Raw genomic sequence first — 72,089 nt, 5'->3', positions numbered from 1 at the left:
CCCAGATACACAGGGCCTGGTTGAACAGGCTCAAGCAGTGCAGAACTAACTAGCTGACATCAAAACCATTACATATTTAGAAGTGGATGAAGTCGACATGAACTACCTGAGCAACATGACCATTTTCTGGGAGGTAAGCAGAGCATGACCAAGGTTGAATTGTTCTTTATGCCAAACCTGACCTACATCCTAGAAGAAATTGTTAATATACCTTCAGTTTTTAGCAGCTGCAAGGTAGTCTATGCTTTCTTGTAACATTTCAAAACTAATAAAGAAATTCCCCAAGCACTAGAAAGTTTGGAGTATTGTTTGTTTTTCTTTCTCTTTTTCATTTTCTGTTGTTGTTGTTGTTTTGTTTTGCTTTGTTTTGGGTTTGTTTGTTTTTTTTTTCCAATGAATAAAAAAATTAGGATTAACACTTTAAAGAAAGTGATAGTATAAAAACAGATGAGAAAGAAAAGTGTCTGGTGGTTTTATTCCAGTGTTGTTACTAGCAGGAGGATGCAGACAACAGCCTTCACCATGACAAAGCCCAGTTTATTCCCAGAGAAGGTTCAAATTCGATGGTACGTGGGTGTATCTACGTTATCAACTTGTACAGTGCAAGAAGGGAAGGATTAGGCATTGATTTGACATAAACTCTTACACCTCTAGGATTACATGTCTATATCACATATTTACCAGCAACAAAGACCATATCTGTCAGTTCTAGGCAAGAACTGTATGTCTGTATCTAACAAATGATGCAGGACAGATTACTGGGCAGAGGACGCTGCTGTTCGAACAGCTGTACTCAAACACTGGATGTTGAGAACGAACTGCGGGAGACTTTGCATCCACACTTACAGTCTGGGTGCAAGGTTTTCTCCCTTAGATGATGCCCTTGAATATGATGTCAACCTTGTTTGCACCACTCTGGACACCTGTGGTGTGTTTGAATGCGTACAGAATAACTGCTAGTAGAGAGACAAGAAAAATTTGCACCTACATAAAACTATTCCAGTACACTAGATTGCTCACACAGTAAGTCACTGGTTATGTGACACTGTCATTGCAGGCTGAAAATTCTTACCCTCTCTGTATCTCCGTTTATCATATGAAATGGGAATAATACTGACTGCTACCAGACCTGCATGCTGATGGCAATTTCTTTTGTAGTGATGGTCTCATCCAAGACCTGGCTTTGCAGAGTGGGCAGTAGGTGGCACATGGAACCAGATATTAAACAGTTAGGGTAAAACAACCTGTTCTGCAGCTGCTGCTAAGGTAAACACTGTTGTGCCAAGCAAACCAATTTCCACTGGAAAAGATAGTATGCGATAGTATAAGTTAAGGCACTAGAATTAGATTTCCACAAGCATGCATTTCTGACATTTTCTTTGAAACTCTTGTGCCATTAACAGCCATTAAACCTGTACCTATTCCTTTCCAAAAATTGTCTTCAACTTCTATTTAGTGTACAAAGCTTATATTGGTATAAAATTCTTATGAGCTATAAAATGTATAGATAGAATTATTTGATTCTGGGTTGCTTTTGATCAATATTAAATGGTGGTTCAAGAACTCTTTGGTTTTGATATGGTATAGATGACTGAGGAAACATGTTCTTACACAAAATGCATTTAACTTCAGAACATTTTTTTGCTTGGATTTCTGTCTGTTATAGCAAATTTAAGGGGTTTGTGTAGAAAAATAAAATATTTCATAAGAAATAGCCACGAGGGGGAGCCCATGTCACGACGTTTTTTGTTTTTAAGATACTCAGCAGGTGGTCCTGTTGAGAGTTAATCATGAACATTTTTCTGTACTGGCTAAAGGTGTTCAGACTTCTGCTCAACAGAAGTGAAAAGTTATCTGATGCAGTATACTTCTGAATGTTACCTTGATACTGGGGGAGGATTAAACAGGTAAAATTCTTATTTTGAATAAAACCAGAATGTACTGAAAACTCTTTTGATGCTGTTGGGCTCTACTGAATTCAGAATTTTTCCTATCAACTTTGTTGAGAATCAGCATTTCATCCTTAGCCTCTTAAGGATAACTCACACAAATACACACATTCCTTAGTTTCTGTTGATTTTTAATTTATTTTCCCTAGAATTTCTAGGATTAACATAAATTAAAATGGTGGTCATAGCTACTACCACTATAAAAATTCATTTAACCCCATTTTACAGTGATTGAATTGACACAGTGCTCAGAAAAATACAGAAAAGAAGTCTATTGCCAAGGCTTCATAGTCGCAAGAAAATAAATTTCAGTGGCTGCTTTATTGAAATATGTTAATTAAACTTGAGCGTAATGTGAAACTGGTGGGCTCAGATCTGTAATGGTTTCCCAGATAACTGTCTCAAAACTAAATGATGACATAGGGAATTTGATGTTTTTAAACGTGTGTTCTCACATGTTCAGCTGTTTCATGCAATTTGAATGTATTTATTAACAAGATAGTAATGCATTTCAGAGGACATATAGCTAGACTTTTATCAATAGTTACAAGAAGTCATTCTACATAAGGAGTAATATGAGAAAGATTAAGGAAAAATGATGTTATATTGGGTGGACCAAGAAAGTGGTTGACAGACAATGAGGGAGAAATATTTACATCACTTTTTGTACTCTACGAGCCCCCAAGTAGTGCTTATGTTTGAAAGGAGTTAAAAGAAGGAAGCCAGGAATGTTAGTGTGCCAAGAATAACTTCCATTGCTGGAGAAATTTCAGATAAATATTCAAATATCACTATTACTGGTGAAGAAAAAAAAAAAAAAAAAAAAGGTAATAGCTACTCTTTCCTAATCTACCTAGCCCCTTTCTGCACTGTGCTCAAGTCTTAGAGATAGTAACAGTAGATACTAAATAAGATTTTGGCACTCTTCTCTGATTGTTCTTTACAAGCAATGAAGAGAAAAATATTAGTTGTAAATATCTGCAAATGAATGAAAAAAATGTTTGGAATCTGTTTAAAGATTAGATGGAAATTATTTGTTTCAGTATAGAGAAAATGTTTTGAGTTCTATACAGTCTTTGTTCTTGGTCCTCTGCTGTTGAGAGCTTTCAGTGATGATCCTTATGATACTGTAGGCAGTTTGCTCCTTACATCTGAGTTGACAGTAAACTGAGGAGCTGTGCCAGGGCTTTGCTACTCTGGATTAGATAACAAATCTGAGTATGTATTAGCAATGTCACACTGCTGCACAAAAGGCAAAGAGCAAAGAAAATAGATAGCTTCTGACATCTTGACTGTTGAAATCTCAGAGCTGCTACTGCTTATACTTGTGGTGGAAAATGTATTAAAAATAAATGGAGGAAAAATAGTGCTATATAGACTGGTATTTTCTATACAAAGTATAGACAAATGATTTGACATGCTTCATATATGTATTACATCCAAAATGGGTAGTCTGTCAAGTAAAGTGAACAAATCCTTTAGCAGCAAACCCAAAGTGTCCAGTAAAAGCAAGTATCTTGAAAATAGATTGTCAGTTATATAAATTAACTAATTTTCTTCAGAACAGTAACTGTGCCTGACTATTCCCTAATGAGACCTGTAGGTTGAATAGTAAAATTAGTTTTAGACATAGAGGATTACTAGGAATAATTCACTTCATTTCCGCAGCAGCTCACCTTTTGTGCAATAATCATTTCATTATATGCCCTTTTTTCTGCAAGTTTCAGATCAGTGAATTGAAAAAAATCTATTCTGCTAAAGCAGTTATGGGATATATTTACTAGTATTTAGTAGGCTTTTATTTAAAAGCAATATTAATTCTTAACTCTGGTGCTGGAAAATTGATGTTTTATGACATTTGGACTACATACTCTTCCACAATTTCCCTCTCATCACCCACTTACTAAAACTACATTTCAGATTGAACACAGTTTCCATTAGTGACAATAGAAAGGATCCTAGTGGCTTCTGTGGGAGACAGGTTCCTTCTTTCCTCTTCATTCATAGACTTCAAGGTGCATCTTAAGTTTAGACAAGTGTTAGTGTTAGTGTTGTCCCCAGTGTTTCACAGCAAACCTGAAAAAATCTGACTGGCTCGTCTGTGTAGTGACTTGCTCCTTCATGTGCAGCATGAACAGATTTGGCTGTAAAGCCCTTTGTGAACTCCAGGCCTGGACTATTTGGTTCTCCTTCTTTCAATATTGTATATCCAATGGCTCCTCATTTTCCTAGAGGTCAGTAAAAGAAGGGAGAGCAAGAGTATTTATGTAAGAATAAAGAAGGTATTGACCAGCAGCTCTCAGTCCATTGTGCATGTCTTCAGTCTAATTTCAGTGGCAAAAGCTACAAGTGGAGAAGAGGACCTACAGCTAAAACTAACTAGGAGATGACAGGAAATTATGTAAGGCAGGAATTTTCAGTCAAGGTAACAATATTGTGATATAGGCACTATTGAGTCTGCACAGATTCCCTGTACTATCTTCATGAAACTTGTCAAGAAGTGAAGACTCAAGAATTCCCATATTCATCCCTTTGTTTCAGATTTTATTTATCAACTGATGATGGGGCGAATAATGACACTTTTGCTCTCAGAGGCCACTGGGAAGATGTCCCATACCTGTCAATTGTTCTAATAATACAGTCATGTAAAATACAAAATTATCTTGTTAGATGGGAAGAATGTTAGTTAAAAATTATATCTAATTTTAGATCTTGTTAATATACCTATTATGTGAAATGTGAAAGCAAGAGAAAGGAGAATGCCTAAAATATTTAACTGGAGCCCAATGAGCCAATTCAATAGAAACATTTCAATTGCAGCACCTAGTGATTTGAAGATTTCATGGGTGAACTGTTAACAGATAATTGATTTTAAAATTATACAAAATGCAGTAAAAATCTGTTTCAGCACTTTCTTTCATAGAAAAATGCCAATAAATCTTTTACTAATTAGCACAATAGGAATTTCCTGCCAACATGAAAGTTTTCTTCTCTTTGGAAATTCACATTTTTATTCTGTCTTACAGAGAAATGATTTGTGGCACCATGGTAAAGTTCTTGGCATTTACAATTGCTTTCAGGCTATGGGAGTGAGTAAGCTTCACAGCAGAGGTAAAGATAAATCAGTTGCCAAGGGGACAGAACATTCAGTAGAGAAAATACAGAGGAGTTGTCTGAGTGGGGCAGCCCATAATATCTGGCAACAGTTCTCAGGCACTGGTGTTCAGTGGACTTTACAAAAGCCTTCAGACTACTTTGTGAAGAGAGATTAGGAGCAGCCTCGTAATATGATTATCAGCTGCAAACCTGGCTTCTGTTTCAGAGTGGAGCTCAGGTCCCAGAGGCTTCACTGCACCAAAGGCAGTTGCAATGGGGATGTAACAGCTTGAAGAGGAGGCAAAGGAGACACAAACCCAGGTGCTGGCTATCTTCAAACACAGGCTATCTTCAAACACACTGTAAATACACACTGGTTGTCCAGAAGAGTGAGTTTGGTGAGGGCTGTCACAGTGAGAACTAGCTAAAGATAAAGTGCCAGTGCACTGGGAGGGTAATTGCTCACTGTTGTTTTCCCACTGCTCATGCCTGATAACTCCTGACTATCATGATAGCAGTGTGGTAGCTGCACAGTTCAATTTATAATCTGTAAACTGTAGCTACAGCAATACCTGTCCTTCACACCTGAGAACAGGAGTTTTGCAGGTTTAGGAGACAAACAAAAGGAATATAGAATTAATTACAATTAATTTATTTTAAGTTGAATTAAAACTGCTTTAAACTTTGGATTTTTGAACTCTTAAAAATGACAGTAGACCAAAGAAACAAATCTGATTTTTTGCTATCTATTATTTTCTTATCATTGACAATGACTTCAGTTGATGAACAGTTATTCTGTCCTTGAATGTCATAAGCAAGGGCACTGCTATAATATTACAGTGAGGTATAGCAACTTCAACTCATACTGAACTGAAACTCAGCTGCAGTGCAGTTAACCACACTAATAAACAGCTAAACTTTTGTTAAGGTGCATGCTATTCAAATGACAGAAATATTAATTTATTTTTGCACCATATAAAAACATGTAGCTAAACACATGTAAGGTTGTGCAAACACATTTTTTTCATATCTAAGTGTATACTTCATATGTGGAAAATGTATAGTACACAAAGTATGTAGGCTTGTATGTATATACCTATATATTTTGTAAATATGCTGCTAGAATCCCATTTAAAAGAACAACATACAGTGTCATAACATTGTTTTTTAATTGTGTGGTTATAAAAATAAGGATTAAGAGTTGTACTTAAAGAACAGCTGCAGGATAAAAATTGCAATTTGAGAATTCTTCCAAGTCCATGTTTAGTGAAGTAAACTTTGCCAAGACCTTTCTCTAGGATCATTCAGCGCTGTTCAGCAGCAAAACTGCTTGTTCTTTTCATCTCTAGATATTTCATGTAACAAGCTCTAATGTTCCTGTGCTGAGAGGGTGAACAATCCTGCTGCATGCAAGTATCTTTTGTAAACAGCTTACTTCTGTGTTTAAATAGCTGTGCAGAATCTACTGATTCAGGAATTGTTTCTTTAGCAAAAGCTTCTTTCAGGCCAAGTGTTTTAGGAAAAAGTGTAAATTAGGTCATATCATCATGCTCTATTAAGTCCATGTGTACATCTTTTTTTACCTTCCAAGACTGGAGAAATAGCACTTACTTTTAGCATTTTGTTTTCAGGGTGTTTCTGCTAGCAGATGTCAATGATGATTTAAATATCCTAGCTGAAAAACATGGTAAAAATCAAATACCATTCAAACATTCTTGTGCAGTGATACTATCAATTTATTGAGACAAAGAAGTTCCTTCAGCTTAATGGCAGCTAAATTTTATCATCTGTGTTCAGTTATGTCATTAAATGTGTATATGACTGTGTTTACACTGGAAGGTGGGTATTAATATAACTTCCAAGGAAAAGTTTCCATAACTGTTTCTGAAACTGGAATAGAGCTGCTGCAACTGTGCTTGTTTAGTAGAATGATAAAGCAGTATCCTACGCTGAATAGCACCTGGTGATAATCTAGTGCTTTTGATAGCCAGATTGTGTCATCTGGGAGCATTAATGAGTGCAGCTGGTTAGAGGTGTGTTTTTCACACTCCAGACACATGGCTATTCCAGAACTTTAAAGTGTAGATTGAGCCTTGAGATTACATGTAAATGACTTTGCCTAGTACTTAAGATAAATCAAGTGATAAAACAGATCCATAGTGATTTCCCTATTCCCTGGTGTCTCTAGTAGCCTATTTACCCCCCTTGTCCTGTCCTTACAACCACTTGTGAGAGACCAGGTTTTGCTCCAGTGGTGTTTATGAGTCATACATTCAAACTACACATAGTCATATGTTCTGTTTGAGTATGTCACCATCAAGCTGTTCCGATTAAAGACTGCACGCACTTTTCTGTAAGAGGATTTTGTGCTGTAACAGAGCCAATAAAAACTGGAAGAATAGGACTAAATGTATGATCAGCTTATTCCTTGGCTTTATACTATTTCAGTTTGATATGCTGTGTAACAACCTCAGTAGCAACCTAATCGAATTTTGTATTGGGGGTATATAGGCAGCATTATATTTGAGTGATTAGTCAGGAAAAACTCAAACCACATGCAACATAAAGTTTGTAACCGTAAGAACTATGTTAACCTGTTTGAGTAAAGCAACAAGATGTATGAGAATGGGAGAAGATGAGTTAATTTCTGCAATAATATACTGCTTATACATTTCTTTACAAAATACACAAATCTAGGAAGTGGATGAAGTATATTGTGAATCTGTCTGTTACATATATATTGGTAAGTAAAAAACAAAATTTTTTTTACATAATGTATTTTGGTAGTGAGGTACAAGAATATGTGTGTCACCCTGTGATAAAATGAATTCTTATCTGTGTCATAGCTAAACAATAAACAGAAAAATCAAGGGCACAAATTGTAACAAAGGAATACTCTGATATAGTTTTGTTGGCTTGTCATTGAACTTCCTTCTAATAAATGGAATCAGAAAACATGCAAATATGTTGTGTTTTTTTGTGTGTGTATCAGACATCCCGTTTATTATTGCTAACAAGTATGCTGCAGAGGATCAGATAAATGAATAAACATTAAAACACCTTCATTACCTTAAGTGCAAAAGGTAGCATATAATAAAATTATTTTAAAATAATGCCAGTAAGTCGTGCATTTTACTCACTCAGATATGTTAATTAATAGGGTGAAACTTTCAGTTACTTGTATTGAATTGAGAAATACTAGATATGTGTGCATAGATACTTCAGAGTGGTCGGCTCATGGGTAGTAAATGCAAAAAGTTTTGGACATACTGGGTTAACCATACTGACACAAGTATGAAATGGGGAAAGAGGCCAGTGCATGCAAGATGTGCTGGCCCACTGTGTGTGTAATCTCTATTTATGCAGAAGACTGAAGTGTCCAGATGCCTGTTAGCCATACAGAAGAGTAATTTGCATCTTGCTGCCAGGAATGTGGCAGTCCTGTACAAACTGCCAAACTCCTTTTCAGTTTGTGCAAGATTTCTGAGAAAAAAAGCTCTGTTGGGAGATGACAGCACATGTGTATTACATGCAGTAGTGCCCTACTATGCAGTGCATCATGTCCTTCTTCATTTTAACACCTGATCCTTTCAAACACACAGTTTGGTGATGTCTTAGATATCTTATAAATTTGAAAAGCAGTTATCTGTGCAAAAAAATGGAAAATATATGGTCTTTCCAAGGGAAAATTCATAGTTCCTGAAGGTTGCCTTTTGCAAAAATTTATGGGAATTTGCATAATAATGTCAATTGTCTTTAATAAACAAATTGCCAGAAGTTGAGTGCTACAAATCAGTTTTCATCTGTTTGAAGAATATTGTTAATTGTCAATACTTGAAAATTCAGATTTTGCATAACTAATTGGTAAGGAAGGTGTACTTCAGATGTTGTAGTAACATCATTCAATGGAAACTATTACCACTTGTGCTGCTTTTTCCAGAGAAGACTGTCATTTCCTTTTTTTTTTTTTCATAATTCAAGATTTTTGTTATATGGTGCATGTGTTCAAATAAATAACATTGTCAAGAAGAAAGGAAAATAACAGTAGTCAGCTGCACTGTCATCAAAACTGTTTAACATTCTGTGCAAAGATTGCATCTTATGAATTAGCATGATGAAAACAAAACCTTTCCTACCTATCTGATTTTCTTCAGTAAATAAACCAGGTACATTTCAAAGCACAGAGAATGCTTAAATATTTTTTTTTTAGTTTAGCATTTGTCTGAATTTTTTATTTAGAATGACATAAAAATGTCTTTATATGATGAACTGCTGACCCTTCATTTGTCCTTCCTATTTTGTACTATGCAGTAACATGTGCTAACATAAATTAATGTGTATCAAAATATAGGGCAGGACTCTGTTCCTCAGAGTGAATTGGAATGATGAACTAAACTTCTGTTAGTGTAAAGGGATTAGGATATTAACCAATGTTACACGCACGTCTATCTCTCAGCACATCTGTGCCTCTCAGAAATCAATCTGATTTGTCTGTGTGCATGGTTTTACATTTTTCCATGGCAGATGAGGATGAAAAATGTTCTTATTTGTTATAAAAGTCAGAGAGAAATGAAAGTGAACTCTTCAGTACAGCTGCAAAAGTAGGAAATACAGTTACTGGTGAAATAATACTGTCTTGATAGTAAGACCTTTCTAACTCACACGATAGCAACGGTATTTTCTGTAGTAATTTTGGCACAATTTTCAGTCTGTTTCCTCTTTCAAGGTTAGACATCAAACCTAGTTATTTACAGAGCCACTTTAAGATTGGCCTGATTTTCACAGCACAATCTGTGTAGCCACCATACATTCCACAGGCAAACTGGATTTCACAGTTTAAAGAAAAGTATGAACTGCTTTGGGAGATGTTGGTAGGTGCTTGTGGAAGTCCTAGATTGAATTGTGAGAGCAGAGATGCACAGGCAGTGCTGCAGAACACTGCCTTGTCCACCCTGGAGCAGTTTTGGCCTTTTCTGGTCTGGATAACTCAGTCACAGTTACCCCAGGAACCTCTTCATCATGATTGGTAGCATACCCAAAGTGGCTTTAAACTAGCTTGGCTGAGCATTGGGATCACCACAGAGAGAAATGAAGTGCAGAGCAATTGCACAAATATGTATTTAGCTGCTTTGGATGTTTATAGTGGCTACAGTATAACTCCATGGTGCTGCAGCAGTGCAGCTAAGAGTTGTTCAGTGCTAGTTGAGGCATGGCACACAAACTTTGATCACAGCAGAGGCGGCAGTTATATGCAGAGTACTTGACTATTGAATTCTTTTTCCATTTCCTAGATGTCTACATATAGCTGCATGACAGAGTAAGAGCAAGTGGTTGCCAAGTGCAAAAAAACATGTAGTTATAAATAAACTATCCAGGATCTATATCCTGTAATTGAAGTTTCACTGCTGTTCCTGACAGTTCTTCTCTGACTTCTCTTTCACCACTTTCAAAAGAACAGCTGTTCCTTTGCTTACATGTAGGTCTTGTACTAAATACTAATATGTTCATATATTTGTCTCCCATATTTCGTTAGATAGGAGAGACCATAATGATCTACAAATTTGAAAAGAGATGGACCATGTTATCCAGTACATGGAGAGGGGAATTCCTCTAATTTTTAGAAATAGTAGAAATTGCATCAAAGGCAGAGAATACAAAATAACTGATTTTGTCTCTTTTCTTCCTAACATGGAATGAAAAGATTTGGAAGAGGGAAAAAAGAATGATCATGATTATATGGGACAAATAAGTTTCTAAAAATAGATTTTAAAGTATCAGAGAGAAGGAAAGATGTCAGAGGAAAATGTTAATATGAACAAACAAACTTTAAAATACTATATAGTGAGGATAAAGCTCTGCTCAGGAGGAATGTTCTCTTTCATATCTTTCTGGGTTCAGGAAATGAGCACATCATAAAGTTTCCAGCACACTGCATATTCAAAATTCCGATGAAAAATCTGAACAGGAGCTTTCTTATCTGGGTGTATATTTGCCATGTGAAAGTGACTATAAAACCTACCAGCTGTCAGGATGAAAATATTAGAAAAATAGATATCCTGAATTATTTTCCATCACTCTGATACCCAGAGAAGGAGATTCAGATACAGTGACTAAGATTTGACTACCTGCTTCTTCTCTGGGTTTGTTTTAGAAGTTTCTGGTTTGTGTGTTTCTTCCTCATTACATTCAAACTGGATGACAGGAAGTCATCATTTCTACTCTGTTAGTGTTTGCAACCTTTTTGGTGCGTCATGTCCAGTCTATTTATGAAAAAGAAAACTGAAAAAATTTAAAACAAGTTTTGGATTTTTTTTTTGCTTTTTGCATTATCTTGGACTTGATGTTTCTGCAATTTTATGGTTTTCTCACCAGACTTAGAAAACTAAGTGTTTGACTGTCATTCTGTAACTGTCAAACGTGTAACGTCCTTGGCTAGTGGTTCTCTGGATCTGCCAACAGTGCACAGTGGCAGAGTGCTGAGCATTACCCATGTATGTTCATCACATATTCTGAAACATTTGAGAAAACAATTTACATTCAGTTTAATTTTGGCTCAATGTGGTGAGGAAGTTCTGATTTCTTGCTCTTGCCTCAGTTTTAAAACAACTAAGTGCAGTCTGAATTATATCTACCTTATTTGCATTATATGCACATGTTGGTATTTGTAGTGTTATGTATCAATATTTGCTATGCAGTTGAAGCATTTTGTGTAACCCATAGGAATCCACAGTAGTGTCTGCTCTTCTTGTTTTTCTGTAGGTCTGTAGGCATGGAATTACAGAAATGGTGTAATATAAGGCATGTGAATGTCTCATATATTTTATAACAGAGAGAACCCTGTCTGTCATTCATGTGCTAAAAACTACACTTTATTTTAGTGTTATCTATAGTCTGAATTTAGTATATAGAAAAGACAGTAAGCTACCAGATCTCATTGTGTATCAGTGGAAGTCATTACACAGAACTTTAAAAAAACCACAGTTGGTGTAGAAACTGGAAATGTATCCTCAGTGAGAGAATGTGAATGCTTCCTGTGATAATGAACAAAACACAGACGCTAATAAAATAAATTGTAATTGTAATTTTGCTATTAATAAAATAATTTGTTGCTATGAGGGTTCTTGTTGAAAATAACTATTGGTTTCTATATTTATTTTAGTAGCTTAAAACAACGTGTAGTTATGCAGTTTATCTAACTGGTGTGGAAATAGTGATGACTCATGATTCAGCAACAGAGAATGTATTGTTAGAGGTCTTTGGTCAATAAGGTTGTTGTGATTTGGGAAGATCTGCCCTCTGAGTCAGGACAGTGACTATCCTACAGGAGAAAAAGACCATGATGTGAGGATCTGGCCATGTTATGTATATGTGCTAATGGAATCCATATGTGTTATAAATTTCAATCTTAATTGCTACTACAATGTATTTCACTTTGTTATCACAATATCTGCATCTTGAACAAAATTTTACAAGGAGCAAGGAACAGGTTACCCTAAAGGGCTGCAACGCCACACACATTTTGATGATAGTCAGGTATCATGACAACTATATAATGTTTACACACAAGTTGTATAAGCGTGAATGACCATTAGATTTTATTATTTTCAGCTGCCATTCAGTGTTCTGAATTTTAGGTTGGCATGTGCAGACACATATCTAAAGAATATGTGCCTATTTTGTTTCACCTCTATGTACTGTATTTTAGGTGAAAGATACAGTTTTCCATTTTATTGTGACTTAATGTCCTAAACTGGAGTTTTTAGTCTTCAGTTCCTTTTCACAAGTGACAGATAAAGACCTAGGGTTCTTCAGCACCTATTTATGAATGCCGATGTACACACTTGAAAGCTGAAAGGAAAATGTTTGCCCATATCTGATTCCTGTAAATTTGAGTACTTCAGCCATTTGAAAAATCATGTGGGTGCTGCTGATGTGCCAAAAGCAGACTGTGGTTTCTTTACCAGAGATGTCACTGTGGTGGCATGCAAGTCCTGAATCAACAGTTCCTGGTTCTAGTGAACGAAAGCATGTACCTTTTGAATGACATCCTATTTGGCAGAAGCCAGCTGCCTCTGCATGAATGTTCAATTTTTTCAGCAATTTTGATTTAGAGAAAGATGGAGACATCAATTTTCCTTCACCGTGTTTATAAGAAAGCTGAAATACTGGTCCTCTGTAGAAATACTTATCTTGATATGAACAATCAAAACATTACTTTATTATTCTGTAAAGATATTTCCTTGGTGAAGTCATGATATTTTATGCAAGACTGCAAAATTTTAATTGCTAAATTTCTGGAGAAGTAATTATTTTATATATAAACACTGTCAAGCAGTTACTATTTATCACAGAATCTAGTTTTTTTCTCACCTCTTCAATGCATGTAAATGAAAAAAAACAGTTGCAATATTCATTAAAGGAGTGAGATACTGTAACAGCATCTGCTTCAGTTAAGCTTCCCTTTTCCACTACGAAATTCTGAGTTCAGTGAAGCTGTAACTTTACATAATTCCTTTTATCTTTCTGCACGGTTCTATGTAATTGGAACCACAGAAAATGATGAGGTAGCAGAGACTGCTTCTGTCCATCTGTCTTGGGTATTTTGATGGTGCCTCATGATAATAATCAAAGTGCTCTTTCTTCATGCTCATTAACCACACTGCTGGATGTTTTAGCTGAGCATGCTAGTTTCTCATGAGAATTAGTATCAAAGAGAAAATACAGCATTACTTTCCTAACAGCCCTCTAGCATGCTCACATTCATGAAATTCTTAGGCAAACAGATGCTGCTCAGGTGTACAGCCTCCAAATGGGAACATGGTAATAGACTATCAGGAAGAAAATGTTCTTGCAGTCCCTTTAGAATAACAGGATTTCATGGTGTTATTTGGTATGTTGATCTAGCATAAATTTTATTCTAGCATATGATATATGTATTCTGATGCAAGACATGCCTTAGTAACTACTTTGCAATTTTAGCTCTTCATTGGTAAATTACAGCTTTAAAATCCTATACTCTTGTGACATAGTTGTAAGCTTCCCAAGTTTATTATCCATCTTTAGTGAGGTAATTCACAAATGAACACTCACCACTGGGTTTTTGTCTTATGATTTGAGATAGACATTCATGAGCTGCTTAGGCACAAGAATTGCAAGCAAAGCTAGTGGATCTCACATTTAGAATTCAAATGAAGCAACTTGTTTATAGAACATTAACTGTAACTCTTGGTTGCATACAATTAATTTATATTTTGGGAGCATTGCATTTTCCTTGCCAAAAACGAGCAAAAATAAGAGCCTGAGGACAAGATGGAGGGAGTGTCATAATGTAATAAGATTTCTTTTCTACAGAAACTGTCTTATTGTCCAAGTGAAAATCCTTCTCACTAACAGGTTTTGTACAAAGTTCTTTTAAACTGAAGCCATAATAAAAGCAGAAGTGAGAAGTAACACATATCAATGTAGAGTGTATCCATTTTAATCAACTTGATAACCCTGTCATGGTCTAACTAGTATGTTTATTCAAGTCACACAGTAAATCATTACAGATCACCCTGAAAAAATGCATGTTTCTTTATTTCATGATGTTGTGCTCATAGCAAATATACTTTGAAAGTAATAAGTTGTTTTGATATCTACGGGTGAGCGTGCAGCAAGCTCACTGCCCTGGACTTCAAGAAAGCAGACTATGGGCTCTTCAGGAACCTGCTTAGTAAGGTTCCATAGGATATAGCCCTAGAGGGCAGGGGGTCCAAGACTGTTGGTTAGTATTCTTGGATCACCTGCTACAAGCTCAGGAGTGTTGCATTCTGACTAGAAGGAAGTGCAGCAGGAGGGCCAGGAGACCTCCTTGGATGGAGAAGGAGCTGCTGAGGAAAATTCAAAGGAAAACAGAGGATTATAAAAGGTGAAAGCAAGGACAGGTGGCCTGAGATGAATACAGGGATGTTGTCTGGGAAGGTAGGGATGAGGTCAGGAAAGCTAAGGCGCAGTCAGAATCAAATTTGGCAAGGGATGTGAAGGATAACAGGAAAGGATTCTATAGGTAGGTAGTGAATAAAAGACAGACTAGGGACAATGCAGACCCATTCCAGAAGCTATCAGGAGAACTGGCTACCCTGGATTTGCAGAAGGCTGAGGTTCTGTATGACTTGTGTGCCTCAGTCTTCACTGGCAAAGGCTCTGACCACACCACCCATGTCTTGGAAGGCAGACGCAGGGACTGTGAGAATGAAGACCTGAGCCCACTGTAAGACAGAATCTGGTTCAAATCCATCTTAAGAACCTGAATGTGCACAAGTGCGTGAAACCTGATGAAATCCATCTGCGGGTCCTGAAAGAGCTGGTAAATGAAGTTCCTAAGCCACTGTCCATCATATTTGAAAAATCATGACAGTCAGGTGAAGTTCCCAACAACTGGAAAAAGGGAAATATAACCCCCATTTTCAAGAAGGGGAAAATGGAAGACCCAGGGAATTACAGACCAGTCAGTCTCACCTCTGTGCCTGGCAAAATCTTGGAGCTGATTTTCCTGGAAGGCATGCTAAGGCACATGAAAATCAACCAGGTGCTTGGTGACAGCCAGCATGGCTTCACTAAGGGGAAATCCTGCCTGACCAATTTGGTGGCCTTCTATGATGGGGCTACAGAACTGATGGACAGGGATAGAGCAGCTGACGTCATCTACCTGGACTTGTGCAAAGCGTTCGAAACTGTCCTGCATGACATCCTTGTCTCAAAATTGGAGAGACATCAATTTGATAGGTGGACCACTTGGTGTATAAAGAACTGGCTGCATGGCTGCACGCAACGAGTTGTGGTCAACATTTCAATGTCCGGCTGGAGACCAGTAACGAGTGGTGTCCCACAGGGATCGATGCTGGGACTGATCTTGTTCAACATCTTTGTTGGTGACATGGACAGTGGGATTGAGTGCACCTTTAGCAAGTTTACCAATGGCACCAAGCTGTGTGGTTCGGTTAATATGCTGGAGGGAAGGAATGCCATCCAGAGGGACCTTGACATGCTTGTGAGGTTGGCCTGTGTAAACCTCATGAAGTTCAATAAAACCAAATGCAAGGTCCCACACCTGTGTTGGAGCAATCCCAGGCACAGCTGCAGGTTGGGCAGAGGAGTTATTCAGAGCAGCCCAGCAGAGAAGGAACTGTGGGTGTTGGTCAATGAGAAGCTTAACATGAGCCTGCTTCAGTTTGTACTTGCAGCCCAGAAAGCCAACTGTATCCTGGGCTGCATCAAAAAGAGTGTGACCAGCAGGTCAAAGGACGTGATCCTGCCCCTCTACTCTGCTCTTGTGAGACCTCACTTGGAGTATTATGTGCAGTTCTGATGTCCTCAACATAAAAAGGACATGGAAGTGTTGGAACAAGTCCAGAGGAGGCCCACAAGGATGGTCAGGGGTTTGGAGCACATCCCGTATAAAGGCAGGCTGAGAAAGTTGGGGCTGTTCATTGTGGAGAAGAGAAGGCTGCGTGGAGACCTCATAGCAGCCTTCCAGTATCTGAATGGGGCCTAAGGGGGTGCTGGAGAGGGACTCTTCGTTAGGGACTGTAGTGACAGGACAAGGGGTAATGGGTTAAAATTTAAGCGGGGGAAGTTTTGATTTGATATAAGGAAGAAGTTATTTACTGTGAGGGTGGTGAGGCACTGGAATGGATTGCCCAGGCAGGTTGAGAATGCTCCATTCCTGGCAGTGTTCAAGGCCAGCCTGGACAGAGCCTTGGGTGGCATGGTTTAGTGTGAAGTGTCCCTGCCCATGGCAGGGGGGTTGGAACTTGATAATCTTAAGGTCCTTTCCAAACGTAACTATTCTATGATTCTAATAAGGGGTCCCCATTGTACTGTCCTATGTCTTGGTAAAATCTTTGTATATATGAAATACTTCTTAGTTTATAGTGTATGGATTTGAACTAAAATATATTATTATTCATCCTTATGCCTTTTCATATACAGATGAATTATTATATGTAGAAATTTAATAAATATGTAGGTTTTGGACATTTTTCTAGATATGGAGTCTCTCTAGATAGTTATTTTGAAGATTTTTCAGGGGGAAAAAAAAAATAAGTCAATTTTCATTAGTGTACTTGTTGTTTGACCAAAAGCATTTGTAAGTAGGAGAAATACCAACACAAAACCACATGTGTTTGTGTTGGCATCTATGTATATATATATCTGGTATGTATATAAGATTCAGTTGACTGCAAAACCAAGCAGAGCTACATGCTCTAGATGACTAGCATGTGTGATCTGTAAAATGCTAGGATTGACAAGACTCTGTTTATGAGACCTCTTCAGATTAGCAGCATGGTTTAATTTTTGGCTCAGCCAAGCAAAATTTTGACATCCTCCAGAACACACACTAGAGTTGCAGCACAGCTCTATTTAAGCATAGTTTAAAGCCTTATTATAATTTCTGGTTTTAAGAGCTGGGGTCTGACAGGGATGCTTTTTTTTTTTTACTAGAATGCTGGAGGACCTTCAAGCAGAGCTGTTATTTGCCTTTATCCTGACGTACTTAGAGAGAGAGGTCTATCCCGAAACACTGGATTTAATGTTCTTCTGCCTTAGGTATCCTTCTGCCACTTAACCCCAATCTTTGTGATATCCCTGTCATGTTGCTTGTGCTTTTCTTTTCCCTTTGTAGCACCACAGAGGAACCTCTCCCCCAGGCAGAATATCATAACTAATGCAATTAGTTATTGGCCCGTCAGAGGTAGGGCACTGGGATAGATGATCCTGATGTAGCCCATCCAGCTTTCTTAGGGTTTGTTCTAGTCTCCAACAGCAATATATTCCTTACTGCTAGAAAGATTTTGCTTGTGATCAACAGGTTATTCCCTACAGGCTCACAATAGACTCTTACACTGAATATTGCTACACTTTTGCTTGGTGTTCCCTTCTTCTCAGGAGCCCTAGTTTTTTCTAAGGTTCTAATTAGACATTTGGAATAGGGTCATATTTCCCAGGCTATAATCTTTCTTATTCTTCTCAGGAATCTCCCCAGCTAACCCAAATACCAAAAATTGGGCATCGTTTTCCTGTTGAGAACCTAGTAATGCTGAACACTGTGGAAGTTCATGTCAGGTGGCTCTGAGACTGTGCTCATTCGTATAGATCCCAGTATGAGGTCTGGCTTTTTACGGATTGATGGGAGGCTCACACACATCCAGATCCTTTCCTGAAAAATTACTGTGTAGCCAGTGTTTCTCCATTAGTTAGTGCAGTTAATCATACCTGCCTAAGTGTGGTGTCTAGTTAATGACAATTTTGTCATCAGTAATTTGTACACAATTTTGCCAAGTATTTTTTGACTCTAAGCCTGCTATTACACTTGTGATTCGGAGATAACTCCAGGAACAAACTTGCCAACAAAGTTTTCAAGCTGACAAGCAGATATTCTTTATTGCGGCACCGGGAGACACGGAGGATAGCTCCTCCTAACGTGTGTCTCTCTATTGCTACACAAGCCATCCTCATATAGTCCCTGGGCATACATACATATTCATGAGGCTATGTATGGATTACATCATTTTCCAGAAAGCTCCCCGCATGCGCACAGAATTGTGGTGGTGGTCTCTGAGGGTCGTTTACTTCTTCCAACAATCTTCATCACTTCTGGCAGCCTTTGAAGCAGGCACAGTAGATGCTTATACCAGTTTAATTGGTTCATTAGCACCAGAGACATAATAATCCTCCTATCCTCCTACTTATCAGTTAGTTTACCCGTAGCCTATCCTGGACACCTGCTATTCCCAGATACTCCTTATCCCTGTGTCCTGTTTTTCTAGACCGTTTTTCTTAAGACCACATCAACTATAACGATTTATCTTGTGCCAGTATGTTCTCTATCTGTACTCTCTTTTTTCTATGTATTATGCACCTCAGTAATTTTCCACTGCTACTGTTACAAAGCCATTGAACTTAACATTGCTTAAAACTAATTCTAAAGGTTTATAAATTCCATTTTGTGATTTTGTGTTCCCCTTGTTTCACTTGCTTGTATCTCTTTTCAGCTAGTACTCAGCTACAAGTTTAATAAAAAATTTCCTAACTCCACAAGGGTTATCAGAAAATATGATATCACCTATGACCAGCTCTAGGAAAATACTTTCCAGATTTTTTTCACTTATGTAACAAGTTTCAATAGTTACAATAGTTTCAATAGCTAACAACAATTTCATGCTATCTATTCATCACAGGCTCATTCACAGCTAGTTCCCTCAGTCATTAAGAGGAAAATGCCTTTTCCCACATGACTTTTGATTAAATTTCTTGCAACTGTATTCTTATTCAGAAAATCTAGGAAAAGAATTGTTTGCATATAATTATTTATATCATCATGGCAATTCCATTTTTCAGGAGACAGAAAACCTGCAGCTCATGCAGGACTTGAAGTTGCTATTTTTCAGGAGTAAAAAGCTATCTGTTTATAGATTTGGAGACAATAAAGAAGCATTCTACTTATTATCAGTCCACTTGTTTACAGTTGTGGATCTCAGCGTTCTGATTGTAACAAGTTAAATCTATTTTTGATGAGAGAATTATTTTAATTTTAAAATATTATCTTCTCTGATAGCGTTGATGTACACCACAGGTTTCAGAGCTTCATGCTGAGAATTGTTTCTGGCAGGTATAATTAATATAATCTCTTTTCATCATGTTTCTATCTCGCAAAAGGCTATGCTCTTACTAAGTAAAACACAGCAAGCAAAACAAGTAAAAGTGTGAAAGGGCTTTTCACTATATTTCCTTTTTCCAATGCTGAATCACAATCTATTAAGATTCCAGACTGTGTTTTGTAAGTAGCTGTAGTAATATATATATTTTTTATATCTTTTATGTCTCTTTAATAGAGTTTAGTGCTGTTAGAATAGTAATTTTATTTCTATTTGATGTTATCCAGTTATATGTAATTTAATGTGAAATTTTCAATTGATCCTGAACTCAGTATTTTTTTTTCTGTGATGAAAATGAATTACAGTGTATTTGTGTTAACTACGTGGTGGGTTTTTTTTGTTTGGGTTTTTTAATTATATTTATCTTGCTGTGCATAGCAAATTACTGAAATAATTTTAAGGTGCCTTTATGTCTGTTAATGCCTTCTACTTTTCTGACTCCAAGGGCAGCTCTCTCTATTTGAAAGAATCAGAGCAAAGGTGTTTCCATTTATTCTGTATTACTTATAAAGTAGTATGTGTACATGAATACTTTAATCTAAAATAACTACACCAATTTATTTTGCAATGATAGACTGCCTTAGTTTGACATTTAAAGAGAAGAAAAAATGTTATTATGAATCTTAAATATAGGAGAAAATTGATTTCCCTAAATTTTATCAAGCAATAGTTCTAATTATTTGACAGATTTAGAAAAAAAAGGATGCTTAGGTGTGATCTTCTCATACAGATAGTGTATTATTTTAGGAGCTGTATTTTATGTGACCACATATCTAGAATTGAGGGTGGAATGTACCTGCATTTGACAAGAGCTCAAATACTGGAAAGCTGGAACTTTCTTCTTACTCTCCCATGTGCTCCAGCTTTCTGTGCCTTCATTTCATCAGGTGCTGCAGAAAGGCAATTCTCTTCTTTCCTTACCCATGTGAAGGAATGGACCTTCCCTCTCTCACCCTCCTTCCCTGCAACCCTCTTCTGCGGAAGTCACTAAGGCAGAAGTTCTCAGCTTTAAGCTGCTGTGATGTTTTTATTGCAGCTGCCCCACTGATTTTTCCTATTTGGACTTCTAGAGCTCAGTATAAATCCAAGGGTTGCCCTTAATATCTTGCAATTTTATTTTTTATAATTTCTTTATGTGTTCTTGTTTATTCAGCACATGCACTACAGGATTTTTTCATGGACTCACCTTAGTTTCTTACCTGTATCTCATTTTCTGCTGTCATTGCTCTTATTTTCAGTTATGTGTTCAGCAGTGTTGTGAGCAGGCAGCTGGAACTTGTTTCTGTAAGTCAGATTCTTAAATACATTACACTTTTTGGTAAGATTTCTGTCAGTATTGAGAAAATTACTTTTATTCCCTCTGAATGTGAGGAACAAGTTACTGAGAAATGTCAAGTGACACATGTTGCCAGTGTATGTTTAGTTTGTTCTGAAGTTAACATGTATAATTGTGAACTCTGCGGAATACTTGCGGTTTTTTTTAAGCTGCAGTGGAACCAGAAGGCAGGCACCTGCAATTTTTCATGTTAGTACTACTTCTCTTGAGTTACAGTGATATTATCATAGCAGAAGTGGTAGTCCTACAAGTGTGTAGCGTCTTGACCACAAAGGCCTGCCTTATGCTTTTGCATGCTTCTTTCATTTTGGGTATAAAGAATAGCTATTCCAAAGAAGAAACATCTTTTCTGCCCTTTTTTTTTATTAAATAGCAAGATGTAGAAAGTATCCAAGTTCTCTGCAGCCTAACCAATACAGTCAAAGGTTTATGTCCCTCAACAAAGTAATACATATGGTCTTTTTCAAATCCAAATACTTTTAAATCTTCCTTTTTTTTTTTTTGTTTCCACCCACAAGTGAGAGAGAAAATAGAAACATGTAGCCTTGAGCTAGCTATCAGCAACTAACATGTAGCCAGAATGAAGAGCTGCCCTGCTGCTTCCTTCAGCTGCCTATCAAACCACCCTTTTCAGATTTTGTCAGTGAATTTCAAAAATTTTACATATAGGTGTCTGTATTGATCTGGAAGCCACAAATTTTTTTTTCTTCATCAACTGAGCATATTTCAGAGATAATTTAATCACAAGAATATATATATCAGAGTTCATCCAATTAATAGTTACATTCTGTCAATTGAAAGAATTCAAATGAATGTAGCTATCATAATTTAATTTCTCAATTGCTAGTATTTAGAATTTTACATTTATGTTTTCTGTGGAATTCTCTACCCAGTGGACAAAGGGCCTCTTCCTGCCCTTCAAAGTTATACATTAAAATTCTCAAGCATGGAAAGTGAAATCCAAACTTCTTCGACATTACTAGGATTCTGCATTAACTATTTGTTTATGGTTTTTCAAGGGTAAAGCTGACTCAGACCTTTCAATGATGTGATGTAGGTCTCTGTTCCTAAGGAAATCATGAAGGTATTTTTGAACATATCTGGAAGTATATAGGGTTAACTTGGTTTTTGTTTGTGGGTCTCAAGTTGTTCTTGTTGGCCAGCTTTGCTAGGTCAGTCTGGAATATGTGAAGCTCAGTTTCTGCAGAGATGTCACTTTGGATGCAATTAAAAAACTGTAGCAACTGCAAAAGGTAAGTGTCTAACTTTCCAGAAAAAATCATCCTTCAGAATTTAGCTACTGCTGCAGCACTTCCTGTCAGATCCTGACAATTTAATGGCAAATATGAAAACATTATTATTATTATTAACCATCATAATTAAATGTAAAATGTATTTTTAAGCCATTCACAGCTAGCTTTTAAATTTCAACCTATTTTTTGTTACACTTCCAAGTATTTGACTGCACTACAGTGTGTTATAACTATGACATAGTAATTCAGAATGTCTGCTGTTAAAGTACATACTTTAGTAGGTTGTACATCACTTTTTCAAAATTACAACTCTCAAGGACAGAATATTTTACAGCACAATGATGTAGCTATTTTAAGCAGTACTTTAAAAACTGTAGAGTACAGAAATTCATTAAGGGTGAGTTTGTTTACAAAAGATTGCATTTTATTTAAATGCTATATTTTTAATGAAAGTAGGAATTATTATATACGTTTGACACTGTTGCAATTAACCATTTAACAAATAGTTTTTAATTAAGAGCAAAACTTTGTATAGTGCTCTAGATCGCTCATGAACAATTTCACTATTTTTTTTTTTTTTTAAACTCATTCAAAATTACCCACTGGATCCCCCTTAGTTTTAACTTGAAAGTTATCAGTTCATGATGAGTATTTGAAACTATGGGTGTCCTCATTTCTGCTGAGAACAATGTCACATGATATGTTTTTCCTCCCTCTTCAGATGGGTGAACATGATGGCCTATTTCTGCTTTAAAAAAACCCCCATCAGTCAGCAGAGCACATGTTAACTGTTACATAACTGTAAAGTGGTATGAAATACAATATGGATGTATCCAACAGCTTTTAGCCCTGTAGCATAGTTAACTAAAACACTTAGATCTTATCACAACTATAGCATAAATTAATGAAGCCAAGTGATCAGCAGTAGTTACTATTATCTTTGTGTTTCAGAAGTCAGGTGCTTTAGGAGGAGAATCAGCCTATCACCAAAAGCAACTATTTTACACACATGGAATTAACTTTTCATAGCTATTCTTGAGTATTTAATACAAGAACATGAGTATACACAGTGTAAAAGATTTCTAAGCAAAGGTTGGTACAATACAATTTGTGGAAGAATTTTCACTTGTAGAAAAGTAACACATTGGAAATAGTTACTTTTGTAGTCTACCCCAGTTGTATAACTCTTGAAGGTTTGCAAGATAATACACACATGAAAAGGGTATATTAAGCCTCCTAGTGACTTGGGCTAATAAGAACATAATTCTTTTATGCTTTGGAGGCAGATGAGAGTTAATCTAGTGACTTTTTAAAGGAGGAATCTAACAGGTTTTTGTTTTCCCTTACTGATTTTATAGCATGTTGGTGAGATGAATCACCTTTTCTGTAATTTGTGTGATTAGAAAAGAGGATCTTTTAAATTGGTAGCAACTCTGGCAGATGTTTTTCCAAGTCTTTTTTCTGATGCTATGGTGAAATCTCACTCCTCCTCAAGATTATCAAGCATTGTATTTTATCTTACATTCCAGAAGAACTAACATGACTCTACAACTTTGTGATTCTTTTATTGTTTGATTTACTTTTCATCTCTGAGGCATGTAACCTTTAGTTTCCTTTGGTTTAAAAACCCCATTAATTTTCTTTAACACCTATTTAGAAGATCCTTGAGGCATGCTTTACTACACATTTCTTCTTGTCCAGCTCTCCAATCTTTTATTGCAATATTGTTTGGTCACACATTGTAATAAATAGTTATTGAATGGTTTTGAATGAACTTATTTTATTTCTCACATGATACAGAATTGACCTTGCTTAAGGGACAAAAAGTCAAATTAGTTGTGTTCGCATTTATTTAGCTTTTTAAATGAAACAATTTTCAAAGTCCTATATATTCAGGAAATAAATTCTAATAAGATTACAAGCTCAAATGTTATTTTGACCTTTCATAAATAAAATTACCTACAAGGATATTTTTCTACCCTAGTAAGTTAAAACCACCAGAACTGTTCTCTGACACAGAGGCCACTGTGCATGGCAGTGTCCACTTCATTATTATTAAACTGGGCTTACCTTCCAAAACAGGGTGGCCACATTAAAATTGGTTCACCCTATCTCCCAGTCAGTGTTCATTAGGGCAGAGAAATAATTTGGGAGATGTTAGTTGTCCTGCCTCCAGTGCTGGTGGATTGTTCTAAACAATTTAACAATGTAGGAGGCTGAGTTTCTGTACCTTTGCCTGAGTTCTGGCACTATTCAAATTATCAGTTGAAGTAAAAGTTACTGAGAGACACCATCCAATGCTACTTTAAATGGGGCATATGCCAGTTCTGTTTTCCCCCAAAGAATTGCCCGGAAGCCTGAAGTTGTGGGCATATCCAATAGCCCTATAGGCACTGAGCAGCTGAAGAGCCAAAATCCCCTTTGGATCCAGAAATGAGGCATTCGTCCTTCATTCTTTGATGGCTTGCTCTGATGTCAATACACAGAGTTTGCCTAACATGAGCATGAGAAAGTTTCACACAATGAAACAGTGAAAGCCTCTTTTGCCCAAGAAAAAGTAGAAAGAAGTAGTAATCATGTCTGTTTTCTTTATAGGGCAAGCTGAAGGTAAGTGCATTAGACAGAAGCTTTTGAGATGGGTTCAGTCTTCTCCGTCTGAACAAGTTCAGATATTTCCTGCTCCATGTAAACAACTCTGTCCTTCAGGCTGTCTTACAGTTGCTCAAATGATTGACAATGTATCACTTACCTGAAATCTGTGAAAATAATACAGTTTTCGAATTGGACAGGGAGAAATTAAGGAAAGATCAGTGATCCACTGGTACAGGGAAAACTGGCATCCAGCATCTGGTCCAGAGAATTTTTTTATGTAGTTATAATGCACTGTAAGCCACAGATACTTGGAGCATTAGCTTTAAACAGCTGGATGCTTCTCAACTCTATCACTGTCCCCAGTAGCTTTGTGGTTAGAGCACTTGCATTAGGGAAAAGGTAACTTTAATTTGCTTTGGGCAGACCAGTGCATTAAATGTGATTCTCCTGCATCCAGGGAAATGTTCCAACATACTGAGCAAAAAAAGGGAGATAGAAAGATGGTGAAACCATGACCCTTCTGTTTGGAAGGAAAATATGGACCTTGTGTTTTTGAAAGAACTTTGGCACCACTCTGTGGAAAGAGGTCAAAGCTAATCCTAACTGGATGAAAAAATGTCTGTTTGACCTAAAATTGTTGATCTTTGTCCTGAAAAGTACACATGCATCCTGTGTTCAGCATTGCTCATTGTGCGTGAGATTTGCACACAGGAAGTTGCATTTTGAGATGGCCATTATTTTAGGACCAGAGAAGTTTTAGCAGTATTTTTTTTGACTGCTAGAATGAGTAAAAGTATGTAGAATTTCAAACATGATAAAGACTCAAGTATATGAAAGCTTGTATATATTTCAGTTAAAAAAGCCTAGAAAGCTTATTTTGCTTGTCTCCTTACTTTATTCTGTCCATTACAGAGTTACCTGTGTCTCTTCTTATGGCTGCTGTACGAAATTTTGAAGACTGATCAGTATGGGTTTCACGATCTATGACCATGCACAAATGAATATTTAGCCCATGGTGAAATTAAAATTCTTAATAGTAAGCAGCATGTAATAATCTAACATGATACATGAGTTTTCTATTGACATGTTATTTCTCTGTGTACAGAATAACTTTTCATTTTTTGCTATGAATGGACTCAGAGAATTTTGCTTTAATTTCTTTTACTGATAAGGAGAAAGAAATAGTAAAAAAAATAGCAGTGGTTGGGTTTTCTCTTCACAGAGAAATTTGATTACTGCTTGTTGTAGCAATCCAGCTTTATCACAAGAAAATAACAGCAGAATGGATCTAGCAGCTCTGCTTTCTTTGAGCCTAGTAGAACTGAAAAAACAAAGGAATAAAAGCCTGGATTTTCTAAGGATGCTTGTGGATCTGTCCATGTTAGTTTAATTTGTCCCTTTGTTTCTGAGGAAGTGTTACTTTCATACCTGAAGATGGGATTTGGTGACTCCTTTTGCATTTCACTCAGTTTTGCATTTCTATTCTTGCTTGTTAAAGCCAGGTATTTGTCAGGATTTCTAATAGCTTAAAAGCAGGACAGAATAAAAAAAAAATCAAGGTATTACAAAAATCATCATAAAAGCATTCTTGTAAAAGATGAAATTAATTTCATGGATTTCTGAACTTCATTCAGATGAAGTATTTATTGCTGGCTGCCTTTGTTATTCAAAACTATTACAGAGTTTGAAAATTGGCAATATCAAAGCATGTTTTTAGAACAATTTTTTTTCTGTTATTTCTAGGGTTGGAGTACTCTTGTTAGAGCAGCATGAGGATGACAGCTAATACCTCCAAAATAGGCCGGCAGTCATTATTGGTCATTTCAGCATCAGACTGGCTATTCAGTTAATCGTACAGACAAGCTTTTAAAAAGGCTGTCTCCATTGCGGCTAATACTTAATAATTTTTGTAAAAGTACCTTGGGTACTTCACTATTGGTTTATTAATGGTCTATTTTCTCTCTTTCAGGGTGAAGATATTTTATCTGTCTGGTTTCTGCTTTGGACATGATCTGAGTCCATTAAAGAAATCAATAAAACTGTGAGTCTTTAATAACCTCACTGTCCCAACTGCTAACTCTTCAGTCAAATGAAAAATTTTATACATCCTGAGAGACATTTTTAGCTTTTAAATGTGCCTCGGCTTTACAGAGAGCTATTATGTCACTTTGTATCTCAGTTTTTGATAAAGTTGAAGCATAAAATTGTGGTTTTTTTTTTTTTTTTGCAATATTATGCAAGTTTCTTTATTTCTTTCCCTTGGACTAAGTTTTTAAAGATACAGATTATAACTTTTCTACTTCAGAGGTTATAATGATGCAATATATCTGAGAAGTACAGTCTATGTTATGCCTGTTTATAAATACATTACCCTTAGTTTTTAACTGACGAGAATGAGTCACATTCAGTAGTGCTAAAATTATACAGCAGGGATTAAGAGTACGTAACAGTGGCCTATAATCTGCTCAAACTTGGAATTTAAGTATGTATGCTTCATATGAGGTGCATGCCTGAATACAGTTGCGTAAACAGCTGGAAATTACATCAAAGTCATAAAAAGTGCAAGTGGAGATGCAGTAGCAGAAAGGCAGAGAAGGGAAACAGGGGCAGGGGGGAGAATCACTGCCAGTGCCTGTTTGCTGGGGACCTCTCAGAGGCTCTCCACTGCACACCACCTTCTCACCCTGCACTTCACCTGCCTGTGCTTCCCTTCCTGATGGTAGGGAGAGAATGGGGAGGAGGTTCAAAACAAGTATGGGTACAAAAGGAAGAGATGGAGCTCCAAATTGGAATTATGATGCTTTGAGATATACTGTGGCTTGCAGAGGTGGTAATGTTTGTGAGTGGAATGAGTGGAGAAATTGGAGTAGACTTAGTCAATTACTTTTCACGGTGCTATGGCTAAGTATGATACCTATGTGTAATACTGTTTCAATTAGATGCTTCTGTATTATTAATTGATTCTATTTTACTTATGCTCTGCTTTCTTAAGCTTGTGCTAAAATGCTTAAACAGTCCAAATGGAAAACAGACAAAGGAGAATAAGAAAGTTAGTGCAGCCATAAAGGGATGCATTCACTCTTTTAACCATCTATAATGTTGTAAAGATTAGTTAATATATGCAAGAAATATAGAAAAGAAATACTCTGTCTTCAGAGATAGTTAGAATAGTGTGCTTGAAATATACATATACAACAATGAGGAGAAGCAAATTACTGAAAAATTGTTCCAAGTGTATGTTCTATTTCCTAATTTTAAATGCTTGATAGTCCAGGCAAAAATCTTCCTTTATTATACATGTGAGTTCCAAAAATAATATGTATGAAGGGATTGGAAAAGTGCTGCTATTTTAGGTGTGGGATCTGCCTGGAGCACAGCACTACAGCTTTACTGGACTTCTACACAGTTCTACAAAATTGCTTTCAGAGATCACATATATTTAAACAGCATTTAGGAGGTCTGTAGCTTATCTCCCTGACCAGCTCGCTCCTTGGCTCTTTTGCTTACCGAGGCAATGCTAGGTCTTGATGTCATGTGGTGGGCCATGCCTCCTCTTCCTGGTTTCTCTGTCTCTTCTAATCTGCTCATTTAACCTCTGTGTTTGTAACACTGTCAAAAAGCACCTTCTCCAACTCAGAATAATAGAACATGTTGGTAGTGATGCAATTAATTTCTTCTTGTTCACGTGTTTCTTAGCCAAACCTGAAGTTCCTGAGCATGATTTCATGTTCTGTTCTGCCTCTTCAGCTGAAAAGATCCTCCAGCTAGCTTGTGTGTTTCGTGGCACAGAGAAGTAAAACAGATAGTACTGAAAATTGCACATGGGATATATTTGTATTTGTGGCTTTGGTTTCTTACTTATGAATTTAAAACTTCTCCTCCAGCATATCCACAACCATTAGTCCATGGAAAAAGTGCTTTGGTTTTGCATATTTATCTAATTTAGAGCTGGATTTGAAGGGACAGATCCTTTTGGAATAGGCACATAATTTCAGAACAAAGCACTGTTTTGCCATTGCCTGCTGGGAATCCTGCCCTCAGCACTCACTCGAACTATATTTTATTTGTTAACTCTGTGCTGTTGTTAGGACCATTTAACTGAGCCATGGCCTGCCAAGCAAGCACTGATTGTGTGGCATTGTGTAACACTGCAGGCATCATCTGTTTTACAGGATATATGCCATGGCAGTGCTAAATGACATCCTGCACTTCATGCCAGTGTCTGAGATTTGTGTGACTTCTGTAACAGTGGAAACAAGGGAGATGCCAAAGACAATGACAGCCACTGAATACACAAGGGATTACTTGCACATGAAGGCAGAAATCTGGCCCATGTAGGCATTGCATTTGCAATATTGCAAGATTGTTGTATGGCTTGCTTTAAAATAGAATGTTAATATGAAGATTTCAATTTGTTTTCAATGTTCCTTATTTGCTTGTATTACATGTGAAGAAATATAAAGCTTTCAAATGAAACAAAGATGCAGATCTTTGAAGTGAAAGGGTCAAATTCCAAGTCATATGAAAGTAGGGTTATATAGAAAAGATTGAGAAAAGACGATGTTCAATCTCAGAGGGGGAAAAAAAAAAGATGGGGGTTATGTATCCAAAGTCTATGCCCTCTGTGTAGCAGCACATGGTAGTTACTACCACAAGAGATACAACAGAGTGAATAAGTGAATGAGCAGGATAAGGATTACTGATAAATGTCAATTCATACACCTGCAGCCACAAAAGCAAACAAGAAGGTGAGCACATTAATTCGTGCAGGAATTCCCTGTCTGTCTAGTGAGACACAGTCAGCCCTGGATAAGGCTGTTCCAACTCAGCTCAGGAGTTTGTCCACACTGAAATCCAAATGTCCTGACTGATGTACAGAGAGCTGGTGTGCGTAAGCAATGTACGTTTGCCTCTTTGGATAGCTGGAGAAACCTTCAGCAGACTCACAAGGGCTCATGAAACTCTTTGGGTACAAAAATTTAATGGCCAGATGAGCAATCATAAAACAGAAGGAACACTTTTGTTAAATTAATTCTACTTTACTAAAATATTACATTTTGCTAGACTCAGTCTCGAGATGATACCACTTTCCTACTCTTACTAGTTCTACAAGCGAATAATGGAAATATAGGAGCAAATATGCATCAAATTACAAATTGAAGTCCTTCAGATATCTGACATTTTTAAGCTATAATTTCTTTTCCAAATTACTTGACAGCTGTATTTTTCTGGATTTCAGGGAACATTTCACAACACATCGTACTGACTAGGTATAGATTGTTGGCAGGATTTTAGCCTGCGTCTGTCTAAGCCTGACAAAATAGTAATCAAAAACTGTATAAACATAATAATTTTCATTGAGAGCATTCCCTGCTTCCTAGGCAGAGGGGAACTTTAGAGTTTTTATGTGATTTATTTTAATGAAAGGTCAGTTGGATTGTTTGTGCTTTCCTGGATCAGTTAGTTAGCCTTGGGCTATGTTTCTGTCAATAAGGAAACACTGTTTTGATGGTTGGATTTGTATTCTGTTTAACTCCATCACAACTTTGATATACACAATTTACATTTGCAGATAGACACAAACAAGAGCACATGTGGGGGAAAGGAGGGGAATCTCAGTCCAAATTTAACTGCCTGCAATGAAATCTGAGTCTGGCTTCAAGAGAGTGAGAAGTTTTTCTGCCAAGAAAGACGCTTGTTCTTCTACACAGAACACTGTAAATCTGCTCCTTTGGTTTACTGATCTGAACATAGCATTTGCATTTTCAGTTTAAGCTGGTATTTTAACAGTGCACATTTCTAACTTACTGATGATAGGATAGGAGTGAGCACATACTCAGCAATGTAGAACTTCAGAACTACTCATAGTCCACAAGACACAGGGAAACTGGATTTTGGAAGAACTTCCTGGGTTCTTCATCGTCCATGAGCAGAAGCGCCTTTATTCTGCTGAAAAACGACAATGAGATTTAACACCGTATAGTGACCGCACAGCATTAGGATTCGCTTTTGCTGCTGCGAGGAGGTGGGACGGGGTTTTAACCTGTGGTGCTCGTGAACAGTACCTGCGCTTTTGGCAGTCCTGGGCAGAGCGGCGCGCAAGAGAACCAGCGCCCTCCCCGGCACCACCGGCGGGATAGCGGCGAGGAAGCCTGGTACCTGCAGGTCTTTGGCTTGGGACCGCCCGGAGGCGCCCGCGGCCTTGCCCCGTACCTGCCGCAGCCACGCTCCACCACCTGCGGCCCGGCCCCCGCCTCACGGCCACGCCCGGCTCCGCAGGGTACCGGGGCGGAGCAGGTACCGGCCCGCCCTGCTGCGCCGACGGCAGAGGGGTGTTTCCAGCTTTACAGTCCACGGCTTATCGTGTCCCGGTCCGCCTCGTCCCGGTCCGAGTATTCCCGGCTGATGGATCCCGAGGCGACGGGGGACGAGCTGTCCCGCCTGCGGGCCCTCTTCCTGGCCTGCGACGCCAGCGGCTCGGGTCGCATCGAAAGGGAAGACTTCGCGGCTCTGTGCGCAGAGCTGCGGGTGCGGCCGGCCGAAGCCGAGGCCATCTTCCAGCGCCTCGACAGTGACCGCGATGGGGCCATCACCTTTCCCGAGTTCGCCCGCGGCTTCCGCGGCGCCACCCGCTGGCGGCCCGGCAGCGAAGAGTTGGAGGGTGAGGAGGAGGCAGCGTGCGCCGCCGTGGGGCTGGAGCAGCCCTGGAGGGACTTTGAAGTGCGGCTCGGGGAGGAGGCGAGGTATATCCCCAGGTAATGTCCGGCCACGTCCGAGGCGGCTCAGGCACAGCTGCCCCGGTGGGCCTGGGGCGGGGCCGCAGGGTGCCAGGGCTCACCCTTCCAGGGGCGTCTGGCGGCAAGCTGCCTTTGCCGCCCTCCGGAGAGGCAGCAGCTTGCGCCGGTGTTGTTGCAATTGCCCAGGTGGTGAATGGCCATACCAGAGTTGAGGCTGACCTCCCACCCGCCGTGCTTGCAGGCGTACACATACTTCCCCACGTCTGTCCCCCGGCTTTGAGGGTTTCCAGCTCTTTTTAACAGCGTGCAGCCGCTTGCTTGCTTCCTCTCTGCTGCTCTACCAGCGCCCCACGTGGGAAAACCCCGCCGGTGGAGCGCTCGGGATATAAGGTGCAGCCAGCTCCGCCAGCGAAACTTTCTCCCCCAGATGCCCCCTGACGGGCCCAGCATCTTTCTTGCACCCCTGTCTTCCGTCTCCTTCAAAAGGCAGACCAACACCACCCCTGTCTCCAAGTATTGGTCTCTGTCTGGGGAGCTCACTGGAGATCGTTGGGAGCTTTTGCTTTCAGTGTCAGTGAAATAAAGACAATTGATGGTAGTTAGGTTTGGGGTTAAACCAGGTTACCAGGGGCCTGCCTGTACCAAGCCGGTTCCACTTTACAGAAGCACATTTTGGTGATTTGCAGTAATCCGTCGGAGCTGCTCAAAATTAGTATACAAATTCCAGCCATAAAAAGTAGAGTGATTCTGCTTCATTTAAAAATAGTAATTTAAGATGGTAAACTAGCAATCTGAGTTCGAGGTCTTGGCAGCTAATTAAGGGGCAGTTAAAAATACTACATGGATATATCTAAAGAGACTGTATCAACCTGTAGTGGTAGTGGGTCCTGGCTGTGAGGTACAGAGAAGCTAACAAAAAACATGTTGGTTTCTGTGTAACTTTTGTAGCAATGAAATCGGATGTGCAAGTGTTTGGTTTTGGGTTTTTTTAATTTTTTTTTTAATTTGTTGGGTTTTTTTTTCTGTGTGTGGGGTTTTTTGTGGTTTTTTTTGTTTTGTTTTGTTTTTGTTTTTTACGGGAACTTGTAACAAGTCAGTGGCAATTTTTTATCATAGCAGTCTCCATACAGTGCACCTTAAATTCTCATCTACCCCAATAATTTGTTTCTAACCAGTTTTAAAAATGTGTTTGGATTGTGAGATTAAACATTTATTCAGAGACATTTTCATTTACTTAACTGGCTATTCATGTGCACAGCCTGAGTTAACTGTTTTCTTTTTGAACTGGAAGAACAAATAACAATGGTTAGTCTTACAGACAGATCAGTAATTTCATATGGTCTTTACTTACCCAGTTCATGATGCTGTCTTTGCTACATAATTTGCTTTCTGCAGAAAGAAAACAATAAAAAAAGGTCCACTTGATAATTTGCAGAAGCACTTTGTGACGTAACCTAAACCCAGACAGAAACTCAATAGATGGAAAAAATCTACTCATGAACAGTGGTGGCATGTGAAAGCATCTCTCTCCTTTAAATTGGTAAGGCTATCTCAGTATCTAGGTTACTATCTTTGCCCCAACAATTTCAATATAGTCCAGTTGTTTGTCTAAGAGGATGGTAGGAGGGAAGGTGAGTAGCTTGTGTTGGCTTTACTGTGCAGATGTGTTCTTAAGTTTTGTTAAATTAATCATAACACAATGACATATGTGTTATGATTCTTACACATCAGAATTGCAAACATAACTAGATTTTGATAGTTAAATACGTGTGTATCAGCTGCACAGTAATTTGATGTAAATGCTTCCTATTCATGTTCAGCTTTGTAAATAGTTTTGAACATCCTTGGTAGTTGGCTGCGTTTATTGGGGTGTGTGTGTGTGTGTGTGTAAACGTCAGCTGGAGAACAGTGTGCCCTTTGTTTCCCTGTTCTTTCTCTTTCCTGTCCTGAGGTACTAGAAGCAGATCTGTGTTACAGCCCAACTTTTTTCCATCTGTGGCCTGCAACTTTTTTTGTTCAAATGTACGTATAATTTTTTTCTCATGTGAGTAGTCTACCTAAAATCATCAGGATCACTTACATAGGTCATGAGGGTACTGTGGTTGTTGGAGGAGTCTGGGCATATGATTGATTTTAATCAACAGAAAGTAACAAAACCATATAAAGTACAAACTGGTACTTCAGAAGTTATCTTACATATTTATTGTGTTTATCAATTTGTTGCTATTTGTTAGGGAGGTGCAGTACAGACCTTGCTTGGAACACACCTGTATGTTCAATACTATAAACCAGTTGGTGTCCTCACATTGTGGACACACGTACATGTTCATATGTTTGCTGTAACATTGACATTGAAAACCATGAGAAAAGTAATTAAAAAGAAGAAACTGCTCAAACTGTTGTCCATAATTTTTATCTTGTTCATGTGTGGTTTCAATCAATCATTTTAGGGTTCAGTCCCTCAAAATGCTGTGCCTTCTGGCCCTAGTCTAGCAAAATACTAGGATATGTGCTTTAGTGCTATTGTGGTTTATATAGAGAGAAACAAGGCACAGCAGGTTGAAGTAGTGAGATAAAACCAGTTCTGAAGCCAGGAGAAAATGACGCAGTAAACATCTGTGGTCTTTACCATTCCTGAGCTTGACTGAGTGCCCATGGACATCAAAGGGAAAATTTTCACTGATATCAATACACATGGTTCAGCCTCTCTTTCTGTAAGTGAGCTTTTAAAAGCTGTAAATAAGGTCCATAATGATGTGTCAAACCCAGTGACAGATCAATATCCTGACCCAGTACTTAGTGTAGTAGCAGACATTAGATGCAGCATTGCTTACTGCCAGGTGTTGCCTTGTTCCAGGTACTAAAATCAATACGCATAGTTTGAATTTAGCTAATTTAAAAAAGATAGTTTTATTATGAGATAGATCCTGCCTCTCTGTAGTTTGGTATATCAGTTGTACAGTTCTGTTAGCCTATACTTTACATTCAAGCTTGTACTGGAGCTGCTGTTATATCAGTTACAGTTAAATGGGAAGTGTAATATCAAAGAGAACCTTCTCAGCCTTGCTCCTTCCCTTCCCATCTGAACAGATTTTTTGGGACTAAGTTCAGTTAAATTTCTTGGTGAAGTGGCTCACTGTGAGACAAAGTATTGTTTGTCTTACTCTTTACATATGCTTAGTGGGCAGTTATGTTTGTAGCACAAAAAATGTGGAAAGTCTAAAGTCTTACAGGCTAATGACTTAATAAAATGTGTGAGGTCAGATTTTAGTGAATATATATCAGGTATAATGAGTAATTAAACACAAAAGGTTGCAGTGCCTTTGGTTTTTATGTAGTTAATTGCCACATGGAGCATACCTTTGTGAGCCATAGGAGATCTGTCTTATTGAGAGTTTGGCAATGTTAATTAGTTTGTCCTCTCATGAGTATTTGCAATGGTACACAAGTAGACAAAAAAGGTAAGAAACCTATTTGATGCACCAGGCAGTGAGTGGTCCAGTGTACTGTGTGCACTGAAAGGGTTTATCCCTTCACCATACTGGGCACTTGCATACTTTTTTAATTTGTGGCCAACCACACTGGCTTGATATTGGAAAGATTGAAAGGTTCCCTCCTTGCTGCTAAAGGAAAATGTTCTATATGTGTTCTAACTATAGGCACATATTCCTTTAAGCATGCGTGAAAGGCTTCTGCAGCAATGCTTTTCCATTCCTTGGCCTGAGCAAAGAGTGATCCGGCATCCACTGGCACTTCAAGTGAAAACCTGCGCTTATGAATGCTACAACAGTTATTTGTGTAAATACAGGCCTGTAAATTACAGGCAAAACTTTCCAGAAAATAGATTTTAAATGTTAATGTCAAAGACCTTAAATAGGAAAAAACAAAGACTTGGGACTGTGCGTGCTGTGTGCATTTTCTCTCTGTACTCAAGGCTGCTCCCCAGATCCTGTGTTCAGTTCTGGGCCCCTCACTACAAGAGAGACATTGAGGTGCTGGAGTGGGGCCAGAGGAGGACAACGAGGCTGGTGAAGGATCTGGAGCACAAGTGTGATGAGGAATGGCTGAGGGAGCTGGGGTTATTTAGTCTGAAGAAGAGAAGGCTCGGGGGCACCACATAACTCCCTACAACTACCTGAATGGAAGTTGTAGTGAGGTGAGGGTTGGTCTCTTCTCCCAAGTAACAAGCAATAGAGCAAGAGGTAATGGCCTCAAGCTGTGGCAGGGGAGGTTTAGATTGGATATTAGGAAACATTTCACAGAGAGGGTGGTTAGACATTGGAGCACACTGTACAGGGCAGTGGTGGTCTCACTGTCCCTGCAAGTGTTCACAAACTGTGTAGATGAGGCCCTTAGTGATATGGTTTACTGGTGTGTTTGCAGGCCTGGGGTAATGGTTGGACTTGATGATCTTAAAGGTCTTTTCCAACCTAGTTGATTCGATGATTCTTGTGTATTATGGGATTGCTCTGGGATAAACTGAATCTCTTTAAGCCCTATCAGGCGAATTTTCTGTGATATTTGGCAAATTGGAGAGTCTAGAAAATTAACTAAATTAATATGAGCATGAATGGGTGAATGAATCTGGAGAAGAAAGTTAGATTCTGCTGCTTCTGAAAGCCCTCATATTTTGTTGGTTTACTTTTTTAGTTTTGGGGCCTGTTTTACTTGTGTGTCTTGTAATTTGGTCCAAGCTGACTATTCATTGGATTCTGATTTCAGTGATGCCAGACTGTGAGATTTTATGCATCATACAATTCCAAAGTGTCCTAATGTTATTATGATAACAGTTTGCCCCCAGTCATGTCATCTGGAGCTGTATAGAAAATGTGGACCTGGAGGACATGATAAGGAAAGTGCTTTTTTTATCATGTGCTATTGGAACTGTGCAAGCAGGCAATGCTCATGGCAAGTACTGCTGTAGAACAACAAAAGAGAGGGGCTTTGCTGCATAAAAAGCTGTGCAAAACCTGTTTCACTTTTGCCGTCATGGGCTAGGATGGATTTTTGCCAAAGTCAACAGAGAGCACAGCATTAACTCTTATCAGCAATTTGTGTTTACTTCCAAGAGATGATGAACCATGATATGCACACTAGAGAGATTTCCTTGGAAGTTGAAATGTGTTCCCTGGAGAGTTGGATAAAGGCAAATCCTGAGGAAAACCAGATGCTGTGTCCCCCTTTGTCACAGTGCTGGAGAGGGTATCTCTAAGAGTGATGTCTTATAATACATCTCATGACAGGGGTTTGACAAATGTGCTCTGTTGGAAGTGTAATGGATGCCCTGTGTGTGTGCTAGAAGACTTTCTGAGCTACCTTAGGTTTTACTGCTCTTCTGTTCTATGCTTTAATCAGAACAGCATCTGTGCTGAATAACTTTAGCACTGTAGCATTTGTTTTCTGGTATTTTCCTGTCGCATGGTAGTTTGTCACAACCATATCCTTTGGAGCATTCTCCTTTTCCACAAACTTTGTCTTTCCTCCCTGACTCACAGTTTTTTTTTCATTCCTCCTCCACTGGCTGAAAATCACTCCTCTGTCTTTAGGAAGGGAACAGTATTTGTTCCTTGAAAACGCTAAAAATCCCCTCCCTGGGAATGAGCCCTTGGGTAGGCTCTCCCATCTGGGTGTTGCAGATCTGTTAGTCTTCTTTTAAAGCAGCCTGTTTCTGAAGGAGCAGATACAGAAAAAGATGGCATTAAAAAACTCCACAGTGCTTCAGGTTGAGAAATACCTTGAATTTTACACTGTGTTAACATTTCATGTAATTATTTTTTTCTCGTGGCACTTAATCTAGGAGGTGTTAGGTACTTAGCTATGGCAAAAATATATTCTTCTCAATTTTAAATGGTTTTGGTTGATCTTTTCTGGTGGCATGTCCAGTGTGTCTGCTTTTCAGAAAAAGGTATTTCTCCATCTCTTGGTAACACCCATAGGTTATTGGTCTCAAGTGTAAGGGCAATCATCAGATGTGCAATGGTTGATCTTTCTTTTGCTCCAGCCACCCATCTCAGACCACTGAGATGGACGCTTCACACTAAACCATTTCATCCCCTCATGCTCATACCAAAACAGAATTGGTGCAAATGATAAGAGTAATTTTACAAACTGACCTTCTCACTGGGAAGAGACCATTAGTATTTAGGAACGGGAGCACTTAGCCTGAAATAAAGTTCTTAGTGGTGATTATCTTCTCTTTTACATACACCTACAAAAATAGACTACATTTTCCTAGTGCTTGAAAGATGTCTGGCTCAAGAAAACAAAGAGAAAATGGTTGGGGACCTTAAGTCTGCAGGTAAGAACATGGATAAGAAAGAAGACAGAGGTCAGTAACTGACAAGGGATGATGTTGAGAATGATATAGGTGTACAAGGGTCTGCAGTAACAATCCTACTGGGGAATACCGTGCTCTACTGTTCTTATCTTTCAATACAACCTTTGCCAGCTAGGCCTGACAACCCACAATCAGCGCCCACCAGAGTTAGCTCTTGCCTTGTTTTGCTGCTCTGTGCTCCCACAGTGCTGTGCACAAAGAGGCCCTGAAATTGTGCTAGTAACTCATCAGTCTCCACACTTCTAAAGCAGGCCCAGGACAATATATGCAAATAGCAGTAAAAGAAACACTCAACCCTTCCCATGTGAATAAGGGAAGGTGGTATTGTAACATCAATGGCATGTCTTTGATTCCTTCCAGTTTTCTGCTAGCTTATTGCACTTTGTATGTCTTTTGTGGAAAAGTATGTTGAAAATACTGCCCTTGGGGTCAGAACAAGAGGCCCATGTAACATAGCATACTGTCTCTGGCAAGTACATAGGGAAGACATGTAAGATACTGAGTTGCATTTATAGAATCATTGAATAGTTAGGATTGGAAAGGAGTTTAAGATTATCAAGTTCCAACCCCCCTGCCATGGGAAGGGACACTTCACACTAAACCATATCATCCAGGCCTTCATCCAACATGGCCTTGAACACCGCCAGGGATGGAACTAGATGATCCTGAGGTCCTTTCCAATCCTAACTATTCTATGATTCTATGATTCACAGCTTCCCTGGGCAATCCATTCAGGTGTCTCACCACCCTCACAGTAAAGAATTTCTTCATTATATCCAGTCTAATCCTCTGCTGTTTAAGTTTCAACCCGTTACCCCTTGTCCTATCACTACAGTCCCTAATGAATAGTCCCTCCCCAGCATCCCCATAGGCCCCCTTCAGATACTGGAAGGCTGCTATGAGGTCTCCACACACCTTCTCTTCTCCAGGCTGAACAGCCCCATCTTTCTCAGCCTCTCTTCCTACAGTGGATGCTCCAGTCCCCTGATCATCCTTGTGGGCCTCCTCTGGACTTGTTCCAACAGTTTCGTGTCCTTTTTATGTTGAGGACTACAGAACTGCACACAGTACTCCAAGTGAGGTCTCACAGGAGCAGAGCAGAGTAGAGGGCCAGGACCACCTCCTTTGACCTGCTGGTCACACTCCTTTTGATGCAGCCCAGGATACGGTTGGCTTTCTGGGCTGCAAGCACACACTGAAGCTGTCTCGTGTTCATTTTCTCATTGACCGACACCCCCAAGTACTTCTCTGCTGGGCTGCTCTGGATCTCTTTTCTGCCCAACCTGTAGCTGTGCTTGGGATTGCTCCAACACAGGTGTAGGACCTTGTACTGGGCATGGTTAAACTTCATGAGGTTGGCATCAGCCCACCTCACAAGTGTGTTAAGGTCCTTCTGGATGGCATTCCTTCCCTCCAGCATATCACCCGAACCACACAGCTTGGTATCATTGGCAAACTTGCTGGAGGTGCACTCGATCTCACTGTCCATGTCACCGACAAAGATGTTGAACAAGACCAGTCCCAACATCGACCCCAGTGGGACACCACTTGTTACTGGTCTCCAGCTGGACATTGAACGGTTGACCACAACTCTTTGCGTGTGGCCGTCCAGCCAGTTCTTTATTCACAGATTGGTCCACCTATCAAATTGATGTCTCTCCAATTTTGAGACAAGGATGTCATATGGGACAAACACTTTGCACAAGTGCAGGTAGATGAGGCCAACAGCTCTACCCCTATCCATCAGTCCGTAGCCCCATCATAAAAGGCCACCAAATTGGTCAGGCAGGATTTCCCCTTAGTGAATCCATGCTGGCTGTCACCAAGTACCTGGTTGATTTTCATGTGCCTTAGCATGCCTTCCAGGAAAATCAGCTCCAAGATTTTGCCAGGCACAGAGGTGAGACTGACTGGTCTGTAATTCCCTGGGTCTTCCATTTTCCCCTTCTTGAAAATGGGGGTTATATTTCCCTTTTCCCAGTTGTTGGGAACTTCACCTGACTGTCATGATTTTTCAAATATGATGGACAGTGGCTTAGGAACTTCATTTACCAGCTCTTTCAGGACCCGCAGATGGATTTCATCAGGTTTCATGCACTTGTGCACATTCAGGTTCTTAAGATGGATTTGAACCAGATTCTGTCTTACAGTGGGCTCAGGTCTTCATTCTCACAGTCCCTGCGTCTGCCTTCCAAGACATGGGTGGTGTGGTCAGAGCCTTTGCCAGTGAAGACTGAGGCACAGAAGTCATACAGAACCTCAGCCTTCTGCAAATCCAGGGTAGCCAGTTCTCCTGATAGCTTCTGGAATGGGTCTGCATTGTCCCTAGTCTGTCTTTTATTCACTACCTACCTATAGAATCCTTTCCTGTTATCCTTCACATCCCTTGCCAAATTTGATTCTGACTGTGCCTTAGCTTTCCTAACCTGGTCCCTAGCTTCCCAGACAATATCCCTGTATTCTTCCCAGGCTTCCTGTCTGTCGTGGTTTAAACCAAGTCCTCACAGTACTCTCACTCACTCCCCCCCTTGCTCCCCCAACTCCCGGAGAGTTAGGAAGGAGAATCCAAAGAATGTAGTCCCCACGGTTTGAGATAAGAACGGTTTAATTGCTAAGCACAACACAAATCACTACTGCCATTACTACTACAAATAATAATGATAAAGCCAATAACAAGCGAAAAGAATACAACACCCCACCAGCCACCGACCCATAACTCACTCCACCCTGCCCGGCCGAGCACCGCGTGCTCCCTCCTCCATTTCCCTCCAGAGCTCCACCCCTCCAGCTCTCTCTCCCAGTTGCATCCTGGGCATGACGTGCTATGGTATGGAATACCTCATTGGCTAGCCTGGGTCAGGTGTCCTGTCTCTCCTTCCTCCCGGCCTCCCCTCCTCCCTGGCAGAGCACGTGCTCAGAAAAGGCCTTGAACAAAAACACCCTCAAAACATGCTCGCTATCAAGCAACTGTTCCCACCCAGAAGTTAAAACACAGCACTGCACCAGCTACAAGAAGGAGAAAAAATGACTGCTATGGCTCAACCCATGACACTGTCCTAGCTTTCACGTTTTATAAGCCTCTTTTTTCCTTTGAATTTTCCTCAGCAGCTCCTTCTCCATCCAGGGAGGTCTCCTGGCCCTCCTGATGCACTTCCTTCTAGTTGGGACGCAACACTCCTGACCTTGCTGTAGGTGATCCTTGAATATTAACCAAGAGTCTTGGGCCCCCTTGCTCTCTAGGGCTATATCCCATGTAGCCTTATTAAGCAGGTTCTTGAAGTGCCCATAGTCTTCTCTCTTGAAGTCCAGGGCAGTGAGCTTGCTGCACGCTCTTCTCACCGTCCTGAGGAGCTCGAATTTGACTATCTTGTGATTGCTGCATGCAAGGCTGCCCTGGAGCATCATATTTCCAATGAGCCCTTCCCTGATGGTGAGCACGAGGTCAAGCAGGGCACCTCTCCTTGTCGGCTCCTCTATTACTTGCAGAAGGAAGTTGTCTTCCACACAATCGAGGAATCTCCTGGATTGCTTCTTCTGGGCTGTACTGTCTCTCCAACAGATATCAGGGTTGTTGAAGTCCCCCATGAGAACAAGGGCCTGTGAGCGTGAGGCTGTTCCTATCTGTGTAAAGACTGCTTAATCCACAGAGTCCTCTTGATCAGGTGGTCTGTAACAGATCCCCACAGTAATGTCTCCCATCACTGTTTTGTCCCTTTAACCCTGACCCACAAACTCTCTGTTGACTGATCACCTATTCCCAGACAGAGTTCCATACTATCCGGCCTATCCCTAACATAAAGGGCAACTCCCTCTCCCCGCCTGCCGGGACTGTCTTTTCTAAAGAGCCTGTAACCTTCCATTCCAACACTCCAGTCATAGGAGCCATCCCACCATGTTTCTGTGATGCCGCTGTAGATGTGCACACAACTGTAATTCCTCTTGTTTGCTCCCCATGCTACAGGCCTTCACATAGAGGCATCTGAGCTGAGCTCCAAATGAAGCTGGCTCATTGGCTGGAGTGGCTGGAATATCATTACATTGCTCCAAGCATTTATTATAGGTGCTGGCAACTGACTGGATGTGTTGGGATGGAATGATGCCCCCCTCCCCAACACATCTAGTTTAAAGCATCCTTGACCAGCCTGGCAAGCCTCCTACCAAAACCACTCTTCCCTTTCTTTACTAGAGTAGCTCCACCAGCCCCCAGCAGACCTGGCCTACAAACTTGGGTCCCTTGTTCAAGGTACCCAAACCCCTGACTATGGCACCACCATTCCAACCATTTATTAACATGGCCAATCCACCTAGCCTTTGTAAGGTCCTCCCCTGCATCCTGGAGAATTGACAAAAAGACAATCTGAGCTCCAGAGTCCCTAACCACTTCTCCCAGGGCTTCTTGATGTTCTTCATTCTATTCTCCAGGCTACTGCTATCTGTATCTCTAGCACCCACATGGATCACTAAAAGTGAGTAACAGTCAGTGAGACTTACTAGAGCAGGCAACCTCTCTGCAGCACCCCTGATCCATGGCTCAGGTACGCAACATACCTCCTGTCGTGGTTTAAATCAAGTCTCCCTACTCCCGGAGAGTTAGGAAGAAGAATCCAAAGAATGTAGCCCCCACGGATTGAGATAAAAACGGTTTAAACTAAATCTGCACAGTTCCCCCTCTGTTCCCCTTCCCCCCCCCCCCACCTTCCCACTCCCGGAGGGATGGGAAGGAGAGCCGGAGGGATACAACTCCCACGGATCGAGGTAAAATCAGTCCAGCAGTCAAGGTATAACAGAAGTAACTACCGGTACCAATAACAAATCAATGTTAGAGGAGACAAACAGAGAGAGAGAATGCGATACCACCCGCCGCCACGAGGCCAGCAGCCGGAAGCTCCAGAGAGAGCTTCCCGTTGCCTCCCCGAGCTCAGCCCGGCGTGTTAACTCCTTCCCTCCCGGCCAGCTTCCAGTCCCCTCCCCAAGCAGGACGTGCTGTGGTATGGAATACCTCCCCGACTAGCCCAGACCAGGCGCCCTATCTCTCCCTCCTCACTGGCAGAGCATGAGCTACTGCTGAACCCATGACACCTCCCTTGAGACTGAGTCAGTCAACAGGGGTGCGTCTGTCCCTTTCAAAATAGAGTCCCCTACCACTACGACCCACCGCTTTTTCCTGGCAGCACCAGTTAGAGATCTTCTGTACCAGTGCACTAGCCGGCTGTTTCTGGTGCAAGTGTGTTTCATCATTAGCCCCCTGCAGGACAGCAAAGTAGTTCTGGGTTGGGACAACAGGTTTAGGAGGAAGCCCCTTGCTTTTAACTGTCCTCTTCCTCCTTTTGTTTTTCTTTTTTTTTTTTGTTAATATTTCCCAGCTTCCCGGGTTAACGGCCGTCTTTCCTCCATGAGCTAGAGGGGGAAGCTTGAGGCCCCTGCACAGTTTCGGCCTGGAACAAGCAGTCCTGCTTCCTCTCAGCTTTCCTGACATCTTGCAGCTTACTGACAGCATCCCGCATTTCAGCCCCTGCTGCAGGAGGACCTCCACCAGGGAGCACCGAGTGCAGCCCTGCCCATTGTGCACCCTCCCCTCACCAGACCAGTGCAGGCACTCTCTACACTCAGAGGTCTGTGCTGCAGCCTCCCCTCTCATCGGCTCTGTAAAAAGTGTATTTGCATACACTTTGAAAAGAAGTTGCAAGAGGGAGTGTCCATGGCATTCTTGTAAAGAAAATGAACGTTGCTGCAAATTTCCACTACAGATACACAAGATATTCCACTACAAACGTCTTCTGCTTTTGGTATAAAATACAGTAAGGAAAAGCCAGACCAATTGTTTGATTCTCTGTTTCCATCAGCATAAGACACTGTACCTTCAGTTTTTGCTACTCCATAAATACTCTGTATGTTAGGGGGCCTCTGGTATTACCATTATGCATGTGCTATTTTTGAACATAGGATTTGTAGTACAGTTTGAGGTACAGTGTAGTTTTATGCATATAGCTTTATTTGATTTAAAGGCACCAGCTGATTAATCCTGCACAAGATGGGGTGAGAAATAGGGAGTATCAAAATGACCCTGTAATCTTCTGAAAAAAAGTAGTGTAGGTCCCTAAGGATGCAACCCTATTTCAGTGACCTGTGGTTTGGAAGAGAATCAAGAAAACGTTTGGTCTAGTAATAAATACTTTCTGTTATCATCAATAAACAAGTAAGTTTCCTACTGTTTGCTTGTTTTCTAGGAAACAAGGTTATTAGCAAGGTTAGGAAACAAGGATCCCGTGGGTGAAATTTAAAGGAAATTTAAAAGAAACAAGAAAATTTCATGACACAGATTTAATGTTTGTATTTTGTATTTCTAAAAATCATATGTGCTGACCTAGATTGGGCTGAATTTATCTGCTTCAAAGGATGCATAAACTGTCCATCTTGCTGTGGCTAGTGCTGTTTCTATTTTACATGGGACTCATTTAGAGAATGGTGTGTGTTTTTGCAGTGTTTGTAGAAGCGATGTTCCTCAGCAGCTAATTCTGGATATGCATATGTCTGCTTCCATCTAAAATATGAAACTATTCTGGAATAGTTTATTGGCTGTTTTGGTGAGCAGTTTACAGGTCTGAAGGACAGCTGCTGCAGTGCTAGGAATTTATGAAATACAGTATTTGTTGCTAGCTCTCATTCCAAATATAAAAATAAATGGAATTTCAAATGAAGACACTACAGAAAGTATATGTTTTGTAATGTTTGAAGTACAGCCAGGTTCCAACTTCAAGCCTGCCCAACCTAATGGGAAGGCGGTAGGAATTCTGTAAATGTTGATACCTTGACACACTGAACACAGCTGCATCTACTTGGAAATCCATTTCTAAATGCTACAGATCTGCTGCACACTTGAAATTTAATTGAGATCTGGTGAACCCAAGCTTCTGACTTGCTTTGTGATATGCATTATCATCAGAACAGTTCCAAACCACTCTTTTGCAGTAAATCTTTTAATGCAGAAATCATAGAATCATAGAATAGTTAGGGTTGTCTGTATGTTGTAATAGCATTGAGTGAAAGTAGGGCAAATTTTTTTTCCTAGTTTTAATATTTCTGATGGTGCTGATGTCAGTTGTTTTAGAGCAAAGGTGTTGCTAAAGAAAATATCCTTATATCCTTAACTGTGTTTCTAAATAAGAATTATTAACTGAGTAAATCTAAATTTGGAGAGTTCTTTATTGATATATTATTTATACATAGTTTGTATAAATAATATATAGATAAATAATATATATATAGATAATATATAGATAAATCTGGGCATTGCTTTGACTGTTTTTGAACTTTGACATAACTCTGTTTAAAATATATTTTGAAAAAGAAATTGTGTTCATACATTAGAAGTTCTTTGGAGCACTACACTGAGTTTAACTTCTGGAAATACTGAATCCAGCTAAATCATTAAGCTATATAAAGGAAACCCTTTGTAAGACGGAAACGTGTGCACACAGAAATGCCCCTGGCATCAGTGAATCTGTATTTCTTTGTGCTGATATTACGTTTCTGTATACTGAAATGAACATCAGCATTTCAGCCGGAAACAGATTTTACGGTGGGTGTCCTGAAATACTTCAGTTATTTAGAATGAAAGTCTGAGCTATAGTAACAATTATGGACTTTTATAATACAAAAAGTTAAACCTTCAGTAGGGAAATCACATCAATCATAGAAGAAGCAAACTGCTGCACTGTTGATACTCTATGGAATTGCTTTATGTGGGGGAAAAATGTACGCGAATATGCACTGTTGATAAAATATGCATGATGAAGGTATTAAATGGCACTGGCTCCATAAAATTATGCTTCCTTCCTCCATGTTTCTGGACCTGATCTTCCCTTTTCATTTTAAGTTCTTGAATACCTATTCATGTTTCAGTGTATCTGCATGGCAATTGGCTTCAGTTTTCCTTGGAAGTGCAAAATGCTGTTACAGCATTTTGTCTGCTATATTGCCATATGAGGAGTGCAGTTGGCTGGACCAGAGCAGTTTGTTTTAAACCAAAGAGCTGTGTACTCATTTTCCCTGCGGCTGCTGCACCCCTGCCATGCACTGATAAAAGAAATGTAAATATTAGAAGTCAAACAGCTGAGGGAACATCAAACTTTTTTTTCCTTGAAGGAGATATGATCACCTCCCTCTCCCCTTTTTAAAACATCCATTTTAGCATAGGCTGTTGGTGTTTGTATCCATTTTAATTTCTTGAGCAGATTCATAGAGCCATAAAATTCTTCATGGATTATGATTAACATTAGATCCAGCAACAAATCTGATATACAACATTGCTTATTCCAGTGGCACACTCTTCAATATACTGTGAATACAAGTACAAAAAAAATATTTAAAAGGTTTTCTTCTACAATAGCTATATTAAAGTAGAGAAGCAGGAAGGGGAAACATAATTTAGAAGAATTCAGACATGTTGATGAATGTTCAAAGTCCATATCTAACTTCCTAAATTTTTGAAATAATCAAAAAGGGGAATATCTTAAATTTTAATACAGTTTTCAAACCTGTCATAGAACATTGTTCCCAGTAAGTGAGTTAAAATGATATCTCTCTTTTTCAGACAAGAGCAGGTCAGTGTCCTGTATCAGAACATACACATAGTAGAACCAAGATTAATACAGCCATACGAACATGTCATTAAGAACTTCATCCGAGAGATCAAACTTCAAAGCACAGAGATGGAAACTTTGGCCATCGCAGTAAAAAGGTATATCAAGTTGTGTTTCTAGGTCAGTTATGCAGTTACTTTTTTCTCTGTTACACTTTTTTTTGTTAAATTACTGGGAATTAATGCCAAAATGTGTCATACGGAGTATTTCCATAAACTGAGTTCAAAGGTTAGCTTATGTGCACACACATGTGGATAATAAGCACATATAGCAGCTTGCAAATGTTCATACTTTAGATAAGTTGTCGACCAAAATTTTACTGGCTCTATTTTTATGTTTAATAGCTTAAAACATGTTGACTCCTCTTTCTTGGCTGTAATTTTGAGTTTTAGCATACCGTACCCATTATACTTTCATTTTAAAAAACATGTTTTTGCTTCTTCAGTTTCAAAGGGAGTATTTACCTGTTGTAGATACTCATCATTTGCAATCTCACATTATTAATGTCAAAACTGAACAGGACAATCTTGTATGTATGGGTGATGCAAACTACTGTAGTTATCCTTTTGAAGTCTCTTCAGTGAATAACTGGAGGGTCCTTTCATCTCTGTAACTTGATTTTCAAAATGCAGATGTGATGTATTTCATACTAATCATCAATTGTCAGCTGTTATTTAGAATCTAATTTGCCTGTATCTTCAAATTAGTTTGTGATTTTTTGTTCCCAACCATACCAGTTTCATGGTCTAGGCAATCTTAATCTCTTTCCATGTCTATCTGTAATTTGTTTCAGCTGAGTTAGGCAGATGTGTTTCACACAGTGTTTCTGTCAAGCCAGAGGGCAATTGCTAAAAGAGTGTTTACTTTTAAATTGTAGAGCTCAGGATAAAGCGGCAGTTCAGCTCAGTGAGCTGGAGGAAGAGATGGAACAACGGATACAGGCTGCAGAGCATAAAGCCAAAAAGGAAGTGAGTATTTTATACTTACGGAATTTCTTAATAATTTCATAAATTCCCAGTGGTATTAAGTAGGATTGATTTTTGATGTGTGTTTTGATCCTGATGGGCTGACTCAAAGCTGCTGAAGGCTGGGCCTGGACGAAAAGAAGCTATCCAAGAGATCGAACATGTTTTCTCTTAATGGTTTCCCAAAGAGGAATAGGAGCTCAGATGTAATAAACCAAGAAAAAAAGTCTTTTTCTTTTGTGAGAATATGGTGACCTAGAGATACTTATTTCTGAAACCATTACTGGACACAAATTGGAGATACTATGCATAAGAGTAGCAGTTTGTAAAATTGTGGGTGTAAGAAATGCATAAATTAAAACATATACTAAGGGCATAATTATTGTTTTGTAGGACACACAATAAATATACTTAATGTCTATATAGTTGGTCTGGGTTCTTTCACCAAAGCATTTGCAGACTAGGAAGCAAAAGTCTGCCAACTTGCTGATTTTAAATAGTTCACAGTATTTGATCTGTGAAGGCAAATGGTATTCTGAAAAATTTGAAGAAAATGGCATATTTTTCTAGATGGGAGGAAACCTACTAAACCATAAAAGTAACTTTTTTCTTAGAAATGAAATATACTGTTAAATTTATCACCCCAGAAAAAAAGCATATAATAATATATTTAACTAATGATAATGCACTCTCAGTAGATATAAACTTTCCATTTCCAGAGACTGAGCATTTATGTTCAGAAAATACACTTGCTCTGGAAAATTTTTGTTCTGCAGAAGTGGTAAATCACTGAGAAAATCCCTGAAGACTCTTTCACTGCTGTAAAAAGATGACTGGGACGTGTGAGTATTCACTCACTCTGAGAACATCCACAGTTATGTATTATCATCATGTAAAAAACCCATCTGCTATGTGTTATCCACATCTAGCCTGTGTTTTTCATGCTGAAAAGTACTCAAATTATCATTGAGCTGCATGGATTGCTATTTTACTGTTCACACCTAGCTATAGATATGAAAGATGGGCTGTAACTTGTTTCTTACAGCTCTCTTTTAATTTTCACTTCTTATTGTTCCCTTTAGCTCCTAGCTCCACATACTCCACCTACTAAAACACCCTGAGAGTAAATGTAAATTATTTACTTTGTGGGATTGTACTAAGCCATTAATCTTAATGCCTGTACTCAAAGGAATTATGTGTCAGAATGAACTCACTCATGTCACGCCACAGTGACACTTGCCTTTGCATGGCAGTATTGGCAGATTGAGCGTATCCTGTATTTTGTTTCTTCAAGGGAATGATAGTTACCAAACACTACTTAGGAGTCCTGTATAGGTACCAACAGTAAGAGAATCCAATTTAATCGGATTACTTTGATTATTGTTTTAGCACACTATTACAATTTAACACATAGATGCCAGCATCACCTACAGGAAATTACTGAATTTTGAATTAAGTCCATGACTACCTTTTCCATATAAAAACTGAGCCTGTCTCATTGCCTGTGTTATCGCTGCTGCATTCTGGTTTCTTGTGTTGCGAAACTGTGCATTGAAGTCCCTGGTGAATCACTGCAGTGGGTTAAACACATAGTCATCTATAGCATGCAAAACTTACCATTTTTCTCATTCTGCTTGATGTAACTTCCTTTCAAAATCTCTGTGTTGATTAAAATGAAACTCAGAATATTGTTCTTGGTTTGATATTCAGACCAAGTACTATATAAAACTGAAGATACTGTCATCAGCAGACCTTTTACTGAAGATAAGCTTGTAACTTTCCAGCACTTCTAAGTGAAAAAATGTGAAAGAAATCCAGAAATAAGTAACTGATGGTGGCACAATAATGCTGGTATTAGCACAACACATGCAGAGCCTCAGAAGACTGGTTTGAAAAACAGATGTGTATGTTTACATCTCTATATGCAATGCACACCTAAATTCATGTACAATAAAATATGAACATTTCTCTTTATCTTTTTTTTCTTAAGAAATTGAGAATGCTAAGCACAGGAGACTATGACATAAGCAACAAACATTGACTTGGCCCATAACTTTGCTTCCATCTTACCATTCTATTTTTATGAATATTTTAGAAGTGGACTGGAATTACAGAATCAGAATCTGTGAATCTTAAGGAAGGGGCAGGTTTACTGAATGGAAAGACAAGGCTACACACATTAAGGGGAAAGTGTGGTTTCCAAACTGATGAATGCATTATTTTATTTTTATTTTTTTAATAACATTTGAAACATTTCTCAACTTTTAATAAGATTAAAAATATTGCAGGAGAAGCGAAAAGCTGAAGAAGCACTAAATGAGCTGAGGCGCCAGTATGATACTGAAGTTGGGGATCTTCAGGTGACAATAAAAAAACTTAAAATGGTAAGTTGAAGTTATGGCAAGAGTTTTTAAAGTGTGTTATGAGATTCAGACCTTACAAAGTGCCTTCTGCAAGATGGATAATCATAATTGTAGCTTTTTAAATTGTAGCTTTTTAATTTGATGGTTATTAGTAAACGGAAGCTGTAAATAATCTTCTAGGTTGTGTTGTCATTCTGTGCTGTTGCATTCATCCTGCATAATTTATGGAAATATTTAGGAAAGGAACCAACCCCTGGACAAATTCTGTGGCTGAATATTTCTCTAGGTCGATCATATTGTTAACACTGCAGTTACCTAGTCTTGTATTTGTAACATATTCATAATATATTATAAATATTATTGTTTAAATTTGTAATGTATTAGAAACAGCCTAATATGTTGCCAACAAATATTTGTAATTTATAGATTTAGATGAAACTGGCAACTCAAATATAGTAATTTACAGTAGTATAGTGCCATAGAGCAGTTAGTTATTTCTCTCAAACATGACTGTAGAAGTGGGTTTAAGTTCTTAATTTTAAATGGAAATTACTAGTGTAACTAGCTAGTACTAGCCTGAACCTAACTCCAGCCTATCTTTTAATTTCATACCTAATCTTAAGGTAAACTGAAATCTTAGATTCAAACTGGCCATCAGCGGCCATTGTTAGTCACTTGCTGAGGGGGGTGGCTTGAGAAAGGACGCCTGTGGCACCGGAGCGGAGCTGGGGGAGATCAGCGTCCAGCAACCTCACCACAGAGTAACAAGAGCCACTGAGGAGGGAGCCTGAAGTCCTTGACAGGACTTGCAAAGAGCTCAGCTACCGCGAGGAGGAGACTCCCTGGGGGCGGAGACAGGAGGAGTGGCACCAACTGTGAGTGGTTAAAAACCTGCCCAGGGAGCACAGCGACCAGGAGTGCGGCGACCAGAGCAGGCAAACAGAGCGGGTTGAGGCAGTTTGCGCGGCAGTTCACGTGGGCAGGTGAGCGGGATGGTGAGCACTCGCCATATGACCAGGGTCTGGTCTAGGAGCTCTGCCTTGGCTGCCCCGGTGGTGGCCAGCGTAGGCACCCAGACAGAGCCGGTAAGTGGGGAGGTCGTGGTGCAGAGCTTGGAGTGTAGAGAGTGCCTGCACTGGTCTTATGAGGGAAAGGTGCAGAATGGGCAGGGCTGCGCTCGATGCTCCCTGATGGAGGTCTTCCTCCAGCAGGTGGCTGAGCTACGGGATGCTGCCAGTAAGCTGCAAGATGTCAGGAAAGCTGAGAGGAAGCAGGACTGCTTGCTCCAGGCCCAAACAGCACAGGGGCCTCAAGATTCCCCTCTAGCCCATGGAGGAAAGAAGGAGGCTGTTGATCAGGGAAGCTGGGAATTAGTAACAAAAAAAAACAACCAAAGGAGGAAGAGAGCAATTAAAAGCAAGGGGCTTCCTCCTAAATCTGCTGTACCCACCCAGAACCGCTTTGCTGTCCTGCAGGGGGCTGATGAGGAAATGCACTTGCATCGCAGTCAGTTGGTGCACTGGTACAGAAGATCTCTACTGGTGCCGCCAGGAAAAAGCGGCGGGTTGTAGTAGTAGGGGACTCTGCCTTGAAAGGGACAGAAGCACTCATCTGTCGGCCTGACCCAGTTGCAAGGGAGGTGTGTTGCCTACCTGGGGCACGGATCAGGGATGTTGCGGAGAGGCTGCCTGCTCTAGTAAGTCCCACGGACTATTACCCGCTTCTAGTGATACATGTGGGTGCTAAGGATATAGATAGTAGTAGCCTGAGGTGTATAAAGAAGGACTACAGAGCTCTGGGAGAGGTGGTCAGGGGTTCTGGAGCTCAGATAGTCTTTTCGACAATTCTCCAAGACACAGTGGAGGACCTTCCAAAGGCAAGGAGGATTGGACAGGTTAATATATGGTTAAAAGGGTGGTGTTATAGTCAAGGGTTTGGGTGTCTTGGACATGGGGCCCACATTTGTAGGCCAGGCCTACTGGGGGCTGGTGGGACTGCTCTGATAAAGAAAGGGAAGAGTGGCTTTGCTGGGAGGCTTGCCAGACTTGTCAAGGATGCTTTAAACTAGTTGTGTTGGGGGAGGGGAGCATCACTCCATCCCAACACACCCAGTCAGTTGCCAGCACCTATAATAAATACTCTGAGCAATGTAGTAATATTCTAGCTGCTCCAGCCACTGAGCTGGCCTCATTTGGAGCTTGGATTAGATGCCTCTATACAAATGCCCGTAGCATGGGGAATAAACAAGAGGAATTAAGGATGTGGGCACATCTACGGGGCTATGATATAATAGGCGTCACCGAAACATGGTGGAATGGCTCCTTTGACTGGAGTATTGGAATGGAGGGTTATAGGCTTTTTAGAAAAGACAGGCCCAGTAGGAGGGGAGGGGAAGTTGCCCTTTATGTTAGGGATAGGCTGGAGAGTATGGAACTCTGTCTGGGGACAGGTGATCAGTTAACAGAAAGTTTGTGGGTCAGGGTTAAGGGGAAATCGGAGATGGGACACATTACTGTGGGGATATGTTACAGACCGCCTGATCAAGAGGAACCTGTGGATGAAGAACTCTACAGACAAATAGGAAAAGCCTCACACTCGCAGGCCCTTGTTCTCATGGGGGACTTCAACCACCCTGACATCTTTTGGGGCAACGGTACGGCCCGGCACAAGCAATCCAGAAGGTTTCTCGATTGTGTGGAAGACAACTTCCTTCTGCAAGCAATAAAGGAGCCGATGAGGAGAGGTGCCCTGCTTGACCTCGTGCTCACCAACAGGGAAGGGCTCGTTGGAAATGTGACTCTTCAGGGAAGTCTTGGATGCAGTGATTATGAGATGGTCGAATTTGAGGTCCTCAAGACAGTAAGAAGGGCGTGCAGTAAGCTCACTGCCCTGGACTTCAAGAGAGCAGACTATGGGCTCCTCAGGAACCTGCTTAGCAAGGTTCCATGGGATTAGCCCTAGGGGGCAGGGGGGCCCAAGACTCCTGGTTAATAGTCAAGGATCACCTGCTACAAGCTCAGGAGTGTTGCATCCCGACCAGAAGGAAGTGCAGCAGGAGGGCCAGGAGACCTCCTTGGGTGGATAAAGAGCTGCTGAGAAAATTTCACAAGAAAAAAGAGGCTTATAAAAGGTGGAAACAAGGACAGGTGGCCTGGGATGAATACAGGGATGTTGTCAGGGTAGTTAGGGACCAGGTTAGGAAAGCTAAGGCCCAATTGGAGCTAAACTTGGCAAGGGATGTTAAAGATAATAGGAAGGGATTTTATAGGTATGTAGCAGCTAAAAAACAGACTAAGGACAATGTAGGCCCCCTCCGGAAGCTTTCAGGAGAACTGGCTACACAGGACTTGGAGAAGGCTGAGGTTCTGAATGGCTTCTTTGCCTCGGTCTTCACTGGCAAAGGCTCTGACTGCAGCACCTGAGTCTTGGAAGGCGGATGCAGGGACTGTGAAAACCTAGACCTTGGGCCCACTGTCTGAGAGGATCTGGTTTGAGACCATCTTAAGAACCTTAATGTACACAGGTCCATGGGACCTGATGAAATCCATCCGCGGGTCCTGAAGGAGCTGGCAAATGAAGTTTCAAAGCCACTGGCCATCATATTTGAAAAATCATGACAGTCAGGTGAAGTTCCCAACAACTGGAAAAAGGGAAATATAACCCCCATTTTCAAGAAGGGGAAAATGGATGACCTGGGGAATTACAGACCAGTCAGTCTCACCTCTGTGCCTGGCAAAATCTGGGAGCAGATTCTCCCGGAAGGCATGCTAAGGCACATGAAAAATAACAAGGTTCTTGGTGACAGCCAGTATGAATCCACCAAGGGGAAATCCTGCCTGACCAATATGGTGGCCTTCTATGATGGGGCTACAGAAGTGATGGACAGGGGTGGAGCAGTTGATGTCATCTACCTGGACTTGTGCAAAGCGTTCAACACTGTCCCACATGACATCCTTGTCTCTAAATTAGAGAGACATCAATTTGATAGGTGGACCACTCGGTGGATAAAGAACTGACTGGATGGCCGCACTCAAAGAGTTGTGGTCAATGGTTCAGTGTCCAGCTGGAGATCAGTAACGAGTGGTGTCCCTCAGGGATTGGTGTTGGGACCGGTCTTGTTTAATATTTTTGTCGCTGACATGGACAATGGAATTGAGTGTGCCCTCAGCAAGTTTGCTGATGACACCAAGCTGTGTGGTTCAGTTGATACGCTAGAGGGAAGGAATGCCATTCAGAGGGACCTTGACACACTTGTGAGGTGGGCTGATGTCAACCTCATGAAGTTTAACCATGCCAAGTGCAAGGTCCTACACCTGGGTGGGAGCAATCCCAGGCACAGCTACAGGTTGGGCAAAAAGGAAATTCATGGTAGTCCTGCAGAGAAGGACTTGGGGGTGTTAGTCAATGAGAAAATGAACATGAGCCAGCAGTGTGCACTCACAGCCCCGAAAGCCAACCGTATCCTGGGCTGCATCAAAAGGAGTGTGACCAGCAGGTCGAAGGAGGTGATCCTGCCCCTCTGCTCTCGTGAGACCTCACTTGGAGTATTGTGTGCAGTTCTGGTGTCCTCAACATAAAAAGGACATGGTACTGTTAGAACAAGTCCAGAGGAGGGCCACGAGGATGATCAGGGGACTAGAGCATCTCCCATACGAAGGCAGGCAGAGAAAGTTGGGTCTGTTCGGCCTGGAGAAGAGAAGGCTGCGTGGAGACCTCTTAGCAGCCTTCCAGTATCTGAAGGGGGCCTACAGGGATGCTGGGGAGAGGCTATTCATTAGGAACTGTAGTGACAGGACAAGGGGTAACGGTTTGATCCTTAAACAGCAGAGGTTTAGACTTGATATAAGGAAGAAATTCTTTACTGTGAGGGTGGTGAGGTACTGGAATGGGTTGCCCAGGGAGGTTGTGAATGCTCCATCCCTGGCAGTGTTCAAAGACAAGTTGGATGAAGCCTTGGGTGACATGGTTTAGTGTGAAGTGTCCCTGCCCATGGCAGGGGGGTTGGAACTAGATGATCTTGAGGTCCTTTCCAATCCTAACTATTCTATGACTCTATGATGATATATTGGTTAGGGTTAATTTGTAATTTGGGTTTAATTTTGACATTTTTTTTGCTGTAAGTTTTACCAGTATTGTCCAATGAGGATATATTTTTGTTTCTTCATACAAATTGAATGTAAAAGAGCATTGATAGAAATGGAAAATTCTCAGAAGGAACGTGAATGCCTACTCATACTGCCTACTTATGTAGCTGAGAAAATCCTGTGTTTTAAAAACTTTTTAATAGCTTTAAAAAGCTTTAGGAGTTAATATGATTTATATTACTTTTAATGTACTTTGAATCAGAACAATCAATAGCTTACATTAATTGTACTTTTTTTTGTTATCCTTCTAGCTGGAGGAGCAATCCAGGAATGTAAATCACAGGCAAGATGTGGTTGAACTGAAAAAAAGAATACATGATATGCTGCTGGTAAGAGATGATTATCGTTAATATAGTAATTTAATCTCCATTTTAGCCTCTGCAATAGAGTGTTTTTGTTTGGTTTTTTTTTTTTTTTTACAATTAGTACTGGTAACCTACAAAATAAAATTCTAAAGTTGTTGGTAAGTGTATGAGGATCTTTAACTTGGAAAAAAGCTTGTACTGCATGAATGCATACACATTCTAGGTATGACATTTAGAAATGGCTTGAGATAGTATAGTCCCATTTTTGTGTAACTGAAATGGAAAAATAAAAATTCAGCGATTCTTGCATGATAACTTACTGACTTGATTTAGAGTTCTTCCATTTTCTTTCCCCTTTATGCTCAGATTTTCTATTGTATCATAGAATCATAGAATAGTTAGGGTTGGAAAGGACCTTAAGATCATCAAATTCCAACCCCCTTGCCAAGGTGTCGTGATTTAAACCCAGCCACGCAGCTCATTCACTCACTCCCCCCCCTCATTCACTCACTCCCAGAGAGTTGGGGAGGAGAATCAAAAGAATGTAGCTCTCATAGGTTGACATAAGAACAGTTTAATAACTAAGGTATAACACAAATCACTACTGCTACTACCAATAATAATAATAATGAGAAAAGAAATAACAAGTGGAGAGAATACGACACGTCACTACCTGCCGACTGGTAACTCATCCCACCAAGCCCGACTGAGCACTGACCGATACCTCCTCCAACCCCCCCAGAGAACTAGCTCTTCCAGGTAACTCCCAGTTACATCCTGGGCATGACGTGCTGTGGTATGGAATACCGCTTTAGCTAGTTTGGGTCAGGTGTTCTGTCTCTGCTTCCTCCCAGCTTTCCCTCCTCCCTGGCAGAGCATGAGGCTCACAAAGTCCTTGGCCAGAGTAAACATTAGAGCAGTAACAAAAAACATTGGTGCTATCACACCGTTCCCAGGCTGAAAGTCAAAAACACAGCACTGCACCAGCTACCAAGAAGGAGAAAAAAAATGACTGCTACTGCTGACCCCAGGACATGTGGGCAGGGACACCTTACACTAAACCATGTCACCCAAGGTTCTGTCCAACCTGACCTTGAACACTGCCAGGGATGGAGCATTTCAATTTAATTTTGGTATGTTTTGTTTTACCATTATGTCAACATGCTTATGACTATGACAGGTAATGTCTAATATCTTAATTTCTTTTTCTTTTTTTAAGGAAAATCAGAAACTTAAAAAAGATCTCATAGAAGCACAGACAAATATAGCTTTTCTACAGAGTGAATTAGATAGCTTGAAAACAGAGTATGCTGATCAGACTTTGAACACTGAGAGGTAAGGTACTTCTACATGATAATATTTTCACTAGGGGAAAAGGATCTGTTGTCTGATGTAGTAGTTATTATGTATGCAGTTGGTAACTGTTCTTTTGTAAATTTACCATCAATGAGAGGACACGTTTGACACCCTGCAAAGTATGTCATGACTGCTGATCACTTTTCTTGTCAGGTTTCAGACAGAGAAAGTTCTGTTTATGATGCAAACTCTGTAATCTTGCAAGGAAGCCCATTGATTTTACTGGTATTTCAGTTAGGATTCAAAGTTACCATCAGACGATTTTTTCCTTCATTATTTGCACTGAGATGACTATCTGTGTGAATATTAGGGAGAATATTAGGGAGAATAGACATCAATCAGTTTTTTCTGAAGTGAATTGAAGGTGCTTCTAGGTACTAATTTAAAGGAGTGTAAATGACAATTTCATTATGTGGCTATTTTCCGATAACAAAAAGATATTTCAAGGGGAGAAGTGGCAGTTCTTACAGCTATTTGGTAGATACTTTATTTTTCATTCACAGTCTCTGTGGAGATATAATGGTGGAGATCAGTGAAGTTACCAAGTGATTTTTATGTATTTCAGGAAAAATATGAACATAGAAAAACTATATTCATAAATATTTTGAAATGGCATCTTTTCCCCACTGTATATTTATCACCTCTTATAAATGTTGACTGTTATGTTTTGTCATCTGCCAAAAGCAATATTGTAAAAATAAAAATATGTCCTGTAAAGTAAAAATTATTGGAAATATATATATTATTTTTTTCCTTCAGAGACCTAGAAATTATCCGAGAGTATACTGAAGACAGAGACAATTTGGAAAGACAAATTGAAATACTTCAGTAAGTTCTTAGTAATTCAGATTTTTTTGACAAACTTTATGTATGTCCCAACCTATTCAGGAGTGCATATTTTCGTATGCAAAAACCTGGGAAAAAAATCTGAACTAAAAATATTAAAATGGCCTCAATTTTCATAGAAGGCTTTGTGTTCAATTTTCATAGAAGGTACCGTGCTGCTAACTCTACTGTGTTACTGAGCCACTAACTCTTCATTGTTTTATCGTTCTTTTCCTAGCCTCACTGATTTTCATTTTTTCATGATAAGCTTAATCAGATTTGAATCTATCAATGCTATATTACTTGGCTCCTATTTTTTATTGACTTTGCTGCTCCAGTAATTCCCAGTTTGATTGTTATCTGGAAAATACTAGATGCATGCAGTATACAAATGGTGCACAGACTTAGCTTTCAAGGAGGTGTCTCTAGTTAAATGCGTTATCATGAACATACTCTTCTTTCAAGCAGCTGAATCACACACATTCTTCAGCAGTATCTAAAGGTTAGCAATTTTGTATTTCAGAAATGGCTGTACCAGTCTACTACCCCATAGCTGTGTTTTCTGAGGTAATTCCTACAGTGTCTTTTTTCTCCTCAGCTGACCACAGACCGTGGTGGAAGAAGAGGGACAGGGTTTTGCAGACTGTTACTTCACAGTGCTTTTTTATGTAAAATAATTTGTTTGAGTGTACAACACACATTTCTAGCTCCACATTACTCTTCAATGTAAAGAAAAGCAAAAGGGTTCTTTTAGTTTTTGTTGTTTTTTTTTTAATTTTTCTTTGTGATAAATTACATAATGTTCGGTTTACCTTACTTTTGCAAGTTAAACTGTATTTCCTTGTTAGATCAGCTAATAGAAAGCTACATGACAGCAATGATGGTTTAAGAAGTGCACTTGAAAACAGTTTCAGCAAGTATAACAGGTCATTGGTATGTATTTTTAATTCTGTTATATTATACTAGAATGTTTAAGAATTAACACACCAAATGCAAATTGGTCTGTACTTCAGTGGGTTCTCAGAAAAATTAGTTTTATTCAGTGTATTCGCTCTGAGAATACAATTGTGTAATTGAATTTAGTTAGATTTTACTTATGTTTTGTGAAATAATGGACTTTTGTTGAAACACATCTAGTTTCTGAGGTGCTTTGCAAAGCAGTGATTTTTTTAATATGCTAACCAAATGTATCTGATGAGATAAATAAAACATCAGTTTATCTTTCACTAAAGGTGTCCTGGGTTCAGCTGTAAGTTATTTTTCTCCTTCTTAGTAGCTGGTGCAGTGCTGTGTTTTGCTTTAGTCTGAGAACAAGGCTGATAACACACTGATGTTTTCAGTGTCTCAAGCTCTGCCAGAGAGGAGGGACACAAGAAGCTGGGTGGAAGCAGAGACAGGACACCTGACCCAAACTAGCCAAAGGGTTATTCCATACCACAGCATGTCACGCCCAGTACATAAACTGGGGGGAGTCACCTAGAAGGCCAGATCACTGCTTGGGCTGGGCTGGGCTGGGTATTGGTTGGTGGGTGGTGAGGAATTGTATTGTGCATCACTTGTGTTTATTGTTTTCTTTTCCCCTTTTAGTTTTATATTCTCTCCCCTTTTTATTTCCCTCATTATTATTACTAGTGGTAGCATTAGGAGTTCTGTATTATACTTTAAGTATTGGAATATTCTTATTTCAACCTGTGGGCTTTACATCCTTTCAATTCTCCTCTCCATCCTGCCAGGGGAGTGAGTGAGCAGCTGTGTGGTTCTGGGTTACTGGCTGGGCTTAAACCACGACAAAAGGGAGTATGTTTGTATTGTGTATATGGGAGTGCCCTACCACTGAAAACACACTTTTTCAGAAAACTGCTTTTTTTCAGTAGCAAGGTCTTTACCTAATTTAAACATCAGGAAAGCAGCTAACTGTTGTAGAAGGATGGGGCTAGTATAATGGGCCCGCAGAGACAGTACTGGGCAAGAAGGAGGAAAATAGGGTCATTGCTTTATTTCAGCTTACCATACCAGTGAACACCAGTACCTTTTGCTGACACAGGCTATCAGAGGTTCACTGCAGATACAACAAGACACCATTTCCTTTCTGCTATGCCCTGAAATGTAAGGGGGACAGGTAACAGAGAATACAGAGAAAATTGTTTTCAGTGAATAAACATGTAAAGGAACAGCTGAATGTATGAAATATGCTGTCATGTGCTGTCGTTTGAGATCTCTCTTTCTCTCCACTACCTAACTTAAGAACTAGAAGGTACCTCTACTGAAACTAGCTCAGTTAGTGGCATTTGCCATTTCAGTGGAGTAGTCAGCATACCTTTTTTTTTTTTTAAATATTACTTTTCAAAGTTTAGCATTTTGAAGTCTTCAGATGTAATCAATTAAATTATCATCTTGGAATTTCAGTTGTCCTTTTTTGGTTGGGTTTGGCTAGCACTTTCAGTATTAAGGTAACAATGTAATCTAAAACACTGTATATAATGGGCCTTTTGACATCCAATCCTATAAAAAAAATAAAAATCAATAGTTGAATATATATGAAAATATACAGTAGTAATTTTGGTGATGCACACTTTTTTCATGAAATATCTATAGATGTTTATACTGTGTTCATCAAACTTATTATGCATTTGCTATGTGTCTGTCACAGCGATTAGCAAACACCTCACCGGGGAGTACCATTTCTAGAAGCAGTCCTAAATTTAATGGTGGACAGTCTCCTCTAAACTCACGGTATGACAGGTAAGCTAGGTTCACGTTTATTACGTTTAAAACGGGTAGGGTATCACTTGTTGTAGAAGACCAAATACTGCCTGATTCTAGTTTGATTCTCAATCTCCCCTCTGTGTGTCCAAGAAACTATAAAAATCTACTGACGACTTCTAGGTTACTCAGTGTTTAGGAAATTAGCATTTGGTCATATCCTCAGACTGTATGTCTGCTTTTTCCTTTTGTAATAATAATTATTATTACAAAGGTTTGTGGGCCTAATGTCCTTCTCTGTAAATATTTATTAGATATTTGCCAGATGGTGCAATGCTTGCACTGCCACAAAAGTAAGAAGTGCATACTACTTTAAAAGAAGGTTCATGTTGTATGAATAGAACTTGATTCCCAACAGGTATGACTTATTAGTATCTAAAGACAGAAAGACATATGATTTTCCCAAACTATGTTCATTGTCAGTACTTTGTCTCCTGTCATCAGATCAGCAGCAAGAGATATTGATTTTCATTCTAACATGTTTTAGAGCAATTTACAGTAGTAGGTACATTTTCTTTCCTTTTTTCTTTTTTTTTTTTTTTTAAGCTTATCATACATCTTGGTCTAACCTGCTTTAAGCAGGTATGAAATTCCCAGCATTGAATTCATGCTTCAGTGAAGTTAAAAATAGGCTACTAAAGACCTTTTATTCCAGGGGAAGCCTGACAAGCTTAAGTTTGCTGTAGCATGCACCCTTCTTCTGTATTTCGGTGGTTTGGTAGAGGCTAGTAAGTGCATGAATACAAATAGCATGGATGCTGTGATATTCCACAGCAAATATCATTCTCATTGATGTGGTTATTTATTAGCTTGAAGGAATGTAAATTAGATGGTTCTGGATGTTGCTGCATGGGACATTGGTGCCTTTGTCACCTCTATTTGGCCACTTGCAAAGAGAGATTATATCTGAGTAACAGCTTCATAATTGATGATTTTCCCCACTGTATTTTGTGGTGTGCCATTGCTCTGGGAGCTTCCAGCTCCTCTATCAGCAAACTGTCTTTACAAGGATTGATGCTGACTTGGCCTGTTCTAGTAGTTTAGTGCTTCAAATCCATTCCCAAACTGATCGTCTCTTCTCCACTGTGATTTGGAAACCTTTTCTACCTGACTTTAATTTGTGCCTGTCCCTGTCTTGTTGCAGGAACAGGATAATGACTGTAGCAGTAGTAAACCTTGTTAAAAGATTGGCTACTTTAGAAACGACTCTATTAATCTTTATTTTCTCTAGATTAATTTACACAGATGAAAAGTAGTTTTATTTTCTGTGAGCCATACTACTGTCATTGCTGCATCCATTTAAGAATTTCTATATATATTACAGCATCCAGAAAGGGAAGGGGAAAAAAAAAAATAAAGGAAAGGTCTTTGAAGGAAGGGTGAGGGAAAAGAAAGGATTTCTGTGTAAAACCTGAAATTTTGTGTAGCCTACTAAACTATAATAAAAAACATTTCAGTGACTTCTTCCACCATTACTCCTGTCTTGAACTGGGCTACCTCCTTTTCTGTGTTTATAGCTGTTACTTACTGGCTTGTGTGCTTCTGTGAGCAAATTGATTAATTTGAATTAGATACAGTACATCAAGGTCATTTTATATGTTTTAGAATAAGCCAAAAGTAGCTAAACCATCAGCAGTCATATTCTGCCTAAGATCTCTTCATTGTATGTAATTTTTCTGAATATTTTTTCTTTTTTTTTGATTAATTTTTTGTGTATGAATAAATAGACTTTCTTACAGAGACTCAGAAAATCATCATCAATAACATAGATTATGTAATTTAATCTGAGCATATTTAGGATTGAAAAATAAATTACTTAGAAAGGCAAGAATGGCCTTAATATACGCCTTAAACTGTATAGTTAGGATTTCTAAGTATTAACTATTCCAGAATGGTGTAGAATGGTGTAGATTTTGTTAGAAAAAACAGTTGTGGAATAATTGTCCCTCCTCCCAATATTTTTTATTAGATCATCTCCTTCTTGTGTGGATGAAGATTATGATTCTTTAGCCCTTTGTGATCCTATGCAAAGGATTAACTGTGAAGTTGACAGCTTACCTGAGAGCTGTTTTGACAGTGGTTTGTCTACCTTGAGAGATTCAAATGAATATGATTCTGAAGTGGAATACAGGCAGCAAAGGATTTTTCCAAGGTCACAGTGTATGCAAGAAAGCTTTGGTGGTGATGCTTCTGATACAGACGTAAGTGCCAGACTTACTCCTTCTCTGAAAAAGACCCTTGATGGAGACAAAATTAGTTTCCTGGTTTTTAAACTGAAATGGATATTTCCCCAAAGGCCAGTTAATACTGTATTTGTATGCATTCAAATAAGATTAATGACTTTTTTTTTGAGCATGTATAAATATTCGTCTTTAAATTAAAATGTTCTTTTTGACATTTTTGATAGATGTTTGAAGTAATAACTTCATTTTTGAAGTACATGTGTTTTTTGAACATTGTCAAACAACATGCAGACAGGAGTTCATTTTCTAATGATAGGAAATCAAATACTATAGCAGTCAAATAGGTTTCTCTTCACTTTCTCTTACTATGTTGTGGCATTGAATGGAAAAACATGAGTAAAATAATACTGTTAGTGCATACATTGACTTACACAGTAAGTCTCAGAGAATTTAGAAATGTAAGAATGTGTATTGTGTCCATTTTATTGTTAGTAAAATGGGGAGCTTTGCTGATGACTGCGTATCGAGGCTAGTATCAAGCATAGCAGAACACAGGGTTTTATAGAGCAGATCCTTTGCTATGCATTTAGTAGAGACATTTAGTCTGTTTGCAGTTAAAAAGTTCTATGAACAGTGGTGATTACAGCTATGCTGTATTTAATTTAGCTTGAGCTAAATTAAACCCTGTTGTTGTAGGATAGAGAGTAATGTCTTGTAGGGAGATGTTTTATTTTTGTAAAATAAGTTTTGAAATAAAGTATTTGTTTATTGTAATTATTTTTTAAGCTGAATTTTCCATGTGGAAATTAGATTTCTCTATGCGAATACTGTGCTGAAAGCACGTACACCAAACAGCAAACAGATTTAAGGATGAAATGTAGGCTATAATGAAGAACAAGTGTAATAAGAACAAAATAATCACAGTTTTTCAACTAAAATTGCATGGCTTATTTGGTCATTTATCTCTGTTTAATCCAAACTGCAAGAACAAATATTTTAAGCAGTCTTAGCTGTACCATTAAAAAAAATGTATTTTTCTTACTGGAGCTAATACACTAGCTTGTATTTTCAGGTTCCAGAGATCAGGGATGAAGATGCATACAGTCCTGATAATAGCAATGCAGTATTAGACTGGAAGACCTCACGACCAGTAAGTCGGAGCAGTTCAGTTGTGTCAACAAGGAGATACATATCCGCTCTCACCCCTCAGGTAACCAGTTCTTTTAAAAAAAAAAAAGAAGTGTTTGCTGTGGAAACTATTTTTTATATGAGTTGAAACAGAGGGGTTCTTTTTATTTTCAGTCAGATGCAACTGAATGTGCTCTGAAATACCCCAGTTCAGAGAAGGCTTACAAGATTGTTCTTGCTGGAGACGCAGCAGTGGGAAAATCCAGTTTCCTTATGAGACTTTGCAAGAATGAATTTCGAGGCAATACGAGTGCAACCCTGGGTATAGTTGTTTTTAAAATTCTAAAGTTAATTTCATTGCTGTTCTGTGGAACTGGGTAAAAAGATTACCCTCTGTGGCTGCTTGCCAGAGTTTCCTGAATATACACAAGTAGTTTCTTATGATGTGAGCTCTAATTGAGTGATAAAGGTTAGAAGCGCTGGAGGTAATAGGGTATTGCTGTAATTTTGTTTCTCTTTGCAAAGTACAAAGCCTGTTCCTGAGCAACATCAAGGACTAGACAAGGGAGTTTGAGTGTAAAAGGACTTAGAATGTTTGTATGATCCTTTTCACATTTTTAATTACTTTCTTGTCCTCAGCTCTTTCCTCTTTCCTTAGTCTTCTATAGTATTTTTTTTTGTGTCAGTTTCTTCAAAGTGTTACTGAAGCTTTTGTTTAAATGCAGCTGAAGGGATTTCTGACTTGTGTGTATAATTATAGCTGTCAGCTGACAAACTTGTTTACTGATTCCAAATACTTAATTTTAGTCCTGTAATTAAATCATAGTTATATATTTGTTTTGTTGCCTCTGAGTCAGGATTTTTCTTTTAATTTATCTTTCTTCTTCTTGACATTTGAAATAGTCTGTTTATAAAATAATTTCTCTCCTTCCATAAAACTGCTTAGAGAAATAGGGATGTTCTTGTTTGCTGGTCATAATGACACATTTGTATTAATGTTTCTGGAAAATATGTGGGTAAAATATTTCTGTAAATGTTTTCCTAAAGATAAATACGTTCACAGGATTATTGCAGTTCAAGGCTATGTTCATGACTGAATCTCATAATCTATTAAAGGAGATGAATTTTGAAATAACTTGTATATGGCACATAACTTGACATTTTCTGTGGGGGTTTTAAGGTTATTGATGTTTTTTGTTTGCCTATACACATTCTTTTCAGGTGTAGATTTTCAAATGAAAAGACTAATTGTTGATGGAGAACCTACAGTGCTACAACTGTGGGACACAGCTGGGCAGGAGAGGTTAGTGATTCTTTGCACTTACATAATTTCAGTTGTTTTGTTTCTAAAAGACGTTTGTCGTTTTCCACCTAGGTAAAAAAACCCCAAAACACGCTAAATATTAAATGACTCTAAAGTAAGTCAGTTTGGCCATATGCAAGTGTGCATAACAGATGTGATTTTGCTCTGCTGAGACCCATGGTATGTGGAACATTTAATTGTTAGCCGTGGTGATGCCTTAGGTAATCTTTTCTGTCTGCAGGGAGAAATAGTTGAGGTTCACCACAGCATTAATTAATTAAACCCATGTGCCCCTCTCTTGCAATACAAAAAGATGGAGTATATGTACATTGTTTCTTCCCTCTTTGCCCTCAAAGACCTGTATTTCTACACAGGCTTTATCTTAGAGATTCCCTTTCCTTCACCGTCCTCTCCTTTCCTTGAATGTCCTGATCCTGATTTGCATTCTATTAAGGGTATGAAAACTTCTTCCAGGAGACTTTAGAAGGACTTGTGGTGAAATTATACAGTTTGATGAATGTATATCCGAGGTCCTTCAAATTTCCTCAAAATCCTGTGACAAATTTACTTGAGAGCCATTACTTCTTTACTAATAGCTTTTGGGGCTTCTTAAGAGGTTAATCTAACACCTTGGAAGTCAGTTTAATCTGTTTATTGACCAAGATTTGTATTGGGCTGTCTGAGTTTGGTTTTGCCTGTATGAATAATTAAGTGAAGTAGGTAGTCAGAGGCTCAATTGTTCTCCTCCCACAGAGTAAATTTATGAAGAATATTTTAAAATATATTCTAAATACCTAGTTGCTGTCCTTGGTTGTTAAGTTGATTGTGTTATGATATTGACAAAGATGACTGTCACTGATGAATTAATTCCAAATTCTTGGCTTCATATGTTTTCAAATGTAGCAGAATAACCCACTCAATTTCTAAAGTTGTATGTAAGTGAAAAAGCCTTGTTACCTAATCAAAATTCCACTGTAAAGCAGATTATATTTTATAGATACAAGGTAAACTACATTTTTGTTTTGATACAAAACGTTATGACTGATGTTTAGGAAGGATTCTATGGGTCCTTATGGCACATTTATAGGCCTACTGGAGCCGTTTTCAAGATATACTTACAAAAGAAGCTATGAGAAAACTCATCTTGTAGTATGGAGGAAATCCTCCTCAGTAGTGTAATAAAGTAATGTGGTGTTCTTAATGATGTTAAATTGAATAATTTTTTTTATGATGTGGCCTTATGCAAATTTTATTTTTCTGAAAGATTCCGAAGTATTGCTAAGTCATACTTCAGAAGAGCAGATGGTGTCTTACTGCTATATGATGTAACTTGCGAAAAAAGCTTTCTTAATGTGAGAGAATGGGTGGATATGATTGAGGTAAGAACCTTAAGTATGTGCAAGTTACAAGCTATGTTTTACTGTATTTTTATCTTTATTATTTATAAAATTTGAGTATCTGGATGTTGGACTTAGCCAGACTGCAAACACTCATAGAAGTAAAAGCTATATGGAAGTCCTAAATGTGTCCTAACATATTCAGTTAGTGCTAAAACTGATACATGTTTTTGTATAAAATGGTGGCATGTAATCACACTCTTCCTATTCAATTCCTTTTGAAATAAATATGACAACCCACTTCAGATACTCTCTTGTGGATGACTTGAGTATTCTTTGGAGTCTTTGCATTTTAAACCAATGTGTTAGATTCTGTAAATTAGCTATAGTTCAAGTGAAATTTTGAGTATTTCTTTCTACTATTACTTCTTGTTTGTTTATTTGAATACAGATTTGCGTGTAACGTAGAGCATTTTTCTCTCATACCAGAAGCATTTAGTAAGAGCTAAGGAATTAAGCAAGATCTTTAATTCATCTTCTGAACATGCATTTCTTTTAATCATACTACTAGAGTTTGACACTTTCTCCATAGTAATTTTGTTATACAGCATTTGGGTATGGTAACCATTTTCATTAGGTTAACTTAACAAAATGCCTTGTTGGGAAGCCCATCTTTGCAGGCTGATGTTAAATATGAACTAGCTCATGATTCTCAGCATTACTCTCATTTTTTGCGATAGTGCGGAAAATGATTTTTGTGGGAAGGAAATCAATATGACATGATGATGCTAGTTATTTTTTTGTTTTCTGAGAGTTCTAGCAATAAGGAAATAAAATCCTTTTTACAGGATGCAACTCATGAGAATATTCCAATTATGATGGTGGGTAACAAAGCGGATCTCCGTCAAACTGTTACAGAACAAGGACAAAAATGTGTTTCTGTAAATTATGGAGAAAAGTTGGCCATGGTAAGGTCCAAGTCTACCTCTTTAGTATAAAATGGTCTTCAAAACTTGAATCTGAGAACCATGTGACAAACTAGCAAACAGAAGTAATTTTTTGGTTGTTTGTTCAAATGTAGTAATTAGGATTTGTAGATATTTCTCATTAAAACTATTGAATAATTTGTTCACTGGGCTAAATCTCAGCTCAGTTTTCACTGAGCTGCACTTAGTTTTTGATTGGGATAGTTTTCTCAGCCTTTATGGTGAAATGTAGATGGACTAGGAGACTGATGTTTGCTGCTGCCAAAGGGAAATCGCCAGTGCAAATACAAAGCACACTAGTGAGCATATGAGGCTTTCACCTAGCTGGTGTCTGTCCAGCTTTTGAGTGGAATATTTTCACCTTCAAGAGACTGTCTTGTATTCCTGTGATGTCTGCAGAAAGAAAAAAAGAACTCTCTGCTATAAATAGAAGTCTGGAGAAGTTTTGTGCATGCATTTATATAGGGGATAAGGGATGCATGTATCCCCTATTTTGCAGAAAAGAATATAGAAATTTTAATGTCTTGAATTTCTGAGTGCTTGTGCAATTGATTATACAAACGCAAGTGTCATGTCTGAATGATATTTCTAGTTAACTTAGAATACCAGATGCTGCAGTTCATAAGTAGCTAGCAAAATGTTATAGCAACTCTTCCTATTTTGCAGGCTTGTGGACAACATTTAATTTGGACATTAAGCCTATGATGTATTTTTTATTCAGTTTGTTAACTCAGAATATACTGAATATAAAAAAAATACAATTAGAAAGTAATTGCTGGGTTTTTTTCACAGTACTAATGTGGACATATTGGAGAATGAAGAGTGTGAGATAAAAGTCCTGTTCATTTAAATGTGTGTCATCTTTCTTTGTGTTATTGAGGAAACTATTTGTAATTGAATATATATATATTCACATGGAAACAATTTCAGATTATTTAGTTTAGCATTTATTTTTACTTACAGACTTATAACGCACTATTCTGTGAAACAAGTGCTAAAGATGGATCTAATGTTGTAGAAGCAGCTCTTCATCTTGCTCGGTAGGTAGCTATGTTTCTATTTTTGAATAAACAAATCTTGAGTATGTTTAATGACATGGACCTGATATGTGAATACACATGCAAAGATTCTCTGTATTTTTTTGTATTTTTCTTTGTATTCTTTTTATTGTAAACTATACCTTTGTGTATTATTACATAATTGCACATCATGCACACTGCACATGTACATCCAAAATTGTACCAACATAAAATGAAACAAACAGAATTTAAAAATTAATAACATATTAAATCTTTATAGGTACCTACAAGGTAGGATTTATTCTCAGTTTAATCAAGTAACATTTTTGCTTGCAAATGTTACAAAGCTGTCTTTATAATTAATATTTAAATTACAGCTCAGTTAAGGAGCTCACATTTTTAAAACCTGGTGAATTTACTTTCTTAATTCTTTCCTGAATTAATTTGAAGTACATATAATTATGTATAATTCATTCTTAATTCTTTCACATATATATTCAGTTTTATTACTGACCACTCTAATCTCATGTTTGTTCTTTGATGTCTCTTTCTCTAAAATATATAAAAGATAGAATTTGTAATTCATTTAGCAACCAGGTATTTCTGTGATAATGTGTGAACCAAGCATTACACTTCTACTACCTTTTCAAACAAGCTTGATTATAATATAATTTATTTGTCTGTTAATGTCAGTGTGAACTTAGTGGCCAATTTGTTAAACATCATGTTACAAACAACCTGGCCATGAATGCAGCTATGGATTAAGAGGTTAGAGAACATATATAGCACAGTTCTATAACATTAATCATAGCTGGAAAATTATCTCTAATGTTTAAACTTGATACCTTTGTTTAACTGTTTCAAGGATAAAAAAACGTTTTGCCCCTTGTAGCCTCTCTCTTCAGAATCTCAGAAATAAAACTTTTCTTCATAAAGCACATTGATGCTCATATCATCCAGACATTACCCAGAAATATGGTCTGGAATGACTGTCTGCAATTTCTTTACTCAAGTATTGGTAATTTGTATTCTTTGAAAGAAGCACATAATTTTGAAATTAACATTTCATTACCATTATGCTGAATAATACAGTGTTATTACAGCTACTTTATGAATTTATTCTACTAATATGAGGAGAGTTATTATGTATTAGAAATTACTATATTTCTAGCACCAGCTATGATTTGTACAGAAATACTGATATGATTCCAAATTTGAAACTTGGGAAACATGTTGATTCTGCTCACTAAACCCCAGAGTTTTGACTATGCAGTCGATGATGGTGAGCTCTGTAATACATACTGGGGGAAACAGAAGAGTGAGCATGAATTAAAATGTATTAACTGAATGCATTTTTTTTGTTTTGTTTGTTTTTGTGTTTCTTTACAGCGAAGTGCGAAAACGAAGTGATAATCAAGATGATAGGAAGTCAGTAACCAGCCTGGCTGGAACACCTGTCAAAAAATTAGCGCTCAAGAAAAACTGTTGCAATGTTTAACTGATAGATACTTTTCCTGACCTAAATAATTTGTATGTTAAAAAAAAAAAAAGTTAATGAAGGATTCAATAATGTGTTCTTTTTATTGTGGACTATCCATTTGTATATTTAGAAATTGCACATCATGTTAAAAATCCAGACTCTTCTGCCCACTCACATCTGTGCGCTTTCTTTGTCCCACAGGCTTTGGTTTCACTTTTTTTAAGCGGTGTAAGTCAAATCAATGCTATGGTTGTCACTGCATATAATATTGTAATGTATTTTATCATCTTTACCTGCTTGTTTCTCTAAGGGCTCAAGATTTCTTACATACAGAACATTGTAATATCATATATCACTCATAGGAAAAGAAAAATATTATAGCTTCAATTTTTTTAATCTTTTTGTTCATGCCTGCTTATGTAATTTTTTGGATGTCTTAAGTTATATGCTCATGAAACCTTTCCCAGGAAATCCACAAAACATTGAAAGGTTGTCTAGATCCAGGTAAGCCCTATGTTCAGGGCACGAAACAGAATGGTCTCTGTCAGCTTAAGACAGTGGCAAGCGCATGGGGTTCTGGTGAAATTTTGCAAAATCTAGTGAGTTAGAATTTATTCAATTTGGGAGTTGGGGGTTTGATTTAGAGCTGAGAAGTAGACTTTATATCTGATCCTACACAGCTCAGAAGTGAAAGGAACTTTTGCATGGACCATTACCACTCAAAATTCCAGAGAGACTATGATATCTGTGACATGTAGGATTACCAAGATGAATTAATGATCCAACACCTGCCTGTTCATTTAGATTAGATCATTATTAGTATTACAGAGAGATGCGGGTTGTAATTTTTCCCTTGTTTATCATATCTTCCATTCAGACCCTAATTGAGAGATTGTAGTAGTACAGAGGAGTCTCTTTCAATGGATATTCTTGATGCTTTTTTTAAGTTTTAAACATGCAGGTGAAAGAATTGCTGCACATACACAGAGATCTGTTTTAAAACTTTATTAAGAGAAATACCTGAAATGAACAGTGACCATTTACTTTAATTAGAACTCTTTTGTCTGATTTAAGAAAACTCTGAGAAATTCGCGAGTGGGTGGTAGCTTTAGGTCTCAGTATCTCTAAAACCCCAAGTTATTATTGCTTATAACAGTTCCCAACAGCCCTGTAGTGTAGTAAAAATCGTAGGTATTTCTGCAGTTAACAATCATGATCCAGTTTGTCTCATCTTTCACAATTTTTTTTGGACTGGAATAGGGCTCTTTCAGAGCCAGTAAGTTGTTTCTGTCTTTTCTGTATATATTAATAAAACATCTCCAAGCTGACACCTAGCTTGGTAAATAAACATTGGATAAAGTTTTATGGAGTGATTGAAAACCCATATGACAAGCAGCTGTTACTGCATTTTATCAGCACTATAGCTGAATGGTGTATAGCCTGTGCTGCATTACCAGTTTTATAAAATGTGGAGTTCTCAGAAACAAGATAGTTCAGAATTGAAAACACCCAACAACTGAACAGTTTTAAAGTAGGAAGAGCAGTGTAATTAGGCATCCTTTCAAACTTCTAGATCAGATCCTCAGGTAATGAGCTGAGATTGTTCTTAACAAGACAGATAAATCTAATGACAAAAGGAATAAGGCATTTTATTTCACTGTATTGTACTTCAAACCTAGAAGAGAAAACATGCTTGTTTTCCTTTCTGTAGTACTAAGGAAGCCTTTACACACTACCTTCTTCCATGCAGGAGACGAGGGTTGTAGCATCCTCCCACCCAGCAGTACAAGATGCCTCGCTATAATCCTGAGACTTACTTAGAGCAGGTGGCAGAGAATGAAGGTGTATCAGGAATATGCCTGGTCATGTATCTGTTGTTTACTTTTGCTGATTTGTTTTGTTGTTTACCTTGTATTATTTAAGCAACAAAATTACAGCTGTAATTAGCTTCTCTGAGGAGAAAATGACAGTTCACTGAGCGCATTGATGAGGGCCTTTTCTGTGTTTTTTTTTTTTTTTGTGTGTGTGTAAAAGCTTCTCTCTCTCTCCAAAGGAGTGCAATGGAAGTAGAATTCATGTAAGCTCAGGTAGTTCTGCATGCAGTAGTAGAGAGGAGAGTGGAGATGATCCAGCACTTGGTTTCTAGAGTGTAAGCTTACACGTAGGCATTTGCATTTTCTCAGAGAAAAAAGAAAGAAAAGATCATGATTATAAGCTGTTATCTGCATTCCAAAGTATTGCTTCTTCAGCATTACTGACTTTGGTTAACTTGTAGAGTTTAGACTGAGGCTCAG

General features: G+C 38.8%; 1 protein-coding gene across 1 annotated transcript; it reads left to right on the top strand.

Annotated features, from left to right (window-relative positions):
- The first annotated feature begins 31,327 nt into the window (after window positions 1–31,327).
- Window positions 31,328–69,813, top strand: RASEF (RAS and EF-hand domain containing). The gene is made up of 17 exons (XM_031054345.2): window positions 31,328–31,677; window positions 46,590–46,736; window positions 47,516–47,606; window positions 49,892–49,987; window positions 55,362–55,439; window positions 56,635–56,750; window positions 57,531–57,599; window positions 58,445–58,529; window positions 60,247–60,338; window positions 62,329–62,560; window positions 63,615–63,752; window positions 63,845–63,992; window positions 64,892–64,973; window positions 66,238–66,352; window positions 67,159–67,278; window positions 68,260–68,336; window positions 69,705–69,813. The coding sequence occupies exons 1-17, from the start codon at window positions 31,328–31,330 to the stop codon at window positions 69,811–69,813; spliced, it is 2,145 nt and encodes a 714-aa protein (XP_030910205.2).
- Window positions 69,814–72,089: the final 2,276 nt, after the last annotated feature.

This window comes from Melopsittacus undulatus, chromosome Z (assembly GCF_012275295.1).
Source record: "Melopsittacus undulatus isolate bMelUnd1 chromosome Z, bMelUnd1.mat.Z, whole genome shotgun sequence".
NCBI classification, from domain to species: Eukaryota; Metazoa; Chordata; class Aves; order Psittaciformes; family Psittaculidae; genus Melopsittacus; species Melopsittacus undulatus.
This window is presented reverse-complemented; position numbering and strand designations above follow the sequence as displayed.

Excerpts from the sequence above, each read along its gene's own strand:
- RASEF (XM_031054345.2), top strand. The coding sequence starts at position 31,328 with ATGGATCCCGAGGCGACGGGGGACGAGCTGTCCCGCCTGCGGGCCCTC. Across the intron at positions 60,339-62,328 it reads CTAAACTCACGGTATGACAG|ATCATCTCCTTCTTGTGTGG; the intron begins GTAAGCTAGGTT and ends ATTTTTTATTAG. Across the intron at positions 63,753-63,844 it reads TATCCGCTCTCACCCCTCAG|TCAGATGCAACTGAATGTGC; the intron begins GTAACCAGTTCT and ends TTTTATTTTCAG.